This window comes from Hoplias malabaricus, chromosome 2 (genome assembly GCF_029633855.1).
Source record: "Hoplias malabaricus isolate fHopMal1 chromosome 2, fHopMal1.hap1, whole genome shotgun sequence".
Lineage (NCBI taxonomy): Eukaryota > Metazoa > Chordata > Actinopteri > Characiformes > Erythrinidae > Hoplias > Hoplias malabaricus.
In genome coordinates, this window is record NC_089801.1 from 8,745,813 (window position 1) to 8,817,073 (window position 71,261).

At 39.8% G+C, this 71,261-nt stretch overlaps 5 protein-coding genes across 6 annotated transcripts in view; 2 read left to right on the forward strand and 3 right to left on the reverse strand.

Moving 5' to 3' along the window:
• The window catches only part of LOC136674282 (chitin synthase chs-1-like), a 13,457-nt gene extending 8,544 nt beyond the window's left edge, over window positions 1-4,913 (reverse strand). Inside the window, exons 1-8 of the mRNA XM_066650207.1 lie at window positions 4,882-4,913; window positions 3,940-4,081; window positions 1,961-2,983; window positions 1,672-1,757; window positions 1,424-1,576; window positions 1,156-1,330; window positions 348-452; window positions 1-5 (exon numbers count right to left, since the gene is read on the reverse strand). The exon at window positions 1-5 is cut by the window's left edge and continues 137 nt beyond it. Of these exons, the coding sequence (XP_066506304.1) occupies window positions 1-5; window positions 348-452; window positions 1,156-1,330; window positions 1,424-1,576; window positions 1,672-1,757; window positions 1,961-2,983; window positions 3,940-4,081; window positions 4,882-4,913 (1,721 nt within the window). The remainder of the gene's footprint in view (window positions 6-347; window positions 453-1,155; window positions 1,331-1,423; window positions 1,577-1,671; window positions 1,758-1,960; window positions 2,984-3,939; window positions 4,082-4,881) is intronic.
• A 5,486-nt stretch (window positions 4,914-10,399) lies between these two features.
• irf1a (interferon regulatory factor 1a) lies at window positions 10,400-18,910 on the forward strand. The gene is made up of 9 exons (XM_066658999.1): window positions 10,400-10,466; window positions 10,656-10,885; window positions 11,328-11,427; window positions 12,472-12,651; window positions 13,049-13,135; window positions 13,715-13,861; window positions 16,818-16,870; window positions 17,303-17,396; window positions 18,122-18,910. Exons 2-9 carry the CDS (start codon window positions 10,802-10,804, stop codon window positions 18,196-18,198), a joined length of 822 nt encoding a protein of 273 aa, XP_066515096.1. The 5' UTR covers window positions 10,400-10,466; window positions 10,656-10,801; the 3' UTR covers window positions 18,199-18,910.
• Window positions 18,911-19,712: 802 nt separating this feature from the next.
• ddx21 (DEAD (Asp-Glu-Ala-Asp) box helicase 21) lies at window positions 19,713-33,308 on the reverse strand. The gene is made up of 16 exons (XM_066658998.1): window positions 33,144-33,308; window positions 31,710-31,874; window positions 31,081-31,254; window positions 30,605-30,677; window positions 30,092-30,270; window positions 29,716-29,833; window positions 26,467-26,652; window positions 24,495-24,640; window positions 23,383-23,532; window positions 23,131-23,292; window positions 21,953-22,072; window positions 21,785-21,858; window positions 21,296-21,455; window positions 20,780-20,914; window positions 20,616-20,660; window positions 19,713-20,280 (listed from the first exon to the last, which is right to left on the reverse strand). Exons 1-16 carry the CDS (start codon window positions 33,228-33,230, stop codon window positions 19,957-19,959), a joined length of 2,298 nt encoding a protein of 765 aa, XP_066515095.1. The 5' UTR covers window positions 33,231-33,308; the 3' UTR covers window positions 19,713-19,956.
• A 4,653-nt stretch (window positions 33,309-37,961) lies between these two features.
• Window positions 37,962-43,207, forward strand: LOC136674293 (hypermethylated in cancer 2 protein-like). Its single transcript, XM_066650218.1, has 3 exons — window positions 37,962-37,967; window positions 38,933-39,323; window positions 41,724-43,207. The coding sequence occupies exons 1-3, from the start codon at window positions 37,962-37,964 to the stop codon at window positions 43,205-43,207; spliced, it is 1,881 nt and encodes a 626-aa protein (XP_066506315.1).
• Window positions 43,208-45,469: 2,262 nt separating this feature from the next.
• LOC136686284 (membrane-spanning 4-domains subfamily A member 4D-like) lies at window positions 45,470-55,583 on the reverse strand. 2 transcript variants are annotated; one of them, XM_066659957.1, is made up of 8 exons: window positions 55,552-55,583; window positions 54,261-54,523; window positions 52,361-52,493; window positions 51,729-51,839; window positions 51,207-51,263; window positions 50,788-50,955; window positions 49,680-49,793; window positions 45,470-46,680 (listed from the first exon to the last, which is right to left on the reverse strand). In XM_066659957.1, the coding sequence occupies exons 3-8, from the start codon at window positions 52,475-52,477 to the stop codon at window positions 46,642-46,644; spliced, it is 606 nt and encodes a 201-aa protein (XP_066516054.1). In that variant the 5' UTR covers window positions 52,478-52,493; window positions 54,261-54,523; window positions 55,552-55,583; the 3' UTR covers window positions 45,470-46,641. The 2 variants fall into 2 exon arrangements, with proteins under 2 accessions (XP_066516054.1, XP_066516055.1); XM_066659958.1 differs by having other exon boundaries at window positions 54,236-54,523.
• Between the last annotated feature and the right edge of the window lie 15,678 nt (window positions 55,584-71,261).

The window sequence follows — 71,261 nt, forward strand, 5'->3', positions numbered from 1 at the left end:
GCTTTCTGGAGAAAACAAGAAATTCTTCTTTGGGTCACAAAGGTTCAAGGGAATTAAAGTAAATTTAGTAAATGCAGTGATGTACATTGATATAAAAAGTAACCAAACTAGCAAATAACTCATTTATCATTTTTCACGTTAAATACTTTCTGTAAATTTTAAATGAAGTCAGGGAGAATCAAACTGCTTTGTGGGCCTTGAATGAATGAATTTATGCTCCATGGGGTGGGTCTCCCCACCGATTCCTAAACCCAGTCTAAGACACTAGGGGTGAGTGAAATAAATGTTTCATAACTTGAAAAAGACATTTTGGAGAAAATAAATTGCTCCTTTAAAGATGCATTTACCTGCAACCGCTCTTTGATGTCTGCCAAAGCCTCTACCCCATCTTTATACATCAGAAAGTACTGCCTATTCAGTCTCCAGCCAAGCAGGTAGTACAGGTACATAATCTGCAGGGGGAAAACAACCCAATCTTTAATCTAAAAGGGAGATCTTATTAGAAAGGTATTAAAAGTACATTCCAGCCTAAAATTTGAGATAATTATTGCTACTGTTGTGTTATGCTGCACACTGTAGAGCAGTGATATATACTGTTACTGCAACAAGAGGCACTAAATCCTTTAGTGCCATTCATTTCAGAATAAATGCTGGAAAATCAGTTGACAACACAATGGATGTAATCTAGAGTTTTTTCTAGTCTTTTTATACTGTATTCATTCATTATCTGTAAGCGCTTATCCAGTTCAGGGTCGCGGTGGGTCCAGAGCCTACCTGGAATCATTGGGCGCAAGGCAGGAATACACCCTGGAGTGGGCGCCAGTCCTACACAGGGCAACACACACACTCACACACTCACACCTACGGACACTTTTTGATTCGCCAATCCACCTACCAACGTGTGTTTTTGGACTGTGGGAGGAAACCCATGCGGACACTGGGAGAACACACCAACTCCTCACAGACAGTCACCTGGAGCGGGAATCGAACCCACAACCTCCAGGCCCCTGGAGCTGTGTGACTGCGACACTGTGCCGCCCCTGTATATTTCAATGATTTATTTTATGGCCTTATCTCTAGGACAGAAGCAGATATAACGTGACTTACAGAAAAAAGTTAACTATAAAGCAAAGCACAGAGCCTCCATAGACTTACCTGAGACCATCTCTTTTTGTGGCGAATTTGCTGCTTGTCCTTGAAGTGAATAAACAGAGAGTTTCCATGTGGAAGGATGTAGTGAAGACGACAGCCATAAGGTGTCTGGATGATTTTCTGTTCAGGGAGTGGTTTTCTCTCCCTAAAACTTCCTTTACCATCGTCATTAAATACTCTGTGTATGGGGAAAATCAAATTATATATCCCACACTCGTCTCCTTTTGATGTAAAACTCTATACCACATTTGCATAATGCCTAGGAACTTACATGTACACCTCTCTAATGACCTCTGCCAGAGTTTCTGCGTACTCGTTCACACGGCGCTCGTTTCCTGTTTGCTTAAAAGCATCATCAAAGTAAATGTGAGACTCAAAGCTAACATCATTAAAATTGTTTTTCTTTGGTCTGAACTTGTCCAGCCTGAAAGACAACGAAAATATAAGTTATTACATAAGGCTGACATGTGGTTTTTCACGGTTTGGACACAACAAATAGTTTCCTCTTCATCATAACACCTGAACATTGAAATGATCATCTTCATCATTTCGTCCTGGGTCTCATGCCACATAGTTGCACAGAGGTAGATGGTCATCCTCTCTTGCTCCCTATAGAAAGGAATTCATGTGAATAAGATAAATCAGAAAAAAAAGAACAAGAATTGTCATTTGAATAGTCAAAAGTGGCATTTACGCAAGTAAATATTACACGCAAATATGGTTTACCTAACACTTATCATTAATGCAATAATGGAATTCCATCTTTAGGCTCCCCAACTACGTACCTAGTCTGCTTCAGGTGATGCACCATCTCAAACCTGGTGTTAAGCAGCATGGACTGGTCAATGAATGCTGCCTCATATAAGTTGCGCACAAACAAGTCCTTTGTTCTCTCAAGGCGATTTGTGTTCAAGAACCAGGTGTAGAGTGTGCAAAGCACCAGTCCAAACCACCAGCATACCAAGGAGCATCCAAGGAGAGCGTAACCCACTGGTGTTCCCTTCGAGTATGCATTAGAGGCACAGACCTCAAAGGTCAAATCTGTCACCAGCTGTTTCATGATGCGTAGACCTGGTCCGTCCACGATTAAAAAGATTTTGCAGTAATCGGAGAAAGTACCAGTGAAATTTGCATTGTTTCTAAACTTTATGTAAGGGGTTCCGATGGCTAGGACAAAGGCAGCTAGTGTGGCTGGAGACGCAAGTATCATTGGAAGGACAAAGCTGCGGCGTACAGCATGCATTTTGCAGGCCACTACGGCAACCCAGCGGCACAGAGCTGATGAGAGAATCTGGATGGCAAACAGGCTCAAAACCACAATCTTGGTGGATGAAGTGACTGACAGGATTGATGACCAATCCTGTCCTGAGAGTTTCACATATGCTCCCACGACAATGGAGATGACAGCGATTCGGACCAAACTGGACAGGATGTTGACCAGGTTCCGTGACCTTTTGATATCCTGAATAGTTTCCTTAAAGAAGTTAATTTTGAAAAGCATGGCATAGTTCTCCCACCAGTTCAGTGACACCAGGAAAGTGCTTCCTATCGCTAAACCCACCAGCAAACCCATGGACTTATTGGGCCTCTCCCTAAGGTAGTTTAAGCCGAAGAAGATGAAGCCAGCAATCAGAAAGGCTACAGAGACCACAGAGCTTGCTATGAATCCCTTCATGCCGTGGGCGACCAAGCCTGCAATTGCTTGCAACAGGGCTGATAATGTGGCAATGCCATTCAGAAGCATGACATTAGTCAGGATGTCAAAATATGGCATGCAGGCCAAGGTGAGGATGGAGGAGCCTAGAGCTACCAAAGATTCCACCGCGACAACCTGGACAGAAATGAAGTAATACAGTTTGCAAAATACAAAAAAACAAAAACAGTCCAGTCCCAAATGATTCTTTAAAAAATACACAAATACGCATTGCAAAAGAAACAGCTAACCACAGTAACCTTTGTAAACTTTCAAAAAGCTTGTCACAATCACTGACATTGAACAGAAGTCACTCAACAGCAAAGTGTCTCAACAGCTGATTAAGAACAAGATATTCATGAATGAAGATCAAGCTCGTTCTATTTGCTGAGGTGCAGAGGGATTTTCATATTAGCATTAAATGCTACATGTTAATTAAATTAATTTAATAAATAATTTAAATTCCAATCAGGCAAATAGCCTGATGAACTAAAAAATAATTACATTTCTCTAACATTTTAACCTAAATCTGTCAGTGTCACTATACAGCTCAGAACGTTTGGAGGAAGACGCTAACTTCCGATTCTGTTATGTCAACTAAATATTCCACAGTTGACCAACGTCACACTAGTGATAGTGGTAAAGGTACACTTACCCATATGAGCGTTCGTTTTAACGGAGTCTTTGAGTCCTTGAAAGTAATTTTCCAAAAGCCCTTGATCAGTGTTAAAACACTTGGAGCAACTAAAAGGCAGCCGATGAAAAGGATGGCATAGGGTTTTGATTCAATTGTCCTTGAGGCTTCATTGGTGATGCTTATCAGTAATAATAGAGATGTCTACATTAAAAGGAAAAGAATGGGAAACACATTTATGAGGAGTGGTGCGGTTATTTAAGTAATGGATATTGCTTCTGTCAGAATATCTGGCAGCATGTCTACTTTCAATTCAGCATGAATTTGTGACAAAATGTAAAGGGCTGCTAGTGATTTTAAATCATGTAATAAACAGAAATAAATATGAAGGCTTCATGATGATGATCGGTTTCTAAGGATAATGTGACATATGAACATTTTACTGTGATCCAGTACTCACTTTGCTGAAAAAGGCTAATGCAAACACCAAGAGTGTGACGAAACTACAGGTGACGAACTGGATGACAGTCATCCGTTTTCGAATTTTCTGCTCATCTTGAATGATGGGCACCTCCTTGGCAGCATCCCAGGCTTCTCTGAACCTACAACACCATCAAGAATTTGTATTGTTTTCACTGGTTTAAACTGTAGTTTAGTCTTATCTTTGTTGAAATTTGTACTCCCAAGTTTTTCAGAATGCAAACCAGAATGCTAATATATATATATTAGCATATATAAACATAGACATATATATATATATATATAAACATAGACATTCAGTGTAGTTTAATGCGGTTTAATGTGGTATATATATATTTTTTTTTATTTTTTTTAGGTCAAATTATTCAGACATACTATAGATGAACATTGTCAACATCATGTTGTTGTACAAAACCTACTATTTCCATTTTTCTCCTAAAAAATTAATGTTAAATTTTAGTTTAATTTTAACAATATAAAACAGAAGATATTTATATGTACATTTGTAATTAAGCATAGTATAAAATGGCATTCAATACTACGTTAATTAATTAACCCTGGTTTTTATAAGCTTTGCTGTAGAGTGTCAACAATTTATAGTGAATTGTTCCATATTAAATTCTGAATTACTTTGTTTTAATTACAACAAAATTTTGATATACATCCCCTTTAAGAATTTGGAAAGCAGTGAATGGTAGAAGTCACTTTAGCAAGCTTCTACAGTACAGTGATATACGAAGAAATAGATACACAAGTCTTAACTAAATTCTAACTGTACTAGATTTAAGTTTAGAGCTTTACTTTTACTACACAACTGACAAAGCATTACATTTCTCATAAACAAATGAAAACATCAAACAAGATTACAATATAAACTCCCTGTAGTTATGGAGAACAATAAGAAAACTAAATAAACACTTACCTTGTTTCTGTTTGCTCTTGTTCGCTCTGCATGTTTGCTCTAAGCAAAGTGACAAAGCAGCACAGTTGAATAAAATATATAGTGGGAGTTTACCCATATTTAATGAGCTTTTGGAACTTTACATTAAGGCATGTCTGTTTCTGGGTTGGGAGACATTCTTTTCTAAAGATTCAACTCATAATTATACTTTATACACAAGGAAGTGAATATTGATAAACACATGATATAAAGGGTTTCATAATAAGGCATATCTATTGAATAATCTGGTTTCAGTTTAAAAGATTGCTTCTGTATATACGTTTACTGGAAACGCTTCTTGTTCTGTGAATAGCCTCATATTAATGAATATTATTAAAGCATTTTATTCAATCACTAAAGCTATTATTTTGTATGTCTTGGGTGGTTCCTCTATGATGTTTCTTATGTAATGAACTGTATTGTTACGCAATTTGCCTCCTGTCAGGAATGCAACAGCCACTAATTTGCTCATACTGAACAATGGTACACTAGACGATGAAACATTGCTGTGTGGACCCGATGGCCTTCAGGCACAGGAACATTAGTTTAGTCAAAATCTTTGACAGATGTAATCATAAAATAATGAATATAAGATAGTTGTGCATGCCATTACACAGCGATCTTTATTGTGAAGTTCACTACATATACTACTCTTCTAATGTGATTCATTTCCCTTTGAAAAGTGGGAATTTTTATCGCAGTAATGTTATGCGGTGTAGGTGACTATAACTTATCTACCAAAAGATTTAATATGCCATGTAACTTATTGCTTTACATCAACGTAATGTGTATTTAACACTGCCAGCTCACAACAGTAAACAAAACCACACAATGACAATATTTTTTTTTCCAATTAAAAAAATTTAAAAATAACTTAACCCATAAGAGCCCAGACTCCATATATAAGAAATATAAAACAGAACAAAGAAACAACATGGAACACATTTTCTTTCACAGTTCTTGTCGTATTCTGTAATTACAGGTCATTAGATGCCGGTTATAATCATCAAATTAAAAGAAATAAACACTTGAAATATATCAGTCTGTGTGTAATGAACAAGTATAATACACAAGCTTCACTTTTTGAAAGGAATTACTGAAATAAATCAACTTTTTCAAGATATTCTAATTTTATGACCAGCACCTTTATATTTGAGTTAAAATCTCACGATAACAAACATCACAACAACAATCTTGTTACTTAAATTTCAATGCTTTGTTCTTGATAGATGAGAGTGTATCATACGTTAATTAGCTGATCTGTATTTGGCACCATATCTGCTCATAAGGCCACATTCATGGCAAGAAAGGTAGTAAGATGTTATTAATTTATTAAGACAGTTTTATTGTAGGTATGTTGAGGCTACCATTAAGTTTGTGTTATGTGTTGCTTAAGTTTCATTACTGGCTGGAGTTTAAAATAGTTCTAATGGGTTAAGATCCTTATCCTTAAAATATTTGCTTTCTTCTTTCTTTACCAACATACAAATTTGCATGGGATAAATGCAGACTATGAAAAGTTCCCTCGAAATGTATTTAACAGACAAATTACAAAGAAAAGATTTCCAAAGTTTTCACTGATGAACTTGACTGTGTTATGTGTATTATGTAAATTTACATTTAAATAAATTTAAATGTAAAAGCCTGAAACACCATCCAAAAGAAATATTTAATTTTGTTCATAATATTGTGATGAGGTCAGTGAATTGGCCCCATCACCAAGACTGGAATATACGTTAAGGAATGTATGCTGGTATTATTACTTACCTTGTGTTTCAGGTCCTGTTCCTGGGGGAATGGCGGCGAATTTCTTGTCTCTCTTTGTGCTAGCCAAAGGGCCCACGGTGAAGTACGGGGGGACTGGATCCAGGAACCTGTGAAAGGGAAAAACCAAATAAGTAAAAACTTATGTACATAGGTACTATGTACAACTAGGTACATAGGTAAATACTCACCGGTGAAGCCGGATTAAGATGAGCCGCAGGGATTTCTGTTAATGTTTATATTGCAGGTTGTGATTATCTTCTGGTAAGTAACTTTGTTACGCCTTTGACAAAGCTGGGTTAGTCCAATTAAGAGAGGGGTGGGGCTAAGTTACTGAAAGGAGGGGGATTTGGCTGCAGTAGCCAGTGAAAGTAGATGGGACTGCGGTACGGACAAACTAGGTCTGTTTAGTCCTAACTTGCTGTTTTTAATTATTTTCTTTTCTTTCTTGGTACCTCTCTTATCGTGACGTCATCACGTGTGCTATGTTTGAATAAATTATCACGGAATTAGTTATTTTGAGTCCTGCCAGCTCCTTGCAGAGTGAACCCTCACTTCTTCAGCCGTACCCTCCACACTTCAACTCAACCATCTTTTCCACAAATATTATAAAAAGATTCAGGGGAAAGTCTCAGTGTGTAAAGACAGAGGGTGGAAACAGCTGCAGACTGTGCGTGACCATCAAGCCCTCAGGCAGTACTCTTGAAGAAACTGTCATGCTGCTACCATGAGGCACAGCTTTTGGGAAAATCACTGTCACTTAACACAGTCCTCCACTGCATCAAGAAATGCAACCTGAAGCTGTAGTATGCAAAGATATATTAATTTTGTGCAGAGATGCAGAGTTTCCTGGGCTCTAAATGGTCTGAGATGTGTTCTGTGATCAGACGAGTACACGTTTCAGCTTGTTTTTGGAAAACCTGGACTTTGGAGTCTATGCGCCAAAAATGAAAAAGAACATCCATACATTTACCAACGAAAAGTGCAAAAAAAAAAACATCTGTGACCACATGGGCATGCATCAGTGCCCATAGCATGGGTAATCTGTATATCATCACTGTGCAAATAAACACGTCCATGTCCAAATAAAAAAACCCAGACCTCCCTCTCCCTAGCCACTTCTTCTAGCTTTTCTTCTAGGCCAGTTGAGACATACAATCTCTCCAGTTTATTCTGGGTCTTCCCCGGGTCCTCCTCCCCATTGGACATGCCCGAAACACCTCACTAGATTGCCATCACAACAGGCACCGACAACCTTGTGGCCACAGCTCTGGTTAGCTGCTTCAACAACAGAACAATGGATCCTTGGTTACTGAAACTGGCTTTTGGGAAAAAAAAAACATGTATATTCGAAATAGTACATTAGAAAAAGGAAAAAAACTTAATTTTCAGTGAAAGTCAAAGTAAAAAATTTGTATTCCAAGGTATATTGGAGCATTTCTATTGGTCCATTCATCATTAAAATTTAATGTGAAGCACTGGTGCTGTATTCAAATGATTTAGTAAATTAAAAAACATGGATGGGTGGCACGGTGGCGCAGCAGGTAGTGTCACAGTCACACAGCTCCCGGGACCTGGAGGTTGTGGGTTCGATTTCCGCTCCGGGTGACTTTCTGTGAGTAGTTTGGTATGTTCTCCCCGTGTCTGCATGGGTTTCCTCCCACAGTCCAAAAACACACGTTAGCAAGGGAATTAGCGACTCAAAAGTGTCTGTAGGTGTGAGTGAATGTGTGAGTGTGCGTTGCCCTGTGAAGGAATGGCGCCCCCTCCAGGGTGTGTTCCTGCCTTGCGCCCAATGATTCCAGGTAGGCTCTGGACCCACCGCGACCCTGAACTGGATAAGTGCTTACAGATAATGAATGAACGAAAAACATGGATATGCACATTTTTCTTTTGGCAGAGATGATATATGTGAAGATACCATTGATGGGAAGGCTTATATTGGGATTTTGGAGACGTACGCTCCCATCAAGATGACACTTTTTCCAAGGAACTCCATGTCTATTTCAGCAGGGTAAACTTCAGGCAAAAGCAAGTCTTTTCATACACAGTGTGTATGCTACACTGGCCTTCTTGTAATTAACACTTCAGTTTTTATCGCATTATTAAAAAGTGTCTCAACTTTTCAGAAAATGGGGTTTTTCTATAATTCTATGATTTATTTTATAGACGTACAGAACATTTTACCCTCGATTTTAGGGCAGATTTTCACAAGACTAAAATCACAGAGAAAGGCCAGCAAAATGTTACACTGCTCCACTTATGTACCTAAAAATATTTGTCTAAACAGCACTAAAGTAGGCTTATTATCCAACTACCGCCACTGCAATAGCTAAACTCAGCTAGAGCTGATGCCATTTAATATTATGCTTGCACAAAGCTAAATGTGGCTTTAACATGGTTATATCAGGCTTGTAAATATGGCAGATGTAAAAGGTCCAGAGTTGAAAAAATCATGTCTTCTCATTCCCACCTCCCTCCCTCCCTCTCTCTCTCTCTCTCCCTCCCTCTCTCCCTCTCTCTCTCCCTCCCTCTCTCTCTCCCTCCCTCTCTCCCTCCCTCCCTCTCTCTCTCTCTCTCCCTCCCTCCCTCTCTCCCTCCCTCCCTCCCTCTCTCCCTGCCTCCCTCTCTCCCTCTCTCTCTCCCTCCCTCTCTCTCTCCCTCCCTCTCTCTCTCCCTCCCTCTCTTTAGTAATAATACAACAAACCAGGTTCCTCTGTCTCACATGAAGTGTATGATTTTGTTGGAAATTACCCAAAAGACAGCTCAAGTTCTTGGGAAAAACCTCATCAGGTTAATTTGCAAGAAGAAACTATAAACAACTTCTACATTCATGGTACAGAGGAAAATATACACTGATCATCCATATCATTATTTCCAACTCCTTGTTTCTACACTAACTCTCCATTCTCAGGTCCACCCTGAGGACGCAGGGGCATTTTGAAGTTCTACAATGTATATTGCATTGACCTGTTGCTCTGCATATCCTGACTCCAGCAACATTGCCGTGCCTAGTCCACCCTTACAAGAATAAAACAGGTGAACACGCCACCAAAAATCAGTGTCACTGCAGAGCTGAGAATGACTCCTCTACCCAAATTGATTAGATCCTGTTACTGTAGACCTACAAAGTGCACATGCAGTCATTGGACAGTGAGAGTAGAAACAATGCGGAGGTAGTAATGTTATGGTTGATTGGTGTAAAGCAGGCATTACCACTCTTTACACATTGTGGCCAAAACTTTGTAGACACTTCTTATAATCAGTGAATTCAATTTTATTGCAGTTCGACCACATCGAACAATCATCTGCACAGTTTCTATAACGTGCTTAAGTTCACCAAACCAAGGGGAGACAAGTGCTTTTCATTTTAAAAGAAACACTGGATAAGCAGATGTCCACAGACTTTTGGGCATGTAGTTTAGTAAACACAAAATTCATTTGGGGAGCTTAGAAACTAGTTGGTCTACTTACATACTGAGCCAAAACAAATATTAAAGAGACAGACGGCCTCTTCAACCTTGGTTTCCACAGACAGTAAGGTAACATGCTTATAAATAAAGTAAAAAAAAAAAAACACTGTCAAAGTTCCAATGAACTCAAGAGGGGGCGTGGAATCTTTGGGGTAGGTAATGGGAAGATATGTCATCCAGTACCAGAGAAATTCTCCAGCAGGTTTATGGAAACAGTAGAAACCTGTTGGTGCAGGTACTGAGCTTGAAAGAAAAAGATATGCAAGGCTAAGAGAGGTGGCAGAGATTGATTGTCGCTCAGCAGCACGAAAGCAATGCTGCCAGAAAGGGGTAAGTTATTTCCTTGTACTGATTTATCTCCAGTTTGAATTTGCATTATGTAAATATAAGACAGCTTCGGTTTTTGTCAAAACAAGTCAGTGGCAGTGATAAATTAATGACTGTTCAAGTTCGTAAAACCAAGAAATGAGGACACTTTATGACGTCTAAAATTCTGAAATACTATCATATTTTACTCAGTCTGAACCTAGAGACAGATGCACAACGGAAGATATCTGGACAGATAACAACTGTCCAAGTCCAATACGGATAAACTACAGTATATTACTCTAGAGTACAGCACAGTACAGTTTCTTGAAGAGCCTGAGGAGCACCAGTACTTGAAAATGCAAGGTCGCCTGCGTTTACGTCCATGGCTGGAGGAACAAATCAAATCAGGAAAATACCCCGGAGTCACGTGGCTGGATGAAGTAAGACTGATATGTTTCAAATATAAACGGTTTAATCATATTGTACTATTGATTATAAAACTGTATTTAAAATAGATTTAGGAGCTCTTTTAATGTCATGTAATAAAACTGAACATATATGGTCTCATAACATGTTTTGTTCCAAAAGTACAGACCACAAAGACCACATTTAAATTTTTTCCAGTATGTTATATTCGTAAACGTAGTAATTCCAAATTGTGCGTTAAAATATTCAAAGATTGTTCATGTTGTTTGACTAGAACCATGCAAATTTAGAATTTGACTGTATCCCTTATGTCTGTGAAAGACATAATTTTGCTATTATTTGTGTAGCGTTTGATACATTTGCTATGGAAATTTAATATAAATCTGTGATTTAAAAAAAAACAACAACAAAAAACCTATGCTTTTTTTTTTTTTTTTGCAATCCTTCAAACTTTAGCCTGCAAGGGTCTTTCAGATTCCTTGGAAGCATGCTGCTAGACACGGTTGGAATATAGACAAGGACGCCACTTTGTTCCGAAACTGGGCAATCCATACAGGTGAGGGGCAAGCCCAGGCACCAGTGGACAGTGTCTCTGGTTACACCTCCAAACGGTTTTTCTCCTACACACGCAGATAATGTTGCAAAGCTCATCCCATATGACTGAGCTACAGTAAACAAGCACCTCAGCTTGCTGGATAGTAAAGAAGATTTGATACATGTTTCTGATAGCTTGATGTCAAGTCAGATTTCAAGTTTGCCTGAAACATGAGAGGAATAACTAACATAACTAAAGTGCACTTTTTTAAAGATTCTACAACACCTCCAAATTTCAGCCTTAGAAACTGGTTACGTTTAACATATTCCTGCATCTCACAATCCCAGTGTCTGTATATATATATATATATATATATATATATAAGTTAGTCTTGCCCTGTGACAGACTGGCGACCCATTCAGGGTGTATTCTTGCCTTGCGCCCAATGATTCTTGGTAGGCTCCAGACCTGAACAGGATAAACTGGTTACAGAAAATGAATGAATAAAAGAATCCCATGTCACATGTATATTGTTCGTCTCAACAAATATGATTTGAAAGTCTGAGAGCTGTATAAATCACAGTATAGCCACATTCATATTAGCAGCCCTTATTCCTCAAATATACATATTCTATAATAACGCATATTTGAGAACTGTGATTAATGTATGAAGAGATCAGGATCTGAAACCGAATACTGAGAATTTTAGCCCAATTAATGAATACATTTTAGAGTACCTCACTTGCATACCTCAGTTTAGCCTCATGTTTTCCTATATTCTGCATGAAGCACATTGTGTATTCTGTATTCATGCAGCTATTTCAACACTGTGCCAATTTAAAAAAGGAAATTGAACTGCTCCTGGGCCAAAGATCTTAGTTGTAGTTGAGTTAAAGATCAAGCAGCAAGAGTAATGTCCCCCTCTACAGACCAGAGCTTAAATAGAATTATCATCAGAAAATTCATACTGTCCACTGTGTTTATAAACTATATGCATATACTATAAAGCTATTTGAATATAAGTAACATGAATGTGTCTTTAAATGTTTCCTGCTGGGCTTCCAGGGAGATTCAAACCTGGCATAGACAAGCCTGATCCCAAGACGTGGAAAGCCAACTTCCGCTGTGCTCTCAATTCACTGCCAGACGTCCAGGAGCTTCGAGACAAAAGCATCAAGAAAGGCCACAATGCGTATCGGGTCTATATCCTGCTCCCAAGCAACAAAACACCAAAGAGAAGGAAAGGTAAGTAATTAAGCACAGAGCTAGATGTGGTCAGTGTGATGTGCATTTTGTCTGTCTTTAAAAATATGTATGATCTATGCATGTCTTTAAGTGTTGTGATAAAAGTATAATTCCTAAAGGTTTTCTATATTTAAGAAACCATTTATTAAATATTCATTCAGTACCATTTATTGACCTTTGGTTAGATTCAATATGCTTTACATATGCTTACAAAGCCCTATTCAACTTAATGAGAAATTGTGCCATGAATCTCGTAGGCGGGGCTTGGTCAGTTATGGACAGCTTGCAGAAAGTCCCTTAAAGCCCAACAGCACACATTCCACAAAGTCTCAAAACCCCACTTATTCAGCAATCATACATTTCCATCTGGACTCACCATGAAGTCTTCTTTCTCCAGTTTTCAGGAGCTTGGATACAGATGCCACCAGAGTTGCTTTGCCTGCATTACTGCCACACACCAGTGCACCTCTAGAGCGCTTTACGGGTGAGCAAAGTTTCATGTAGAGATAAGTTACCAAATAACACCACCACCATCAAAATGCTACTCAAAACTGAAGGAAAGGGTTGCTTTCATAGGAATTGATTAAGCCTATTCCCAGACAAAAACATTTAAATGGATGAGCTCTGTTGACAGGAGCAGATCATTATCTCAGCCAAGAAAACCAGTTTCAGCTATGAATAACAATGGGAAATACACCAAAAAACTATGACATCACAATAACTGAAGATAGTGCATAACATGGATCATATTAAATGTTTCTGTGTGGAGTGCCACATCATGTTTTTAAACAATTAAGGAGGTAAAATAAGAAATAGAAACACACAAAAATAACAGCATAATCGACTGACTTTAAATAAAAAACTCCGTGTGTCGATAAATAGTGTTATAATGCATTTGACAATACACTGCTTGATTTTTTCAGGCTTTTTACTGGTCTAAAATGCATGCAATTAATTCACTGTTGTAGAATTACTGATGGTACATTATACTTGAAATTGTATTGTGATTACTTTATCACTACACTATATGAATATATCACGTGTCCCTCTTGTCTTATATCAGAGGCCTTTTGGAAGTACCGGGAAGAAAGCACAGGAATTGCTCCTGAAGTTCTCACAAAACATGGCTGTTCTACATTTCCACCAGTGAAAGAGGAGCGGTCAATGAGCTACTGCTGCTCTCCAGCCGCAATCAGCACTGCAGGACAAAGTGAGAGAGCACATCTCCTGTTTTGGGGTTAGAAACATCCACAGGTTATAGTGGCAGAAGTGTCTTTTATTCTCTGATCTTGGTTTACACAATTTTCCGTTTGTCAACACCCCCTAAAGAATAGGCATTATGTGGGTGATGGACCATTCTCAATAACACAGTGACACTGACGATGGTGGTAGGGTGTTAGTGTGTGTTACGCTAGTGTGGGTGGATGATACAAGACAGTGGTTGTGGAGTTTTTAAACTGTGTCAAAGAACTCAACAACTGCTTACGTTTGTGGGGAGGCGTCATCTAGTCCTTTATCAGTGGTCACTTGAGGATGTTGCCTGGATGTGTTTTGGTTGGTAGACTATTCTCCGTCCAGAAGTGACACGGGTGTTTAATGACTACTAGAGCACTGCTGTGTCTGATCCACTCATACAAGCGCAGAGTATAGTTCACCTGTTGCTCTGCGTAGTTTTAACCCTGTTTTACCACTGTCCTGCAACGGACCACCACAGAGCAAGAATTATTTCTGTTTTGGATCGTACTGAAACCTGCTTACTGATGTGGTGGTACTCTAAAACTATGCAGAGCAACAGATGAGCTATACTCTGTAAATGTAGAATGTAAAACAGCAGTTATAAGTGGAGCTGATTTAACATGGAGCTAACCCTAATAACAAATTTAAATGAACAATTAATGACAGTGGAAAATAAAACATGGAGATATAGAAATTGGTAGTTTATTAGCCATCTAATGTTATTTCACCACAGACAGGACATAAAAAACTAATGTTTATTGTAGGTCGAATATGAGTAATATAGGGAATAGAGGGAATAAAAGGAGTAAATGTTTTGAGAACAAATAGAATAAAGCCTTAATAATTCGAGAATAAATACAGAATATTTGACAATAATTAATATTTGAGAAAAAAAATACAGAATATTTTGAGAATAATGTATTTAAGAGGTCAGACAACCATCTAAAGTGAAAAAGAGGAACGCTGACTGTTTGGTGGCATATAGGTTTCACAAATAAATAAATACTCTACTGGAACACCAGAACCTGATTGTTATTGATGATAGAAGTCAAGCGCTTGTGCAAGAAACAGTGTTTATTCAGTACAAGGAACCAGAAGAACAAAGAGGAAAGAGAACTTCTTCCCCTTCGACGTTTGTGCCGCAAGACCAAGACCACTTTAAACAACTCCACCTCAGCATTAACGGAGGTTATTACCGAGCTCACACCGGGAAAACACCTTTTCAAGACTTCCTCCTCTACATTTCTCTATATAGCTACACCACATACCATCCATAATTTAAGAGCTTTTGTCTTAAACTATGTAAAATGGCATACCTTTTCAAAGCGACTCACTGTGCCCAGAGTGTTAAATAGTTTATCTATGACTTGTCCTGAGGAAACACGTTCATTTGTTTAAGTTCCGTCAAAATTCGTACCCATTTGTGGGTACATTTCAAGTATTGAATGTGAATTAAAAAAATAAATACACATTTAGTATCTGTTGATCTTAAAGTTGTAAACTTTAAAACATTTATTCTGAAAAACAAGATACTAACAGAAAAATCTGTCAACTTTTTGCTGGTTTCTTTCCAGAAGCTGTTCCCTTGCTTCAGTTACCAGCCAAGCAAGTCCAACAGCTAATTTTTCCTCAGCTTATTCTGGAAAAATATATACCAGTAATTCAATTATTTTAATATATTTTGCTTGGTGTGTGTTCCACAAAGGCAACATGGTGGCGCAGCAGGTAGTATCGCAGTCACATAGCTCCAGGGACCTGGAGGTAGTAGGTCCTGGTCCTTATGACTGTCTGTGAGGAGTTTGGTGTGTTCTCCCCGTGTCCGCATGGGTTTCCTCCCACAAACCAAAAACACATGTTGGTAGGTGGACTGGGTACTCAAAAGTGTCCCTAGGTGTGAGTGTGTGTCACCCTGTGAATGACTGGCACCCCCTCCAGGGAATATGATTCTGGGTAGGCTCCGGACCCAACCCGACCCTGAACTGGATAAGTGGTGAATGAATGTGTTCCACAAAACAAGGGCATTCAGTCCAGCATTGAACTAAAATTCTTTTGTTTCACGTGTGTAATTTGTTTATTTGCCACAAAGTAAAAAACCTAGGCGACTATGATTTAGGTGTCGTGATGGGTAACCAGTGCTTGTCTTAACTCAAGCGTGCTCCGTCTTGGTCTTGAAGAAGTACTCTTAAATAAATTATAATGGTTATTGTTATTCTTTTTTTATCGTAATATACTAAACCTTTTCTTGGAACTAGAGCTGGGCAATTAATCAAAAATTAATCAAAATCGACATTCAGAATGTCTAGTCGACATCATCTTGTCAATATCGATTATAACAATTTGTATAAAATTTTATATATATATATATATATATATTTTTTTTTAAATTTGGTTATGTCCCCACTGTGTGTTCATGTACTTTCACTTTAATACCACACTACCGTGCTGTAGTCATGTGATTCTGCCCTTATCTGCAACATGCCGGAGAACCTAAATGCTGAGGCCGACCGAGCAGCTTGTGCCAAAGTAAACACAGCGTCTGTGGTTTGGACGTGCTGTGTTTTGACTTTAATTAAGACGACACTGAACAAACAGAAGTCAGTTGTAAACACTGAAAAAAAAACAAAGCGACCAAAGCTCATCAAATATTAACAGTGCTCAGAAAACAAGAGAGGAACAAGCTCCCAGCAACATTAGAAAAAATATCCCATATTTAATATGGGAGCATATTTACAGCTTCGTCACTGAACTGAGGGTCAAAAATACAAACACATAATAATCGTTCATTAATCTTAATCATGGTAAAATGTACAATGAATCATGATATTCATTTGTGCTCATGTGACCCAGCACTACTTTCAACTGGACACACCTGAGATATATGAAAACTCTATGTCTCATTTGTGTACTTATGAATGTTAACTCTCCAACAGATCCCCATGCTAACCCAGGGGAAGACCGTGAACAGACAGAAGCAGTGTTAAAGGCAAGTTCTGTATTTCTTTTAAATTAATTGTTGGAAGAAACCTGACTATCAAGTCAGAAATGCTCACACTGTGTTTTGTGAATTCTAGGGCAGTGTTTTCTTAATTAACCTCTTTGTGCCCTGAAGCACTGATGTACGTCATAAAGAAGTTAATAACCTGAATATGATTCAGAAGATCTCTGTGTGTAAAATCTCTATTAGTCCGGTCAGGAACTGTAACAATCAATTTGCATGTGTTTAGGGAAAAAAAACATGTTGGCTTGAAATACAATGCCTACTAGCGTTGTTACTAAGCACAGGGAAATGGACTGTATAATGCAACTGCAGAAGAAATAGGTCAGGCCTGAAAAATAGTAGTGCATTCCTTTAATAACTGTAGTTCCAATATGATGAAAGAAAAACATATTTACAATGTTTGCTTTTGCTCAGCAGATTGTAGACCATCTACAGAACCTGGAACACTGGAGCCCTCTGTATGAGCACGAAAGGGGTTGGAAACCACCAAATTCCTGGATGGAATGCCTTTGTAAGTCTCTAAGAAAATAAAAAGTATTGTACTCTGTAGAGGTAGCACAGTGGTCAACAGGTAGTGTCACTGTCACTCCTGTCCAGGTGTCCATACATCCGTGTGGCTGGATGAGTGCGTAGAACTACTCACAGGGGAGTGTATATGTAAGTGTGTGATGACCCACAATTGAATGGCACCCTGTTTAGATTTGGTGTCCTTCTGGATATGCTCTGGAGCTAATGTGACCCAGCACAGGATAAGACAGGATTAAAATGAATACACTTTGAAGAAATGTACACTGTAGAGTGCTGTCATCCAAAAGAAAATATAGTTTTCTGAATACATTTTCCATAATTGGTAACAAAAAGTTTACATTTATTGAACTCTGCTTATAGTAGTTTTTAGAAGAGGTTTTGTATTTTTAAAAACTAGTTTATGGCAGAAACCTACATTCAGGGTAATTAGATTTTAGATTTACCTCAACTCTTTTATTTACCACTATAAAATTAAAAAAAATTAGCCGTTTGTTCTAACCCATAACCATGGTTCAAGAACCATAACCTTCTCTTAAGCATCAAATTTTATTTGTTGATGACCTGTGTATAATATATTATATATCCCATTAAACCACTCAGAATGACTATGTTTACAGCTCAAGCATTAAATGATATAGAGACCTAATTTGTCCTGACTACCAACCCCCAACAAATTTATGCCTAACCACCTCACTTCTTTCCTTCCAGACGAAACTGTGGATTGCTCCAGCTACCCTTTCCAGACAGACTGTCACAGTCACAGTATCACAAGCCAATTTGCTTGAGATGACCAGCAAGCCATCTAGACCACGTCTGTCCACTTAACACCACTCTCACTTGTAGAGTCATCTCCAGCATAACACAAGCAAGAGCAAAGTGCAATTGGATTAAGAGATGATAATACTGGACATTTCCCCTGATCACACGGCAAGCTACAAAAGACTTTGGAAAGCTCCAAGTGATTGTATGTGAATATTTTGAGTTCTGAGAAAGCTGTTGAATGCAGCAGAACTGATATGAGTGCTGCGTTAACCTGCTATAAGTGTGAACTTTTGAAGCTGGGTCATACGTGTCAAGCTCCTCAAGCCATGTTATAACTTCAGATTATCTAATCATATTTGAAACATTTGATTAAAGACATTTTTATTTGCAAATTGTTCAAACAGAACATTTTTCTGTGCAAGATTGCAAGGAATTTAGGTCTTTTATTATTGTTAATATTCTAAAAAGGACTTTAGAGCCCTCAGATATCACTGAAAAACTCATGCTAATGATACCTACAGCTGCACAGGGATGGGAAGCACTTAAATAAAAACTGTTCCGCTTAACAGAGCATGCTACCGCATCAAGAAACGCAACCTGAAAATCTTTTACAGAAGGAGAAAGCCATACATCAATACTATGCAGAGCCCCTAACAACTTCTTTGGGTCCAAAGGACTGTAGAAAGTGTGCTGTGGTCATAATCAACATTTCAGCTTGTTTTCATGAAACATTGACATCATCTTATCCGTGCTAAGGCTGAAACGGACCATCATTATCAGGGAGAGTTGCAGAAGACATCCCTCATGATATGTGGAGTTTAATGACCACAGCATGGGCGACTTGCATATGGGAGAAATTTATATTGATGTGGAAGCTAACATTGGGGTTTTAGAGAGGAGGATGGTGCAATAGACATCCGGCTTGACCCTTCTCATATGGCACATTAAGAGGAGAATCAGGTAACGGCAACCACTGAGGGTTTAGCAGCTGAAGTCTTGTACATAGCAAGAATGAGCAAAAATGCCCCCTTGCAAAATTTTATGATCAAATAGGGTAATTACAAGGAAAGAATATGCAAAAACAGACACACGAATCTGTCACAACTTTTATGAAATATGTTCCAGGCATCAAATTTAAAATTAGTTCATATTCAACAAATAAAGGTTTTCAATGAATACAATAATGAAACAATGAAATCTTTATGCTTTTGTCAGATTAACAGTTTCATGACCAACAAACCACAGAATCTAGATTTGACTGCATTTTACAAAATGTCCTAATTTTTTTACAATTTGTGAACAAACAGGAGCTTGTTGCTTTATTATTAGCTATTGCAATTTTTACAATTTTTGCAAAAGGCATAAGGAGTTCGTCCTAAAACAAGACTTGGAAGAGCTTGATATGCATGTTCCCAAAACTTATTTACCATAACTGCTTTTTTAATAAATAGTTTTAAAAGGTTTGTTTTGTTGAATTCACTGAATTTGTTGGAATACAAGTGAAATGATCCAAACATCAAAACTAAATAACGGGCTAAAAAAATATTTAAAAAAACATAAAATATATTTGTTTTTGAACCACTTTAATGAAATTGTAATTCAGGTGAGTGGGCTTTAATACAGCTGTTTAAATACACAATTGCAAAGCAATCAGGTGGGTTTTTAAGCAAGTTTCAGGAAGCAACTTTCCAGTGAAGGGCAATGGCCGGTTCCCAAAACACTAGTAACATAGAAAAGTCAAAGGCAGGAAAAAGTCAGAAGTCCATGTTGGGTGCTGAGGGTTAATAGTCAAAAGCTTGGGTAAAGCTTCGTTTCTGACCACCACCTCTTCCCCCACCCCTACCTCCACCTCTTCCCCCACCCCTGCCTCCACCTCTTCCCCCACCCCTGCCTCCACCTCGTCCTCCACCCCTGCCTCCACCTCGTCCTCCTCCTCTCCTGTTACCACCAAAGCTCTTTCTGTCACCATGGAAACCTCCATGTCCTCCACCCCTGCCTCCTGACCCACCGGAATTCCGGTCCCAGCGGTTACGTATGTTCTGCTCCAGCTCGGGAAGTTCAGTGGCAATGATTAGCTGCCATCGCCGCCCATCTTTCCATTTGTCCTGCAGGAACCACACATACAGGACAGCATTTTATTTGACTGCCAAGAGAGGTTTCATTCAGCCTGGCTTGTTTTGACAGCAAAAAAACTCTTTTCTGTGCCCTCACATTATGAAACTTGAGGCACTTGACTCAAGCTTAATGAAGCCAACTTAAGGAAATCTATCCTCCCAAAGCTGCGTCCTCCAGCAGCTTGATAAATGAGCCTGACATGCTCTTTCAGCGTCTAGATTTACAGAGGACCAGACTTTATCTCTAAAACTTGCTTAGGGTATCAAATTCTGCAATGACTACAAACTCTCAAACACACACAACATATACTCAAAAATCTACATACCTGGATTTCTTTCACTTTCCCAGCTGGGACATCAAAACAGACACCCTATAATATATATATAAAAAAAAAAAACATTTCAAATTTAAATAACAACAACAACCTGCTCAAATAAATTTTGGGTCATGTTTGGCTGTAAATTTTTGTTTAAAATCACAGCAACGCACCATTCGGTCCTTGAGGAAAGTCATCCCTTTGATCTGCTCATCCATCTCCTCTCCAAGTTGCTCCTTAATGCTACGCCATGCATAGCTAATATTTTGTATCTCTTGAGAGCAGTGGAGTATTAGAGTGGTAAAACCCTGTGGGAGAATCAAAAATAAGCCATGAAGGGGTATCATATTGATTTTTAGGGAAAAGAACCTTCATATACAGAAGATTTTCTTTAGTTTGTATAAAACATTAGTTCCTAACAACTAACAACATCCCTAAAATGTTCAGAAAAAGACCATTTCCTGAACATATAGTAATTCTAACCATATTTAACAGAAAAGTTAACTATCACTTATTGACAAAGACATATAACGAGATATGACCGAAATTCACTGATTTTCCAATACGGATAGGAACAGAGTTGCTTCTAATACTTCATACTAATACTAGCAGCCAGATCTGAGCAGGCATTCATCTGTCAAACACTGTGTATAGCATTCCATTCTCCACCTTTCATGCAGCTTACTCACAGCATCAGAATTCAGAAGGGACCTCTGCTCCAAACTGGTGGCTCCTGATATATGAGCTAAAGCAGCGGCCAGTGCATCCACAGGGCCTCGCTCTTCAATCAGTCTTTCAGCTGCTGTGCGGAAATACTCCACCGCCGCCGCTGGTACAGAGTCTAGGAACCTACAACGAATAATCACATAATCCTCTTTGTCTTCAAAATCACATGAGAATATATTTTATTAAACACTGAAACAACAAAACAATCTGCTTAATTGCTCTTTCAAAAATTAAAACTTTACAAAAATTAATTTATAATATTCCATCTGGACTTGCTGTTTGATGGAGAGATGCCTGTATCAGTCTAAACTCTGGGTGCAACCTGATTACGTGTCTTACTCCTCCACATTACTAACTAGGTGCTACATGTACAGTTGCATTTATTATGGTAAATGCAGAGCATGCCATCCAGTGAGCTGGCCAGATTTAATGAAGTAGTTTTGTAAAGTTACCTGACAGCATCTTTGCTGGACGATTTGATGATATCGTTAGCAGTTGGGACACCAACTCGCTTGAAGGTAATGCACTGATGGACAAAAACAAACAAATAAATATATATAGTTATGTAGTGTAGGTAATGTGATGCTGAATAATGGGGCAATGGCTATAAAAAGACTCACAGCCTTCTGCTCCACAAATCTGATCTGGTCTTCCTCTTTCTTCTGGTAGAAACAAATACAGATGCCTGTTCTTCCAGCTCTGCCAGTTCTCCCTGCACGGTGAATATAGGACTCAACGTCCTGAACAAATGTAGAAATATAATTAAAGAAAAAATGTAAAGCATAATGAAGGTCACACACAGACAGATACACAGACACACACACAGACAGACATCCCTTTTTTTTTTTTGTGGAAAATGTTGACATTTATTTTTACAAAATATATTGAAATACATAAAACCGTACAGACTACATTTTTTACTGTTGTCCAATAAGAATAATTAACTTTATAGCTACTTTGTAGAGGGTGTTATTCATGATTTTCTATGTAATAAACAATAACTTGGCCAGGGGCACATGACTGTAAGCAAGAATTCTGAAAGTAAACACCAAAAATGACTTCACTGCAATTCACATTTCTACAATATCTCCTAGGCTCAGTTTATTTACCAACACTGGGGTCACTGAAGTAGATTTTCTGATCTTACATACCCGAACTAATAAATATGCATAATACAAACATGCATAGAAAGAGGCTGTAAACGTTTGTTCATTTATTCGTTTTCAGCTGCACAAATGCAAAACAGACTAATGTCTGTTCTCCTCTATTTTCTGCTTGGCTGGGCGGGACTATACTGGAAGATAGAATCTGAGGGATCACTGGATTTAAAGTCCAACTTCTATCGAATATGAAACCTTGAAAAAGTAAGGGGAAACACAAGCCTGTGCCGCAGGGTTATTTACATTACTGTAGCTACAGCACTGAATTATGACAAATGAAAGTCTAGCATGCTTTAGTTAGTGATTAACAAATAAATCTTTCGGATCATAAATAAGTACTTACTAGTGCTGTCAAATTTAACTCATTAACATATGTGATTACCGTACTGTAATCTATAAACACTTTATAAAATTCAAACGAGAACAGAGAGCATTCCAAATATTGAAAAGCACAAACTTAGATGAGGATATTGCTCTATTCCTACTTGATAATTGGGTAATATTGACTTATGTTGGCTGATATGTAGAAGTATCTCCAAACTCAGAGGATGGCTAACTGTACAACCAAAAGTAATACAAAAAAATATCCAACTTCTAGTATTAATCCAGCAAGTTAAAACGTCTACTGAAGTTCTCACCTTGGGAGGTGAGCACTGCACAACCAGGTCCACTTCTGGAATGTCCAGGCCTCGGGCGGCTACATTTGTGGCCACTAAGACCTCAAAGGCACCATTCCTGAAACCTTTCAGAGTTGTTTCTCTCTGTTTCTGAGCGATGTCTCCGTGTAAACACTGGGCACTCTGCATAAAATCAAAAATAAATTTTTAAATATATCCAACTTATCTGTTATTTCATATAAACGGTAAAGTTCAGTAACGCTAGTGAAGAACCTGTTTGATGGCGGGGTTCATGGAGAGCTCATGGGCTTCCTTCTTGGTCTCGCAGAAGACAATAGAGCGGCCGTGGCTGCCGCTGTAGACCCGAATGACATCGCCGATGACGGCTTCTCTCTGAGACCAGTGGCATGATATGGCCAGGTGCTGTGAAAAAGTGGACAGACATTGTAATTGAGCGCTTGCAAAATCTGACAATTCTTGTAGCCTAAAGGTTAGAGAAGCAGGCTTGAGATTGGAAGGTTCCTGCCAGTTCAATCCCCATGACCTGCAGGAAAATTGGAGGCGGGGGAGTCCCTCCTCCTTCAATCCATGGATGAGATGCCCTTGAGCAAGGCACCTAACCCCACAACTGCTCCCGGGGCTCTGCTCTGGGAATGTATTCACTGCCCCTGGTGTTTTTAAAGTAACTCTATTGTCAAATAAGGATAAACAAGGCAGTCTTTGTAGATATTAATCTGCTGTTTCATAAGCAAAACTGGCTAATCATGAGGAGCACTGAAATACTACGTTTTTCCCAGGTTACGTAAAAAAGAATTTATCAAAACAGATGTTTTCAACCTGCTAAATATGTTCTGGTAGACCAAGAAAAAGAACCGCAACAAGCCCATATGTTACAATCCCTAAAACAATAAAAACCCTTATTTAGTGAGAAGCAAAACATTAGCTTCAAAAGAAAAGCACAAAAAAAAAACAGCAGATCAGCAATCATCCATTGACAGGATGAAACACAGTGATATGTGGGTAACCATAGCTGGCACACTGCCAAGTGTGTGATCGAGCGATTCTTAAGAAAAAGATTTTCCTCCCTAGACATACATCCTCATTCTTTAGTGACATGAAGTTGGACCAGATATAGGTTAAAGAAACTGCTGCAGATTCATGTTTTCTGAAACTGACACACATTAAACACACATACTTAGCAATTTTAAGACTCTGTTAACAAATGAACATCACGATCAATACTTCCTGAGACATGATGTGGGTGTAAATAAACCATATGAACTGCGCTCTCTGTATTGTGTCATTCATTTGTAGTAGAGGGAAATAAACTGAGTACAGAGATTTAAATAAATAAATAACCACAGATATTACACAAGTAGACTCACCTCGACTGTTGTGGCTGCCTTTTGGGTCTTTTGGCCTATAAGATCCACGTGGACATACTGAGAGCGCATGTATTTCTTAGCCACGTCATAAACCCATGCAGGGCAGGTAGCAGAGAAGAGTAGAGTCTGTGGGTTGCTTTCAGCACCTGGAACAACACAAGTTGAATCAGTTCGGTTTAATTTGGCTGAGGTAATTCCTTGAAGGAATACTTTGCAAATTGCTTCCAACATCAATCATAAGTCACTAGTTTTTCTGTTCTTTTTTGAAAAACATAATTAACTGTATTCTTAAAAGAGGACACTTTAGTTATTATTATTCTTATTATTATATTACTATTTCAGATAATTCAAGCATGACATGACCGGGTGACTGTCTGTGAGGAGTGTGGTGTGTTCTCCCCATGTCCGCGTGGGTTTCCTCCGGGTGCTCCGGTTTCCTCCCACAGTCCAAAAAAAACACACGTTGGTAGGTGGATTGGCGACTCAAAAGTGTCCGTAGGTGTGAGTGTGTGAGTGTCTGAGTTGCCCTGTGAAGGACTGGCGCCCCCTCCAGGGTGTATTCCCGCCTTGCGCCCAATGATTCCAGGTAGGCTCTGGACCCACCGTGACCCTGAACTGGATAAGGGTTACAGATAATGAATGAATGAAACCATTTCACCTCAGATGTTCAGTATGCATCAGGAAACTAACACATCAAACTTGAGCCTTCAGGAAGAGAATTCTTAAATATCTTGTAAGGGAAATAAGTAATAAGTGAGTAAGTGAAAAATCACCTTTAAGATGGGGAAGGCAGATACTGGGCCATTACAATTACATGGTACATTTTTACCGTGTGAGACAAAATGTAGGATAGGCATGTGAACACACAGGACTTCACACAAAGCGTTATTATAAATATTATTTCATTTAACTTGTAAATTTAAAACTTATTTTAAATTAATTTAAAACTTCTAATTACTAGTACCACACCTTTGGAAAAGCTGAATGATAACTAATGAAATATCCAGTTCTTGGGTAGTTTGGGCAAGCTGTTTGCATTTCAGCATTCAGTAGGAAGAATGCACAGTAAATCAAAACACATGCCAATGGAGATTAAACATTGCAGAGCATGCATAACTGATGAGAGATGACTGATGCTAGGGCACACCCAAAACATACAGGTTTTACATAAGAATTCTGACTGATATATATATATATATTTGACTGCACCTATTTCAAATTATCATCTTGTTTCTTAAGAGCTAAGAGTTACTAAAAGGTTAAATAAACAGATACTCTAATTTAGGGGTGGGCGATATGGCCCCAAAGTAATATCACGATGTTTCAGGGTATATATGAGGTAATGATATTCTTGGTGATAATACAAACAGAGAAAAATATTTTATGAATTTCAAGAACATATTATTACAACCAAATAAATGCTTAAATTATATTTAAAAATATATGTAATGCTTTCAAACATTTAACATTTAAAATAAAAATAGCAAACTGTTTACAAAATTACCAAATGTTTACCGATTTTTTTTAAGATTCTGATTTTCATTCATTATCTGTAACCCTTATCCAGTTCAGGGTCGCGGTGGGTCCAGAGCCTACCTGGAATCATGCAAGGCGAGAATACACCCTGGAGGGGGCGCCAGTCCTTCAGAGGGCAGATTCTTATTTTGTATAAAATAAACAAACAAAATAACTAGCAGAACCGCATAACTAGCATGCAGCGAATTTTAAAAAAAACTGCATGCATATAAACAGAATGCTTAAACAACTGCGCAAAAAATACCCATTAAACTTGGCTAGTCTCTGTTCTGTCTGTCTGCTTGGGTTAGATCTAACAGTTCTCCTTGCGTCTTTTTTGTGATAAAAGCTTGATTCAAAAATGTGGCAAATTAAATGAGTTCATGTTTCTCAAATTCATCTCAGGATTATGGAAGAAAAAAGTAAACATTTTTCTTATCTGGAAACATGACTTTACCTTTTGTGTATGAGGCAGAGATGATATCCTCCACTTGTTCAGCAAAGCCCATGTCCAGCATCTGGTCCACCTCATCCAGAACCACATGCTTAAGCTGTGTAAGATCCAACTTGTTGTTCTGTAGGTGGTCTTTAATTCGGCCAGGCGTGCCCACAAGGATGTCAATGCCGCTGCGAATTGCATCCACTGTTGACGACATGGTGCACAGGTTAAATATCAGAACAAACAAATGATCAAGTGCATACTAATTCATTACAGACCCACAGGTAGACATGTAGATATAGCAGCCTTGGAGGACACTAGCTGACATGGCCACACAAGTTAAAATCTCCATGAAAAACTGCTGCGGGTTAATGCAGTTATGAAGGAATACACACTTGTTCATGATTTGCTGTTATGAATTCCATGAAATCCTCAGATATATTCAATCTAGAGCTTAAAAACCTCTTAGAGTAGAAACCTTTACTGTAGCAAAAGAGGGATGAACCCCCCCCTCCTCCCAACAGCTTTCATTCATCTCAAAAGACACTTTCAATCAGAAAGAGTACATAGAATACTGTAGGACTAGTAGAAGCCTACATATGATAATATCAACATATGAATTTCTAATGAGGAGTTTTATATAATGGAGCAATATGCGAGGAATGTTGCATCGTCACATGCAGGTCTCAGCAGGTCATAAGCTGAAATAAATTATTGGTTCAGTGCAAGCTTATGTGCACACTCCTAGTAATTAGTAATTTCAACCATTTAGTGGTGTACTCATTGCTGAAAATTCACTAAGTTGTTTGCACACACATATTCAAATTACACAGTGCACACAGGTATGATGCAATATAGGACCCCATCTAGTGGCCTATACAATAATGGTGACATGGGGTTGATGCAATCTTATCTTTGACCCCATCTAGTGGCCTATACTCGAAAGAACAACAATAACAGAAGAAACTAGTTCATCAAATTCTCATATGTAAGAGTTTAGTGCATCTGATGAGTATGGAGGGTTAAATAATATATAATCAAATAATTAAAATGTGAATTTAAATGTTGCATTTCATTATTAAATGTTGAAAAAATAAAGCTTAAATAAGTGTGATTTATTTAATCATTATTTAATTTTTTTTGTTCATTATTTAACAAAGTATATATTTATTTCATGTGCCTTGCGCTATAAAATAATTCAATCTGTCAACATCATCCATCAGTGGACGGGCCTAGCTCCGATCCAGACACATCAATAGCCTGCTGTTGGTTAACGCTAGGATCTTTTCTACCTAGTTATCACTAACTAACTTGCCTTGTACAGGCTGTCTGTCGGGTGCTGGGGTGGAACCAGGCGGAGTGGAAGACACCAGAGCAGCAGGTGTTTTTTTAATGCCTCTTCAATTAAATTTGCAGCCTCTCTTAAGTGTTCAGGGCATTCATTCATTCATTCATCTGTAAGCGCTTATCCAGTTCAGGGTCATGGTGGGTCCAGAGCAGTGGCGATTGCTCTAAGACTGCAAGGGAAGCTCAGCTTCCCCTACAATGTCAAAAAATAAGTGATCAAATATATACTGTTGTGTGTACATGTCATTGAATAAATATGCACTACAACGCGATTAACTTTTGTTGAGAATCAGCTTCTTATCACGCAGCTTTCCTCTCAAGGATTCGCGCCGATTCACAGTGACTTAAGGAGTGCGGACGCTGAGCGTCCACAGAGTTCAATAGCGAAGCAGCGAAACGAGACGGGTCATTGGATAAATGCTGGCTTTTGTCCCGCCCATCGGACGCTCAGCGTCTCTGGGGGTCTAAGGGGCAGTGGGCTGGCCTCGGCTGGCCCGGACGCTCAGCTTCTGCATGATGATTAGATCTGTCTGAGGCCGAATCCCTTTTTGATTGACAGCGAAATGAGCGAATCAGCGATCCTTTGGTGTAAAAATCCATGGGAGCATTACATTTTCATTCTGTTCTGCATTGAACCAGACTTTCTTAATTCTCTTAGCGGCATTTTCTTTGTTAAAAACGACTAGTGACAAACTGAGCTTCTATTTCTGGTGGGTTTTTTGGAGCTGCTTGTGTTTGAAGACTGACTTCTATGACTCTGACTTCTATCACAGTTTCTGTCCTGCTGAGCCCCCTCCACCGTCACAAAGCACTCACAGGCGGACACACTTCACATGGGCCAAGGCCGTTTAAGCAGCCTAGCTCTGCTGGCCTTTGAGAGGACACTAGTCAAGTCCCTGGAAAAGACGCCTTGTTGGTACGACAGGGTCACAGATCATTTTCTTGAAAAGGAACAGGGGTAGAATTTACGTATAAATAAACCAACACATTTTATGATGTAGGCCGAAATTGAGCTTCCCCTCTTTGAAAGGACAGCATCCGCCACTGGTCCAGAGCCTACCTGGAATAATTGGGTGCAAGGTGGGAATACACCCTGGAGGGGGCGCCAGTCCTTCACATGGCAACACACACACGCTCACACCTACGGACACTATTGAGACGCCAATCCACCTACCAACGTGTGTTTTTTGGACTGTGGGAGAAAACCCATGCGGACACAGGGAGAACACACCAACTCCTCACAGACAGTCTCCTGGAGCGTGAATCGAACCCACAACCGCCAGGTCCCTGGAGCTGTGTGACTGCGACACTACCTGCTGCACCACCGTGCCACCTTGTGTTCAGGGCAGTTTCTCTAAATTTTGCCCCCTTAAAATTACCATTAGTAGACGGAAATATGAATGCCTTAGTGCGCAATCTAAATAATCAATCCGAATGGATCATAGTTAGGTCCGCCCACTGATGCATGATGTTGACAGATTTAATTATTGCACAGTGCAAGGCTGCAAAGTGCATGAAATAAATATATAAATCTTTAAACAATTAATTGGATGACTTAAACAATACAATTAATAATATATTTAAAATGCACATTTAAATAATGATTAAATAAATCACAAAAGTATTTAAATTAATTATTAACATTAGGAAACATTTAATTATTTCACATTTTAATTCATTTCTTTATACATTTAAATATATAATATTTTCATAGAAAACCCTCCATAGATGAGGGTCTGAAGCATGTCTTTATTTAAATAAAGAGGTTTTTTGAAGGTATATAGTGAGTGTGGTATCACCACAAAACCTTAAGCAATCAGTAATAAACTGATGAAGAAAAATGCAAAGAATTCACCAAATTCATCCTTGAAACATATCACTTTTTCTTCAAAAGTTACAAAAAAAATACAAAACATGTACCTTGAGGGTTGTAGGAGCTCCCGCCATAGAAACAAACAACAGAAAGCTTCCTGGTGATGTCTTTGAAGTCTTTGGTCACCTGAATCGCCAGCTCTCGGGTTGGTGCAAGAACCAGCACCTTTGTGGTTAAAACACAGTAAAAAAAATGTATAAAATGAGGTGCAGAGAGCTTAAATACTCTCTAAACTGAGTGCTAAGGTAAATAACAGTGACCAACGTAACAGGGAAATTTTACAGACTGCTCCGGCCTCAAAGATGATAATCACCTTTTTTTTAAACACCAGCCAAAGATCGATAGAGAAATAAATAAATTTACTAATAAACTCATTTTTCCAACAGATATTCTCTATAAACTGTAGCAGCTAAAAATACTTGCCTTCGGGGGTCTCCCTCTCTTCCTGTCTTCGTTCCCTGACTGCAGTTTTTCCACCAGTGGGACAGCGAAAGAAAACGTCTTTCCCGTGCCAGTTCTGGCTTGACCAATGACATCCTTTCCTTCATACACTGGATTGAAGGTCTTCACTTGGATGTCGAACAAATATGCAACACCTCGTGCTGAAAAGGTTTTTTGCAGAAAAAGATATTTCAATAAAACTGCGGAGGCCACAATTCGGATCAAGGACCACAACAAAAGATGTGCACATTGGGAAGCTAGGGCCATACTACCATAACCTTAGCCAAGGCTAACCTAATAAAACTGCTAATGTAATTTGCTTTTCTAGTTGTTTTAGATGAGCAATCATTTACTGATGGATGTACAGTACTTATCCCCTGTAATACCCCCACAATGCATTATTCAGGTATAAAACACTCTTAGTTTTATGTCCTACAGAGTACACAGCACAGCAAGATAGGTGCCATTCAAGACTAAGCCAAAGACTGGTCATACCTTGAAGTAGTTTGATGGTGTTTGGTGAAATTCTGAAATTGGAGAAGGCGCCTTCTTTTTGTTCTTGGGTCTCCTGGGGAAAAATTAATGCAACGTGCCTGAAAACGTATGCATTTAACACCACAAAATAGACAAGTGAAAACGTCTTATAAAACAGCTGCAGCATAAAACAGCTGGGCAGAAGGTAGGGACACACCCTTTTTTTGCAGAACCATTTCTGTATGGACACAATTTAACAGCGCACCTCAGACAAGTAGTTCTCAGAAGAAACAGATGGAGGCACTGTACTCAGTGCATGTATCAGTAAATGAGTGAAAAAATAAGGTATCATTTGCTGTGCCACCCCAGTGTGAGCAATGGTCTCAGTCTAGCTACCCCTATGACAATCGTCTGGTGTATTGTGTATTTATTAGGCTTTATTTAGGACATGGGGAGGTAATATGTTTATTAAAAATCTATCATTTAAGGTAACTTACCATTTCCTTTTCACTATCACTGTTTGAGTCCTCACTGGGCTGTGCATTAGTAGCATCTTCGGAATGTCCATTGAGTTCCACCTGAGACTGTGAGGATGTGGCACTGAAGCCATTGACTGCATCTGCTTCATCTACAGCTGTGTCCTCAGCCTTCACCTGTTTCTTCTTCTTCTTCTGTTTCATGATATCAAAACATAGAGAAAAAAAAAACACATTAACATGCATATCTATATGGACCCTCCTTATAGTAATAGCACCAGTATATACTCTGCCTGCAATTTGAGGAAACAGAAGAACAATTTTCGGCTCCTAAATGTATCTTTCCATTTAAGGTATATGCTATAATTAAGTGTAAGATAACGAGAAGCTGTCAAGAGTTTAATGAACTTTCAACATCACATCCTTGGAACCATTTAAATTGCTAAAGAACCTTAACATTAAATGACACTTAAGCAAATTACACTCCAACATCATTTATAGAAATGGTTCTTCACTGAAAGAGCTCCATGTGTCGTCTTTAAGGGTGTAATATTTATGTGACAATTTAAAAAATGGGCTTCAAAGCTTTAAACTGTTTGAAATAGAGACAAGACAAACAAAAGACACTGCTGTCTGCTCACAGTTTTCACCTTAAGTGGTTTCTTCTTTAGGTTTCCATTCAGATCAGGGGACTCGTTTGTTGCCCCCTCACCTGGTCCCATGCTTTGTTTTTTCATCTTTTTGGGGGCCGGAGGATCACACTCTTCTGCTTCCCCTGTTTCCTCCACCTTCTTCTTGATCTTATCCTTTAATTTCTGAATGTTAAAAAAGAAAATCAATTAGAGATTTGATAACTTGTGTTTTATTTCAGAAAACGTTTACTCACCTTTAATTTAAAACTTTTATTCAGAAGAATTACACGGGACATCTTTTATTTTTATTTTCTTTTAATTGAAAGCCCAATTAATAAATGGACCAATCGCATATGTATCCTAATCAGATCATTATGATAGACAATTATTGGTTGTCTAGGTTTATGAAAAAAAAAAAAAAAACCTTGGTCTCATGTATGCCCACTGCTCATTTCATCCATGACACATTTAGCAAGTAAACGCTACAACACAGGCATGTTAACAAGGTAAAAGACTTTCACTTTAAGAGATTTTCTCTGAGGGAAGGGGGTTAGATGTGTTAGATCTTATAAACAAACAGTAAAGTCAGTTTAACTAAAATACTGGAGCACAGCAATAACTCTACTGCAGTCCTTTGTTTTCCTTGAGGGAGAAATCTCCGCCCCTTTTCCGTTTCCGTCCTGAGAACCGGATGTCTTAATATGGGCACCAATCACGAGCCAGACCAGGTTTCGATAACACTACCGTACATAAACAATGCGTTTAAACGAGAATTAGGGGTTTATTCTCCCTAAGACACGGTTTACAAGCCATGTCCCTTGTTTAGAGCTTGTGAAAAAGATCAGGTTGCCACATGTACAACTGAAGACTATACTTCCTTCACACGAGTCCACGTTACAGGCGCACGCGGCGGGTAAACACTTCACAACACGGGTCCAGATGAATTTAAATCAAGTTTATCTCGTAGTTAAACATAGATGAGAGATGACAAGATGAGACAAAAGTGATTCATCCCGCATTTCCATGTAAGCAATGAGCAAATTCGCCACGCGCATGTTTTCCACAACACGTTGAAAGGCTACAATGCTAGCATTAGCGAATGCCTTTAAATCCCCCCTTAGAAACGGAGCCTTTTACTGTCCCGGGGACACAGCAAAGCCCAGTTTCGGAACAAAACAAAGAATAGCTGGTTTACAGTATAACATAAACAAAACAAAGCTTTAACTCCATATCTCTGCGTTAAAGTCTTGCCCAGTGTTCGGTTCAGAATCATTTGATTAATTTCGTCGAACTGACTCATTTGAACGGATCTTTTCAGTAGGGCACCTGGAGCAGATACTGAAGAGTCGATTCAAAACAAGGATCCGGACACTGCTAGTTCGCTAACAACGCTTTACAGAAGAAGTTCCCTTTCTAAAAAGCTACGATATACATGACGAATCGTTCACTTACTGTGGTTCCCTGAGCGCCGTCGACCCCCGCGTCCTCGCTGTTCATGATGAGAGAGTTGTCAGCGCACGAGGAGAAGGCAGATGGCATTGTGTCTCGGCGCGCGAGACGTACACAGTCAGCCTTGCGCGAGCCGCAGGGAAAAGGAACGACCACCACGTGGGGCGCAGTGGTGGTTACACTGTTCTTCTGCTGTTCCGAGGCTCCAGAGAGGAACAAAGGCACCCTATCGCCCTCTGTTGCTTACACCCAGCAAATGCAGTCGAGGGCACAGTGAAGCATATGTACACGTACATTATACAAGTCACTTGTAATATCCCAAAGTGACGTCACTTTTTGTTTTGATCAATAAGTCGCAGTTATTTTATGAATTACAATGTTTTAAGTAAATTCCAACGGAGTCTGGAGACAAACGATGGGTTTGTGTGTGTGGATATTGGGGTTCAAAATAATCTCATTTCTAAAATGGGAGCTCTGCAGAAAATGTTTGGGAACCACTGGGTTAATATAACATATACGTCTGTATCCATTCATTGTCTGTAACCGCTTACCCAGTAAACATTTAGCCGTTGATTCAACGTTGAAATAACGTAATGACTGCCGTCTAAGCAACGTTCTCTTAAGTTTGAAAATGAAAGTTGAAAAGACGTCCAAACACAGACATTGAAAAGACGACTATTAGACATATTTTGGACGTCCATTGACGTTATTAATTGGTCCCGAAATAAATTACTTGTATAAAACGCATTTTGGACGTCCACTGACGTTTAAATGATATCCTTGACGGACAGACTACTTTCAGACCTATTTTGAACGTCCAGGGACGTTCCTTATTTACTGGGTATCCAGTTCAGAGACGCGGAGCCTACCCGGAATCGTAGGCTCACTGTGGACAATCTACCAAGTCGCCAAACCACCTACCATCGTGTGTTTTGGACTGTGGGAGGAAACCCACGCGGACACGGGGAGAACACATCAAACTCCTCACAGACAGTCACCCAGAGCGGGATTTGAACCCACAATCTCCAAGACCCTGGAGCTGTGTGACTGCAACACTGCCTGTGCGCCACTGTGCCCTGTTTCATATCCAGATAAAGCCAAAAAGATACTGTGAAAAGCACTATACAAAATAAGACTTGAAAGTAAAATGATAAAGTGGATTTCTGAGTTGTTTTTTTTTGTGGGGATATTTGAGTGAAACCATGTCACACACTTTCACTTTTTTTATTTTTAGTCCTGCCATTGACTCTGGATTATTGAGAGCATGACTTTACTGGGGTGTACAATTCCATTTGTGCTAATTACAGTTAACACGGACATATCTAGCAGTGCATACATTTAAATAACTGCTGTACAAAGAGTGTAGGTGTAACACATGCCACCACAGATTTAAGAGGGTTTCCAAATGCTTTTGCCCATGCAACGATAGACGGTCTAGATTTAAGATTTATCCAGCATGTCTTCTAAGACGTCTTTTGCTTATTTGTACAAATTCCATCTCTCTACTTATATATTTTCAGTCAGTTGTGGCAGTAGTGCAGGTGGTATTACACATAGCGCTCAAGATCCTGAAAACACGACTATGCTAGTGGATTTACACCCCACACTAATGAGATACGTGTGACACATTATACCCTTTATCAAATGTTGGTAACTGAAATTAGTTATAGAGGGCTTCCAGTTGCCTTTGGCTTTCTCACCTGGGGATATGATTTTTTAAATTTATTATTCTAAATTTTTTTGTGATCAGGTTGTAAAAAGCATTACATAAATGATAAATTCCCTTTGGGGATTTGGGATGCCCTCAGTGATAGCAGCAAGGATTCCCTTAACGCCAAATGAAGAGATGGAAAGTGTGGGAGTGGCTTTCCTTTTAGGAATTAGAACAGGCAGAAGATACATCATCAGAAGAGAATTTTCCTAATCTGAACCAGAACAGCAGAGGTTTAAGTCTTAATTTGAGCCAGAGCATGCTTTTAACTAATAATGGAGACACTGTGTCAGACAGTTTATACTTGTCGTTAGTGTTCTTGTTTCTACTATCCTTGCAATGGTTGATGTAAATACTAGGCCCTTGAGATCACCTGGTGTACACACTCCCTGGCATTTTGCCAAGCTAATTAAGGAGCTAGCCAACTTGTTAGCGCTTGTTAAATCACCTATCCTATAAACTACACCAGGGTTGCCAAGTGTTTTTTGGCATCTATGTTTGGAAAGCCAATCAAAACAAGCCCAAAACCAGAACAGCAACAAAAAGGAAACTAGCTTGGTAATAATATATTGTTTGACTTTTGTTGTTTGCAGCTTAGAGTAGTATGAACTATTGTGAGCTATACTTGTTGTTAAGCTATTTAATGGTGTTTAACTTTAAAGCAATTTATCCTTTAGGTTCTTAAAGGTGACGCAACGGAGAGTTACTTTGTTTACCAACATGCAAACAAGCCACAATCACACGGCTAATCAGATGTTTCTGCTGTGTAATCTTCTCCCAGTGATTCAGCCTGCAGTTCACGACCTTGACAAAATGTGCATAGAATAAATGACAAACGATGAATTTAAGAAATTATTTTTTTGGGGGGTGGGGGAGTCTAGGTGGGGGGCATAGTGGGATGGGTAGATTCTGGAAAGTAAATACACTGGCTACAGAAAAGTAATTAGAGTCACTACATGTCTCCAGACTTCCCTATCACTGCAGGATATAATGACTCTGAAGATTTTGCTGTGATTCTGGCCATGGACAAGATAAAGAGTATCTGACAAAAAGGAGATTTCATGTTTCTTTTCTTTGGTAAATCTAATGACTTTAATTACATGTCAACCACTGAGATGCATATAAATTTGGAGAAATCCTTTAAGCTACAATGTACATCAGTGCACACTCTGTACAGCTTCTAATAATAGGACAGAGGACTGCCAGTGCTGACTGTCACAAGTGACTGAGGCAAATTTGGAGAGGGCAGGAGCCACGTGGGGAACAGTTGCTTGAGCTCAGTCAGCAGGGACTTCCTGTCAGCTGACTGGTACGTGGTACGTGGGATTTGGCATCGTCAACAGCCCAAGTGGAAACGCACGTACACCCGAATAACTAGGGCACCACTTTTCACAACCCCACCCCTGTCCTAGGCACACTGTTTTGGGCACAGTGTGTGACTATGTCTGGAGTGTTCTTAGACCAGAGTGTAATAGCATGAGATAACTCCACAGTCATATGATTCATGTACTAGTCACAGTATGGCCCGCTTGCAGTACTGTGGGTTGTGGTTCACCCACACGTTCACCAGGAAAGCTGAAGCCCTTCCATAAGCAGGAGTGCATCCTCAAATAAAAAGAAAAACAGATATAAAATGAATATGTGCTACTATACTTGATATCTACTTGTAGCATTCCCTGCACAGTTATATTACTGACATCAGCTGCTTATTTAAAATTTGAAAGATGGTGGTGGGAGGTACTGTGATACGTTGCAACCGGTAGTGTTGCTTCCACACAAATCCAGGGTCTCACGTTCCAGAGTTCAATCTCCACATTAGGTCACTGACTGTGAGGAGTTTGGTGTGTTCTCCCTGTGTCTGTGTGCGATTTTTCATGGTGCTCCAGGTTCCCCTCACAGACCGAAAACACAAGTTAGTAGGTGGGTTGGCTGTGTGGAATTGTTTATAGATGTGAGTGTGTTTGGTTCTCTGATGGCCTGATGCCTTGTCCCATGCGTGTTCTTGCCTCACGCGCAATGGTTCCCACTGTGTCTCTGAATGAATGAATGAATGAATTAACGTTGTTGTTTGCCATGAACAAGAGGCTGCAGTTCATTGGTGAATTTTATATTTGATCTCAATATATAATTAGAAACAACATTTAATAAATTGTTCGTATCTTTGCATTTGCAGTGAACTATAAGGTCTCTGAATATATCACAAGCTTGATGTCTATCCCCAGAGTCCCTTCCATTTAAACTCATTTAAGGTACATAACTGGACCTTAAGGTTTATGTTTACAATGTGTGTACCTTGATGGACTTATATAATATAATATAATATAATATAGGTTTGTGGAATTTGCATGCAGCAAATACATTCTGGCATTGGCACTTGATTCCATATATGTGAGATCAGTGCAGCAACTTCTAAACTTCTAAACTATACCATGAGAGAGATTCGGGCTTGTTAATGTAAGAGTGCCATTCATTCATCCATTTGTCCATCTACAATCATCCTTTCATTACTTCTTTTATTTATTAATTTCACTTAAACAGAAGCACACTATTCTAGACAGTGCTGATCACACTGAATGGAGGACTGCAGATCCGCTGAACTGAGAGGTCTGTGTAACTGTAAGTCGAGACACTGTAGTGTTGCTCCGATGCTGGAAGCACGAGGTTGTGGATTCTCATAGAAACAACGTCACAAGTGTGGGCGGGGCTTTTGGCAGCCGGTTTCACCCGCCTCCTACATCGTAGTTGACCCGAAGTTTCCATGCACCTCCTGTCCGGAGCTATGATTGGCTGAACTCGTGTTTCCAAGTCTCTGATTGGTTGTAGTAACGTGACTCCTGCAGCGTGATTGGCCAGAGTCCAATTATCGCGCGCCTCGCTGTTTAACAGAGCACAGTACGCGGGCGGGATTCCCGCCGCCAATCCCAGCACAGTGGGCGGGGCATGTCCCAAAACGGGTACATGGAAATGAATAAGTTTGTACCGGGGGCTTGTCACGTTGGGCTCGTGTGATTGTTTTCCGAATGAAGGCGCACGTACACGCGGGCGGTTGACGAGCCCTGTGTTACTCTCATTCGCCCAGAGTCCCAGAGTCACTGACACTCAGTGTCGGGATGGAGGTGAGTGCAGACTGCAGCATGAAAAGCTTTGTGTAGGGGGTTATGCTTTATGACAGAAATTTCACATGGATATCCTAACTGCAATATTATATTTTTATCTAAATTTAGATGCTTTGTGACTGGCTACTCACTCTCATTCATACTTTATTTAATATTCACCCACTCACAATCAAACTCATTCACACACCCACTCATGTTTAAACTCATGCTTTGTATCCATGAGACTCTGTGCTTGTTGATTATCTTTTTTTTTCAATTGTTTTTATTCACAAGGACAATGTAGTGTAATTTTTTTTATAATCTGTTTCCTGTAATCATTTTTATCATATGATTTTCCTAATATTTATTTATTGGATGTTGTTTTAATACATTGAAATGATATTATATCACATATAGGCTATGTGTATTTCCCTGCTGTGGGGCTATTAAAGGATTATCATCAATGTCCAATTAATAACATGTTCCTCAAACATAGCAACTTTATGGGAGAAGGAAGGACCTTCACTTCTAGAGGACTTCAATGTAAACATGATTTTAATCCAAGTCATTTTGGAGCATTTCCATGGGTCCATTAATCATGTAATTTTCAAACAATGTGAAGGACGGCTGCTGTGTTCAAATGTTTTAATAAACTAAAAATATTAAAGAAAATGGAGATACATTTTTTTGATAGGATTTTTCTGTATGTACTGTGTAGACACATGCAAATGTGCACACATGTCATTGGATAACATAATCCATATGTGGTCATGGACACACACACACACACACTTGTGCACTAGGGGCTGTGAAAACACACACAGGGCAGCAGGCAACCATCCCTGGCGCCTGGGATCTCTGTAATACTAAAGGTGGTGTATTTTGTCGTGTTTCTTAGTATGACTGTATAGTTTTGTGTGGTTTTAGACAAAGCTACTATGTACTCACTTACTATAACATAACATATATTCATCTTGTCCCTATAGCTGGCAAATGAGTCTGCCAGAAACATAAGCCACGGCTTCACTTTGCTGAGAGAGCTAAACCTGCAGAGAGGAATGGGTCAGTTCTGTGACTGTATCCTACAGCTTCGAATCCACCCTGGGAAGCTCTTCTTGGCTCATAAAAGTGTTTTGGCAGCATTCAGCCCGGTCCTCGCTTCGCTTCTTCCACGCCATGGTGCCCTCGTGGAATTAAACTTTCCCTACCTCACTCCTGAAACGCTGGACATTATCCTGAACTACATTTACACAGGTACACTGCCCCCTCAGAGCCAAGAGGAGTCTGTTCTCTCTGCTGCCTTCCATCTGCAGCTGGAGCAGCTGCAGCAGGCGCTTAAGTGGAGGAGGAAAGCACTGGCTGAGATAACACACACCGGTGAGAATCTTTCATTCATGCTTTACACATTGAGACGTAACTGGACACTAGTTATTATTAAGGAACCCAGCTGCACTCTGCACTCATACATGAGCCTATGGTTAAAAATCCCACTTCCAAACATGAGCTGGAGGGTTATACACACCCCCGGCACTCAGTGGAATGATGCAGGTCCATTCAGTATCATAGAATTATCTGCAGCAGTGTTTGTGATCCAGACATAAACACATAACATCAGTACATCTTCCAAGACCATCATCCTGACCTCTGCAATGCTCTTGAGGCTGGAGCTCCTCCAGTTGGCTCAGACAAGGGCGTTTATAGTGTCAGATCTTTAAGAGTTGGCCAGCAGCCCTCTAAGCTCTCAAAGTTGCGACTTATCTGAGATAAAGCAAATACGATTATAATGCTACACCAAGCGTACTTTTGTAGGTGTGATCTGTTTGTCCGCCAACTAGAATTGAATTTATATTTAAGGAAAGAGAAACGTTGGAGCATACATCAACACCATGTAATCAAAATAAACACGTTCTCTATTACATATGTACATTTGTATACATATTCGTTTTCCCACCATAATAAGTAATGAGAGCTGGGAAATTTGTGTGAAATTTGTGTGGTTGGCACCTTAAAAAGAAAATGAAGCACTAGTTTTATAGATCTTGGAGAGAACATTTAATTTTGCATGGTGTCATGGAATTTTTAAGCAGTTAGTGACGCGCACACGGAGTTAACTAGGATTTTTTTGACGTTGTTTCAAAGCTTGGTCAGAGTGACTGCTAAAGATGGATTAGAGCATGTCCTTAAAATCTGGGTGAAGACACAGAGGGCAGCTTTCCTGGAATGCGTCAGTGTTGTTGAGCGAGTAACAGTTTTCCCTCTAGAAAATAAACCTTCTGTAGGCTGTAACACGGTCTCTTTTCAAAATAATTTTTCAAGACACCACAAATGGCAACAATAGGGGTTTTAGGTATGTGAGACTTCCATTGGAAATATACAGTAGCAATAATAAACAGGAGTCTATCTGTGTTTAGTTTTTACAAGTTTAAGTACAAGTTTTTAGTATATAGTTAGTGTTTGGCCTTTCAGTGTAATATTATTTAGATTATTACTTATCTTATTGTAGACTAATGAAGGACATTCATATTCTTCAGGGTTAAAGTCTAATGTCAGCTGATCAGGTGTCAAAAATGCCATTGGTATAACCTAGGTTCAGTACAGTGCTTGGACAGGAACACCCACATTTACTAAGACAAGACTCCTAATGTTACATTAGTCTACCTTTTTAATATGATTAAAATTGCCAATCTGGGACAGAGCATCTGCGAAATGCTATAATGTCTATGAAAATCAATCACAATCCAAATATCAAAAGTTTTAATATTGTGCATTATTCAAAGTGTTGCCAAAATCTGGGGCAAACCTTCCCTGTGGTTAATGACCCCCTATTTGCTCATTGGCATAGGATCAGACAACGAGAGCCTCTAGCCTGACAAATCTTTAAAAGCTGCTCTCAGGTAGCCCACTAAGCCCTCAAAGCAAACCAAGGAAGCAAGATGCTCTTAGAAGACAGAAAAGCCCTTTATAATGTGATATAGTTAATACGTTAAAAATAAACAAGTTAATTACTGATGAATGAGCTTATGTAATGCAATCAAGTTTGGCATCTTATGTTTTAGAGCTGTGTTAATGGAGAAGACGATCACTGATGGGAAATCATAATGAATTCTTATGAAAAATGAAGGATCCCATTGTTATTAGAGGTCGAAGTAAGCATTCACAGTGAAATCAACACTATTGACCATTGCTGTCATTTGACTTGACACCTACAATGTCTCTAGTAGAGGTTTAAATGCAAAACCCATCTCTCAGTCTGAAACAGGGTATGCACTCAGTAGTGTTGGTCTGAATTAACCAATAGAGGACTATTCTATTAAAGTAGTTCATTAGGTGAAATATAAAGGCTACAGCCCGAATACCCTAACTATGGTCTACTTGCGTCAGTGTGCTCAGCCAAGTTTGGTAGCCTGGATAGCATAATGGAATTTGTAAGCGGCCAAGTTGTCGTGATACAAGAACGAAGGACAGTATTACTGGAGAGTGTTTAGCCTACTCTAGGTAACGGGTAATGATGGATTAGACCATGCCCTGGAAATCTGGGTGAAGGCTGGAGCAACAGGTTTTCTTCCAGTGCATCAGCAGTCACTCCTTTACAAAAGAGTATTAAGTGTTCAGACACAAATAATTAAATCTTGTCCTGACAAAGTTCCAGATTTCTGTGGAACTGCCGAATGTTACATGCATGTTAAAACGTGCGCTAACCTATGTATAAAAGCAGTCTGTGAAGCTTAGCTCTTTTTTCTTTTGAGTTAATAAGTTTTTATTTCTATCCTTCTTCAGTTCAGGATAAACTCAACAGGAAGAGGAGATTTGTAGAGGGGCAATCTCTAGATGGGACCCCTCTGGCTTCTCCATCCTATTACCCATATGGCTCTGACCCACTGGTGTCGTCCTCTCCAAGCTGTGAAGTTGTCCCAGTCATATGCCATGTCAGGACAGCAGGAACCAACAAATTTCCAACACAAACCTGCTGTCAGGATCGGAGAGCCATCTTCGATATCGAGCACACTGGAAATGTCTCCGATAAAAACAAACATGCCAAAGACGTAGCTCATCCTGGATACCTTCAAACCTCCCACGGGCTTGATAACAGCTCTTTGCTGGAACAGTTGTTTGAGCCAGCAGAGCCAAAACAAGACAAGCTTCTGGCCATTCTGACGGAGAGTTCTCTGAATGACCTGACTGGAGTTGTTGCTAAGGTTGGCAACCAGTTCAGTAGCCCTTGCAAAAGTAGAGTGTTTCATTCTACACTGCAAGAAGACACCAATGAGACTATTCCAGTTCAGAATCCAAGTACTGATAATAAAGATCAGTGTGTGCATATCAATCATATCATCTGTAAAGATTTGTCTTCTGAAACTAGTAGTCAAAACAGCAACCAAAGTTGTGCTCAGTTCAACAGATGTGATAGCAACGGGGACAGTAGATGTGTTTCTGACGTAGACAGCATCCGGTCCTTTAATCCTTATGATTCGAGAAAAGACGAGCACCTTGCAGAAATTCTCTCTGACACTTTTAACAATAAGAATTCGTACAGTACCAATGGCAACATCCTTGCAGATAGGTCCCATATTTGTGGTCGGTTTGCTTCAGAAAACTGCCATGATAGTCACGTGCCTTCATGTTTGGAAGGTTCTAGCAGTCCTGATATGAACAAAACGACATGTGAAAAAAATCATTCAGGGTCCAAAGTATGGCACGAAATCAGACATCAGGCAAAAAAATCCATGTTTGAGGGAAGGCCACTGGAAATATTAACATCTGAGAAGGTTGTCGGTGAAGACCCCCAAAGATCAAATGAATTTTCCAAAGCAAGGAATGAATATGTAAGCGACTATCACGGAGAGTTGCGCTACCAATGTCTCCTGGAGCGCCGTCAATCGAGGGTAGATTCAAGTGACTCAGACAGTGACAGAGCATTTCCAGTCTCTAACGTCAAGGCCAAAGACAGCTCTTCAGTGTTGGAGACTATAGATATTTCAGAAATATCACTCTCAACCCAACCGTCATCCAAGTCTTCCGGAAAACGCTCAACAACACATCCATTCCAGTGTTCCATGTGTGAACGTGCCTTCAGCCAGCGTGGTTCTCTGAATAGACACATGCGTTCCCACTTGGGCGTGCGACCCTACTCCTGTCCCCAGTGCTCTATGTCCTTTTCTAGACAGTACAGGGTCACGGAGCACATGCGTGTGCACCAGAGAAGTTACGTAGGCCCGTCAGAAGGCCACCAGAGGACTGCAACTACAGGGAGGGATGTCTGAATGTTAAATTGTATTTTTGTTTTTTGTGTATTTTATGTTTACTTGAGTGTGGAGGAGGAAACTATATGCTGGTCTGATAATTCATACGATTTTGCATAATTTTTACGCTTTTAACTGCACTCTACATTTCTGTAGACCATTTTCCTTCCTTTAATATTGTCAAATGTTTTATGGATGAAACCGTAAGCCCTTGAAGATAATTATATCAGCAGAACAACCCTTTCTTGCTTACTGGAGCAATAGCAGTGTTAATAGTGCTAAATACAGGTGCAAACATGGAGATGTCAGAATGGCAAACTCAAAATGGCACAGCTCAGTGACCTAAAATGATTCAAAATTGAGGATAGCTGTCATTTTTCTTGCAAAATAAGAAATATATGTTATTTTTGTTATGACTAGCTACTAAAACAGGCAGCTGGCCTATCATTGCTGTGAATTATATTGCACATTACAGTGTAGTACAGATGGACGTCATGTACAGTATATTAGCTGGATAGCTAGCTGTGTATATACAGGTGCTGGTCATAAAATAAGAATATCATGAAAAAGTGGATTTATTTCTGTAATTCCATTCAAAAAGTGAAATTTGTATATTACACTCATTCATTACACACAGACTGATGTATTTCAAGTGTTTATTTCTTTTAATTTAATGATTGTCTGGATCCCAGCGATGCCCTGATCATTTATCAAGTCTATATTACTTCTGGTTGATAAAATATGGTGCTTGTTTTAGTAATGTTTAAAAAGCACAGTTAAAATGTAAACTCGTCAGTTTCTGTCATGATCACGAGTTTTCTGGTGTAAACAAGTTGCTTTAATACAGTGCTTCATTTTTGTCTGGTATGATAGCAGGCAAATAACAGGTTTCAATGATAATAAACTGTCAAATAATTATTTTATTATTTTTGCTTAGGGCCAAATGTTGAATGGAAAGGAATCTGTCCTAAAAGGCAATGCTATTTATTCTGAAAACTCAAATATGTTCACCCTAATATGTGTGTGTGTGTGTGTGTGTGTGTGTGTGTGTGTGTGTGTGTGTGTGTGTGTGTGTGCTTTTATGTAAGTTGCTACAGTACTGTACATTCCCTTAGCTAAAATGTTCTGCTGATAATAGCAAACTATCTAAAATGTAGAATAACCATCTGTCTGCTTTTATAGCCAGTGGTTTACCTGTTGCTTAATGAAAACGACTGCTTATTTCCATATCACACCCCCCCCCCAGAAGAAGCCTTGAAGCTCCATTTTTCTGTTTTGTTTTTTTTTTCCTGTGTTTTCTGTTTGTTGGATGGTATTGCTCTGCACATTGTGACACTTTATCATATATAAACAAAACCATATGCTTGAATATATTCAATAGAGTTTCAGATTTATATTAAACTGCATTAAAGATAAAACCCTTTTACCTGCAGAGAGAGAGAGAGAGAGAGAGAGAGAGAGAGAGAGAGAGAGAGAGAGAGAGAGAGAGAGAGAGGGTTTGTTTGCAGTTGCTAACTTTACCCGGAGTAGCTCACGTTTTTTTGCTTTAGACATCGATTCTGGTAATAAGTGCTTTTCGCCTGTTGCTATGTTAATTAAATGACTAAAGTTACACTTTGTGTCAGCAGAACCCAACCTTTGTTGAGGATAGTGTTATAACCCGGTTTTGAGAGTTACTAATGAACGATGGCGAGTGGTAGGGCCTGCTTACTTTAGCCGGATTAGCTCAGTTTTTAGCATTGGACATCGACTCTGGTATTAAGTGCTTTACTGCCGGTTGTTGTGGTTATAACTTATAGTGTACCACCAAAGTTACACTTCATATTTGTAATAACATGGTTCTGTGTGTACTAGGATCAGGGTAAGTGTTTTATCATGTAGTCAACATCATTTTATTACACACATTCCCCATGCTCAAAATCAGCAGGAGCCCCAGAGCCATTCGCAACGGTTGTAAACATCACTCGATGAGAGAGTGAGTAAAAGGGAGCGAGTGAGAGAGTGAGTTTAAGTGACTGAGCGACCGAGCAAGATATGTGTGTGAGACTTGATTTCACGACAGTACTGTAAATGTAAAATACTGGTCACTCCATACAGATTTGAAGACCTCACTGTACTTTAATTAAATGATTCATACTGTCATTTGAGTTCTGATTGTTTGCATGGTGTAAAAGTAGTTTCTGCTAATTTAACTTTAAGTCTGTTTTTTTGGATTTACAATGTGTTAATGAAATGTGTTACAGAAATTAATAAATACACATTTTTTGGTAAAATAAAGCTTATTTATTTCATATTGTGCATTTTGGTTTACTATGTCCTAGTTAACTTGCCTACTGGCAAGTTGTCAACAATGATCTATATGTTTTACCTGACAGATGTTATTTCACATTAAAGGCATCGGAGTTAATTGAACACAAATCAAATGCTCTGGAAACTAAAGATAAAAATTAAGATAATATAAGATTAAAAAAAAACGTATCTGCAGATTAAGGAGATGTATCTGAAAGTACAGGTTTCATGAACTGAGTTGATGCAGTAAGCCCCGTATTCTCCTCCCAGTTTTCCTCTAGATATTATGTAATACAGTAAGAAGAGAAAAGGCTATAAATAAATACATCATGTTTGCCAAGCCAAAGATGCATTACATAATTGAAAATCTGTAGACATACTGTATTATGTTATTTATATAAAATAATAGTTTGTACACATTGATGCAAGTATTCAACTGTGCAGACCCAGCTTGTATAATCTGAATAGAAAACAACTGAATGGGATGGCATGAATGACATGATCTTAGGACCACAATCCCCAATGCCAAGCGCTCAATACAGGGATACACAGCCCTCTGCACTGGGTTGTGGGGCAGTGGAGTGGCATTTACTGGTGTGATGGAGTGCAATTTGTGATCCAGAACTAATTTACATATGGATGAACGCAAACTCCTAACAGCAGTGTTTTAATATCTAGTCTAAGGCCTTCTCAGGAAAGTGGAAGCTGTTAGTAAAGCAATAAACATACAAAATCCTAAAATAATAGTAATAATAATAATGTGGTGGCCTTGCGACTAAAAAAGGGCTAAGTCAACTGTTATAAATGGTTAAAAAATACTGACTTCATTTTGTGATATTAGTGTTTCTGTTCATGTGACTGAGTTTTAATAAATGATCAATGCTGTCACTCATCCCATAACTGATATCAATAAGTAAGAATACATTGGGAAGTGGTTGTCATAGTGCTATATGTAAATAAATGCATGCACACCATATATTATACTTTGAATTTAAATGTATAAATTGTCATTTTACAGAATATAACACTGAAAGCTTTTTGATACACTTGTATACATGTTGTAGAGTGTCGAGTGTTACATGGTGCACATTTAATTGGTCATATTTGTTTGTAAACTGTGCACTAAGTAGGAGGAGAGGGTATTCCTATGGTATCTCCAAATGGCTTCACTTTGCCGAAGGTAGGTTGTGCATCACTACAACTGCCTGATGAGAGAAAGAGAGAGATAGAGAGCGCAATAGGTCACTTAAGGCAGCTATATACAATAATTAAACACATTTTGAAAGTCTACTCTTTTATAGAAGCCTGTCAACCAGGTTCAACACATTTGCCAGGTCCACATGACATAAAACAGAACATTATTTTAACATAGTATATATTTGATTGTGTTCATTCACTTTTTGCCCCAGTCCCCAGTCCCCAGAGTTTAAGGCTCACAGATGTTTCCTCCAAAACATGTAATGGCCACTACTGCAGTTCATCACGCTGAAAAGTTATCCCCAGTTCTGATAGATATAAATCTAATGGGGCAAAACATCTTAACTAACAAACAATAAAGAGCACATTTTTTAAAATTCACAAGGTAGCGTGAATTGTTTTAATAGAATTACATAACATAATCTGCTTGGCTTTGATGGAAGCTAGGACATATTCTTAAAGAAAAACCTTTAAGACATATTTTATATATAATTCATTCAGCTGCACTCTCTGTGGACACACAGCGTAAAACCTCTGGAGAAAAATAAATTTACATATAAATTTTAAATATTCTTGTATATTAAGGTCACAATACTCAATGCCAAGCGTGGTGATTGATCCAGAACTAAACATCCAGTACTAAACACCTCATTTTACTAATGTAGCTAAAAGCCATCACATTCTTGTACAATTGAACCGATGTCCAGGTACAGTAGAAGCCACAGAAGATGTTACTGCAGCAAAGGGATAAACACTACCTATTAATAGGCTACATTTCAGTAGAAGTTTGGGACGACCGGGTGTTTTCTAACTTCTGGCAACTTTATGCATATACTGTATACAAGATAGCATTGTGTGTATATAAATTAACCCCAAATTTGTTTTTTTTAAATATTAAATTACACAATTAAATTACACTAATATTTTCACGCCCTTGTCCTGTCTTTGTCTGTTTTCCCCTCCATGTGCTCTTGCACATGGCTCTGTTTGTTATTGTTCATGTCTCCGCCCTAGTCCCGCCTTTGTTCCTCCTCCTTGTCCGTGTCTCATTTGTAACCCTGCCCCCTCATTATCTGTTTCAGGTGTCCCTTGTCTGTGTTGTATATTTAAGTTCCTTTGTGTGACTCCTTCTTGGTTGGACATTCCACCTTTGTTTTGTGCTCTCAGGTCTGTCTGTCTTGTCTATTTCTCATGTCCTCCAAGTCAGTCTTTGTATCTCTTTTGTCTCTTGTCTGTTTGTGTGTTTACTCTGTTTATGTCTATGTTCAAGTTTAGTCTATTTAGCTCTATGTCTAAGATTAGTCTGTTTCTCTCAGTGTATGTTTAGCTCCTTCTACCTAGGTTTCTCTGTCCAGTTCCCTCTCTATCTGTCTAAGTCTCTCTGTCCAAGTCATTGCTTCCAAGTTTCTCTGTCTCAGTCTTTCTTTGTTTAAGTATTCTCTCCAGTTATCTTAGTCTGTCTTTGTATTGTTATCTTGTGTTGTAAATAAAAGTTACTGTGTTTTAGCAAGTGCATCCCCCTCCGTCAGTCTGCCCCCGCGATCCTGACAAATAAGCATCCTCAGATGTTTTGTGTTCCATGTTTTAAAAATACTTCAAATGATATTCTCTTGATATCATTTTCTATTTACATTTAGCAAAATATATTTAATGCAAGTGTTTTCAACAAAGAGCTGTAATAAAATTGTAATCAACTCAAATATTACCTTGTCATTTATATTGAACTTTCCAGTTAAAACAACCATTAAATTCAAGTTAATAACTTTTCAGTGCCCTGAAAAATCTGAAAACATATATCTAGAATTAACATTTCTCAGTACTTAGAGGAGACATTCCCCTGGCATCTTTAAAAAGAGTTTCTTTTTTGGTCAAAATTCCACAAGGATCAGAAAAAAACAGTACTTGTCTTACCCTGTCTAACCAGCCCGGTTCAGAATGACCAGTGTCAGTGCCTGTTGTGAATGACTTTGTTCATTTTTTCAAGCCTGAGAGGCAAGCAGTGAGGTACAAGGAGCAGAAAAGCTGCCTTTTAGACACTTTATTTGTATAATCTTGAAGATCCAGCTTGTATAATCTGCAAAAGCCCTGCCCCCGTCTCATTTCCACCATATTTAATCAGTACACTTATTTCTTCATGCTTGTGTTTGTTTTGCTCAGTTTATCCTTATCTTTCATCTTTCATATAGCTCTGTGATTGGAGAGACTCTGATGAGTCCGGGGCTGTGATGGGACGGACACGTGAGGAAGTGGGACAACTATGAGTGCCTAAGTGCCTGCTATTTGTGTAAGACGCAGGACAAAATCAGAAAAATTGTTTTATCACATGTCCTTAGACTCTGATTACAGAACCAACAGGGTTGTTATATTTCACAACCCCCAAATTAAAGTGCCCCCTTTAAATTAAATATGTGTGTGTCCCATTTATTACATCTTCCCTTCTTTTTAATAAATCTGCAGGGATATTCCACCAATCTCCTATCTCTGTATTTGGTGTTGTAGTGAACATTATCCTTTCCTGTATATAATTTTTTTAAATGAAACAATGGTCTCTGGCTTTTATACAGTGTTGTATGTGCAGTTATTCAATTATTAAAATGGCACTAGCCACCATTTGAGAGAGGTTTGAGAGAGAGAGCCAGAGAGAGCTGAGAGGAGGAAAAGCAAAAGGCTGGGTTATGTATGTATGTATGTAAAGGTAGGTTATGTGAATATAAATGAATGCTATGTGGGCCAATCTGTTCCTGACTCTGGCATCCACCTTCCTGAGGTGGCAGACTCTGGCCCCATGCTGACCCAGAACTGGATGAATAAAAGCATCCTTAAAACAGACACATTAGTGTTCAGTAATGCTGTTCAATCAAATCTAACCCTAGCTAAAACGTAAATTTTACAGTGTAGAAACATAAACAAAGAAGAATGATACATTATCATGCAAAATCTATTTAATTCAAGCTGTGGCTGGCCACATTCAAGTAAAAAAAATGATGGGAAAGTGTGACTGTTTAACCTGTGTCCGTGTGGAGTGTAGCCCCAGCCTTGCGAATACAGACATAACGATGAGGATTATAAATCCAATCAAGCTTTGGGACAAGAACACCACTTCCAGGTTGTAGATTGCCGCCTGAAGGATACAAAGCAGTTTCAGTTGGTCATTTTAATGATATTTTCTGTCTAATTAACTTTAGTTACAAGGGTATTATCTAAAGGCCATTTCACAGTTAAAACCGGGGGTATTACTGTGTTCATTTTACTGGTTTCCTGTCCTCATTATAACATTTTGAAGAATATGCATCACTGCCAGTTAATTTATTTGGTGAATTTAACATTATTTGGTGTTTTTAACACCCTCAGAGTCACTGCTGGAATAAGAATAGTCCACCAACCAAAAATATCCACTACCCAAATAATACAATGCTCCATGATGGTGCTTTGTGTGTCCTGACCATTGAATAACTGGGTCAACAGATGGACTACAGTCTGTAATTGTTCACAGATACAGTCAGTGGTCAGTGAGTGTAAGAACAAGCAGATGATACATGTAAAGGCTGATCTGTGTACAGTTAAAAAGCCTAAAAGCTTTGGACATTATGAGTAAATCTTCTGAAATTTGAATATGAAATTGATGCCTGCAACGCCTTCCAAAAATGTTGGGAAAAGGGAAGTTTAAGAAGATAGGAACAAAGGATTTTAGGCATTTCACCATCTAATAATAATCAAATCTACTACTAATAATTATTTAACAATACTACCAAAAGGGCTGAGCACAGCTGAAATGGACTGATGCACAGCGGAAACAAAAATGCAGCCATCAGTGGCGCCCGGGCAGAAGTTCTGGATCAAGTGCCTTGCTCAAGGGGACTTCAGCTGTGGATGTTCCTGCTGGTCCTTGGGATTGAACAGGCACCTTCTGGTACCAAGCCTGGGCCTCTTACCATTAGGCCATGGCTGCTCCCTTTTTAATGATGGATTGGATGACTAGTTAAAAAATTGAAAAAATAAATTGAGTCCCAGTGTCTTTGGAATATGCTGCAGTCACCAAAGTTGTAAACAATACATTTCACAAAATAAACCATCAAATATGTTTGTGTTATTTTCTAGGTTTTGAGGAAACTCACATAATGTTGTAGCACATGACTACCCAGTTCTGAATTGTTTGTGTGTAGACTATCAGGGTCATTGTATAGTTGGGACATGCGTGGATTCATCATAGATCTGAAGAAATCAAATCCAGCGACTACAGTCCCGAGTATCGAGATGATACTGAGTGCAAGACTAACTGTGACCTGCAAAGACATATGTGCAAAAGATTAAAGCATATTCATTCAATGCGCTGAAATACATTTAAAAGATTTTTTTTTTGCTTCTAAGAAACAGCATTAAGACTTGACTTGAACTGTTTGGGTGATTTGTTAGCTTCCAAAATGACAATAAGTTAAAATGTCCTCCAGCAAATAAGCAGTATTTGTACTTTAGAAGTGTTCTATGTAAAGGGTGTCCAAAAAAACAGGTTTTAAAAAGAATTTAGAGAACTCACAATCTTTTTGGAGGGTGAGCGTTCTGCCAGTGTGTAGAAAATACCACAAGTACAGTACTGTACAAAACAGCAAAGACATTTTAACAAGAGAATAAACAGAACATACATAGACACTGAGCATATTTACTACGATTGTCCTGAGAGAGACTTTGAGTGCAGAAAGTTTCATTGTGCTGGTGGAATGGCCAAATTAGCACATCATCTGTGAAGAATGTCCATGACTTATTTCACAAGGTTTTGATTTACTAAGAGAAAATAATCACTAAATTCAACACAGGTTCAGGGGATGTGTTTTAAACATAGAGGAAAATCAGTATGCTAGGCTTATAGTTTGGTTAGATTTCATATTAGTGTTTTGTGCTATAAATCAGAGAACAGTTAACGTTGTGCCTGTTTCCTTGTTATTTATCTCCCTATTTGGTTGCACGTTGGAAACCGGTCTAGTCATTCTGGAATTAGCAGTGCAGCGACAACACAATTAAAAACAAAAAAATAAAACCATAATTATAACAATGAACATACCAGGATACCCAGCCAAAAGGAACTGTACAGGTAGGCAGAGCTACTTTCCGAGGCTGTTTTCAGAGGGATTCCAAATATGAACAGGCAAAAGCCCATAAACATCATCACAACCTTGCAGAGCAGAGACACAGTTTATTAGTCAGGGTACACAAAGATAAATCTCCAGTCTTTAAGAATATATATGGGTCTGTGCCACAAGCTGACAAAAGTTCTGGAAAAATTACACCAGAAAATATTTGTCTACCAAAACATAGCCCAGTCAATTAAAAAAATATATTATAATTTGTTCTAGGTATACTTTGTAAAACTTTGATGCGATTTCTGACACTGTTTTTGGTGTTTTCTCTGTAACGAGAGGGATGTGGTGTTATAAATTAGTATCAAACAGTTAGTCTTGTATCATTATAGTTATTACATTCTTTTTACAGAAAATTACTGACATTTTTGTTCATCTCTAATACGTATGTGTGAAAAAAGAGGCCCCATTATTGATGTAGATAGAAATATTTTCTCTGATACATATCTTGAACTGATATACAATAAACAATTTGTGATACTGTAAACATGAAATGATTTGGTCTTTTGTTGGGTAAGCAACCTGTTTTTGAGATGAAAGAAAGGTACTCTCTCACCCCGACAACTTTGGGCTCTGCTCTGAGGAAGCGGTGCAGTGGTTTAATGCCGCCGGTGTTCGTCTGTGTTGTAGCGTCCACTTCTGGCACATTACACTCTATCTCAGCAGTATCCATTTCTGCTTTACGGTCACTGTCAAACATAACATAGAGAGTCTGTGTCCCATCATGTACAAGCCTAAGGACCAGTCGTGCACTAATATTTGTGCTGGTTTAGTTCATTTACTAAGTCATAATATGTGAATATAGGCATTTAACTGAATAAGCTAAAGCTGCACTAAGTAGGGTATTATTTGTCAAAATGAACAGAAATCGATAGAGCTGATTGGCCAATTAAGGGGTTGACTCTGTCGTCACATCAGAGGGTAGCCGCCATATTGGGGACCTTTTACTCAAACACACAACTCAAATAAATCTGTGATATTTAAATGGTTTTACTGTTTCTGTAAACACCCATAAACAGTCCTCATTGAGACATTAGAATTAAAGAAAAATAAATATGATCCTTGACCCACTTATCCGCATCACATTAGTAAACAGAGCCCTGTTCTTCTGTGTCAGTGAGTAGAGAAGCTTGGGCCGCATCCTAAAGTAGCGCCAGTAGTACTCCCTACATAATACAGACAGTAATAAGATGCTTATTCAACAGGGAAACTTGAACATAATCTGTTCCAGGTCCAAAAACACATGTTGGTAGGTAGATTGGTGACTCAAAAATGTCCATAGGTGTTAGTGTGAGTCAGAGTGTGAGTGTGTGTCGCCCTGCAAAGGGCTGGCGCCCCCTCCAGGGTGTGTTCCCGCCTGTGTTCCCAGTGATTCCAGGGGTAGGCTCCCAACCCACCGCGACCCTGAACCGGATAAGCGGTTACAGACAATGAATGAATGAATGAATGAATGAATCTGTTCCACTCTCAGTGTGCAGGGATCAGATTACTGTCCCTGTAGGGGAGCTGAGACAAAGTGGGCTGTGTCTGTGACAAAACATGAGTGAAAAAGACCCTTACTGAAGCTTGAATAACTCACTCAAATGAGAAGCCCAATACTGCGTGATCAATTTTTTACTACACCTTTATTAGGGCATATAATAAACTGCAAAAATGGCAGTATGGCAGTGCTTTGTTTCTCCACCTCCAGGTTATTGTGCGGCTCGTGGAAGCCCATGTAATCAAGAATCTCCAGAATTTTAAGGTAAAATGAGAATGGAATTTTCATCACAAGAAGCTTGTTGGTACAAAAGTACTTTATTAAACTTCTTACTAGATTGGCTGACGCCAAAAAATGATGGACAGCTTGTTCTAATCTGCGATTGGTCAATGTAAAATGTGACTGGTGCCCAATGGCAGTTTTTCAGTGGCTGATGCAAAATGTGATTGACAGGTCCCTAACCCAAAAACCCATCCCCTTGGTGTTTGGTCTCAGCATTTCCCTGTCTCTTTCTTATTGTATTATGATGGTTACTGAAAAAAAAAAAGAAAATGTGGCACAGACAGCCCCAACTTCAACATATTTCATCAGCTGCCAATGGAAGCTGCATTAATGACATTAAACATACCACAACTCATCTTACAAAATATTATTCTGCAATTATGTCCACCAAAGTGGTCGCCAACTCCATAAACTTGCCATAACTACTTAGAACTGCTTTAAAAAGCAACGCCAGTGGCTTTTTACCCCAGTGACGTTTTAACCTCGCACTGCTTTGCTTTCTCTGCAAATAATGACTGTATTTAACTTTTAAAACTAAATTTTAGACGGATTTCTGTAAATCTCCAGCCTTCTGCAGTTTATTAATGCCCCAGTACTAACGTTAAACTCCAACGTATCTTCTCACTGCACCATACAAAACTAACCCAAACACGGCTTTAACATCGTTACCTTCAGAAAGAGCGGTGTATCGTACCTTCGGATGTGTGTGGGCGAAAACCGTAAACTTCGTGGCAAGCTTCTCAGTATTTCACAATAGCGAAAGCGGGGGAGGGTGGAGGAGCTAATGGAAAGAGGAGAACGGGCTGGACACAGGCTCCATGTTTGTGTTCGGTTCCAAAACTTCACTGAAGAATCCACGAAGCCAAACCCAGCCGCAGAGACCCAGCCTCTAGCAGCCAGAGCCCCCCTGGTTCCTTAAAGGACCAAATGTCAGTCTTTTGCCCATATGGCTTTAACCTACATCACAAAAACACACATAAAAATACAGTTAGTGGTTTCACAAAAAAGCTTTAATTAAAGCGTTTTTGAAAAAGCTAACAAATAATATCACCTGATCCTGAATCAGTCACTGCGCAGTGTTTTACATTTAATAAATAAAGTGAACCACTGCTGCAGAGGAGTGGCTGAATGTAGCTCTCATACCTATGTTTGGACTGTACCGTTGCTGCAGCTATTAAAAAAACATGCCTGTCAAACTGTTAAAACAATGTAATATAAGGACTGATTAAAGGCTAAGCACCAGCTCTATGAAAGTGTCAAACAAATAAATACAGTGTAATTTGAGTTCCCAACTTGTGTTTATTGATAGTCAGAAAACATGTTATTTCTTACTAATTCAAGGAATAAGGTTTAAAAGACCATGGGGCCCTCCCCAACGGTGTTCGGAAACTCTAATAGGCGTCTTGCCTGTGACGTAGATGGTGGACAACAACTCTAGAAGTTGAACAAAATTTAATGCAAAATGACGAAAAGGTGTGTTGTTTTTGGCCTGCAATCATTCAATGTACAGTGGGACATCTGTGCACAAATGGCCCAAAGATCCCAAAATATCCAGAAAATGGACTAAATTTGTCAACTTTAAACGGGCACTTTGGAAAGGACCGTCCGCTCACTCCGTTATCTGTAGCTCATTTCACTGGCGCTTTTCCAACAATATGGGCATGTAAGGACACCAACGAAAGGTGTTGAAGAGCCTCTGTAACATGGAGGTAAACAGCGTAAGGACACTCACTTCGCCTGTTTTAGTTGGTGTTAGTTAACGTTAGCTTGACTCGCTAAACTCGGTGTCTCAGATTATACTCGGCTACGTAGCTGCATTACGGAGGTTTATAGTGTCGGATGAATTCGAGTTCGACTTCGATCACATTTACAAGAATAACGGTACCTCTACATTTGAGTTTGGCTTATTGCTAGGCTATTGTCATGAATAATGTTGGTTATTTAGCTAGATACTGTCATAACAGTCAGTCATAACGGTGTTTTACCGCGGCGTTGTTCAGCTGTTGTCCACCAGTGACGTCACGGTTGCGTTCAAGAATTTCCGTTGCGAGCTCGGGTTTTTCCGTCAATTTAATAAGATTGTCAGTTTTAAAGCAAATTAAGCTGCTATTTTCATTTTAATTCATACTTATATATGTCAATAACTAACATAATGTGAAATATTCATGGAGGTCCATTAAGTGGTGCTTAGCCTTTAAGGACGGTCGGCCATTTGTGTTTTACTGCATTAAAGATTACTGCCCGTACTTTAACGTCACCAAGATTTTGAAATTTAATATTTTAGACCAGTATTTTCACATTTCTTTAGTCATGTTTCACTCATTCTTGCATCTTTCTCTTCCCTCTGCCAGTGTCCAGGGCTCCATCTTAGAGCTCTTTGTTTTGTCCCATAAATAACATTACTCAAATTTCCTGGGACACCTTCTCTTCCCCTTGCTCTCCCCAAGACTGCATTCAGCTGCTGAGGAAATCCTTCTTACCCCTTTATTAACCACCTTCTACGTCCACATATTAATTTGGTTCTATTATGAGCCAAACTTAAACAATAAGGGGATACTCAAACACTGTGGGATACTTCTAACAACCTCCAAGCTAATCACATTTGGAATAAGTGATTCAGGCAGTTTGTAGAAAATAAGCTGTTGGGGAGCTACAGCAGAAGAGATCACTGAGCTGTGACCTGATTTATCATGCTCCAGTGCAAACTGAACCAAACATTACTTTTCTTTGTGATATTTGTCTATAATTAATCCCTTAAAATCCAGGCATATTAAATAGGGGTATAATTTATTAACTACCTGGATTACAAAGTAAACGTCTCATGTGTCACGCCTTCGTCCTATCAAGTCTGTTGTCCCCGTTCATGTGCTCCTTTTAGCACATGGCTATGTTTGTTTATGTTCGAGTCTCCGCCTTTGTTCCGCCTCCTTGTCCGTGTCATGTGTTAACCCGTCCTCGTTATCTGTCCAGGTGTGTCTCATTTATGTCTTGTACTTAAGCCCTCTTGTCTCACGTCTTGTTTGTCGTACATTTCTCCTTTGTCTTGTTAATCGCTTTATGCTAGTCTGTCCGTCTGTCTCCACAGTTTCTCTTTTCTCCTTAGTCTTTTCTCTAGTCATGTCGTTTATCTCTCATTTCTAGTCAAGTCATGTTTGTTTCCTAGTTTTGTCGTTTAGTGTATTTCCTGTCTCAGTAGTTTTATGTCCTCGTCTTGTTGTTCCCTTTATAGCTTGTCTGTGTTCTGTTAGATCTTTTGTTATAATAAACTCATTGTGTGTTAGCGAGTGCGTCCGCCTCTGTCAGTCCGCCCCGTGATCCGTGACAGAAAGTACGACCCCAAGGACGCAGCTAACACGAACACTCTCCCGGAGAAGAACATAAAAACAGCAGAGGATATACTGGCTGTAAGGGTGGGTGATCAACCTGTCGTTTTACAATCTTTTCTGGGAGTTCCAGCAGAATATGAAGGCGGTCCCAACTGGAAAGGTTTTATATTCAAATTCACGAACTATTTTGAATATTTAAACGTTGCTCCTCCTCCTGCTCTAGTCCAAGTTATGTTCATAAAATCTCTCCTTAGAGGAGAGGCGTTACGGTGGGCTGAAGCCGTAATCAAGGAGAGATCTCTAGATATCAATGTAGAGACATTTTTCGAACTCTTTACTGAGAGATTCTCTCATCCAGCTCCCGTGTACGGCTCTGCAGTTATCCCTGCTTCCGAGGATAAATCCCTCAGGTCCGGGGAAATTTTTTGGGGGGGGTTATGGGTAGGGGCTGTTAGCCTCAAATCACTGGACATGGGAGATGAGGCTAACAGGGGCGCATCTCCAGGGGAACTACGGTCAAAGAAGTCCCTCGAGAGTGCGCCCATCAGTGCCCCTAAACCCGCTAAATCTAGAACTCGTGCTCGACGAGCAGCACGAGCCCCTGCCTCGGTGGAAGTCTCTGCTCCGGTCTCCGAGAGTGCGGCGCCAACGGCCGCCCCTTTCTCCGTGAGCGAGGCGCGCGCCTCTCCTGTCTCCGTGGACGACGTCGCAGATTCCTCTGCCTCCGTGGACGTCGTCGCAGTTTCTCCTGTCTCCGTGGACGACGTCGCAGATTCCTCTGTCTCCGTGGACGTCGTCGCAGTTTCTCCTGTCTCCGTGGACGACGTCGCAGATTCCTCTGCCTCCGTGGACGTCGTCGCAGATTTTCCTGCCTCCGTGGACGACGTCGCAGATTCCTCTGCCTCCGTGGACGTCGTCGCAGTTTCTCCTGCCTCCGTGGACGACGTCGCAGATTCCTCTGCCTCCGTGGACGTCGTCGCAGTTTCTCCTGTCTCCGTGGACGACGTCGCAGATTCCTCTGCTTCCGTGGACGTCGTCGCAGTTTCTCCTGTCTCCGTGGACGACGTCGCAGATTCCTCTGCCTCCGTGGACGTCGTCGCAGTTTCTCCTGTCTCCGTGGACGACGTCGCAGATTCCTCTGCCTCCGTGGACGTCGTCGCAGTTTCTCCTGTCTCCGTGGACGACGTCGCAGATTCCTCTGCCTCCGTGGACGTCGTCGCAGTTTCTCCTGTCTCCGTGGACAACGTCGCAGATTCCTCTGCCTCCGTGGACGTCGTCGCAGTTTCTCCTGTCTCCGTGGACGTCGTCGCAGTTTCTCCTGTCTCCGTGGACGACGTCGCAGATTCCTCTGCCTCCGTGGACGACGTCGCAGTTAGTCCTGTCTCGGTGGACGTCGCAGCAGGTTCCCCTGTCTCGGTGGACGTCGCAGCAGGTTCCCCTGTCTCGGTGGACGTCGCAGCAGGTTCCCCTGTCTCGGTGGACGTCGCAGCAGGTTCCCCTGTCTCGGTGGACGTCGCAGCAGGTTCCCCTGTCTCGGTGGACGTCGCAGCAGGTTCCCCTGTCTCGGTGGACGTCGCAGCAGGTTCCCCTGTCTCGGTGGACGTCGCAGCAGGTTCCCCTGTCTCGGTGGACGTCGCAGCAGGTTCCCCTGTCTCGGTGGACGTCGCAGCAGGTTCCCCTGTCTCGGTGGACGTCGCAGCAGGTTCCCCTGTCTCGGTGGACGTCGCAGCAGGTTCCCCTGTCTCGGTGGACGTCGCTGCAGGTTCCCCTGTCTCGGTGGACGTCGCTGCAGGTTCCCCTGTCTTGGTGGACGTCGCTGCAGGGCCTCCTGTCTCCGTGGACGTCGCTGCAGGGCCTCCTGTCTCCGTGGACGTCTCTGCAGGGCCTCCTGTCTCCGTGGACGTCGCTGCAGGGCCTCCTGTCTCCGTGATGGCGGCACCCGCCGCTCCTGTCTCCGTGATGGCGGCACCCGCCGCTCCTGTCCCAGTGACTGTGGCTACGGCCGCTCCTGTCCCCGTGACTGTGGCCACGGCCGTTCCTGTCCCCGTGACTGTGGCCTCGGCCGCTCCTGTCCCCGTGTCTGTGGCCTCGGCCGTTTCTGCCCCCGTGTCTGTGGCCTCGGCCGTTTCTGCCCCCGTGTCTGTGGCCTCGGCCGTTTCTGCCCCCGTGTCTGTGGCCTCGGCCGTTTCTGCCCCCGTGTCTGTGGCCTCGGCCGTTTCTGCCCCCGTGTCTGTGGCCTCGGCCGTTTCTGCCCCCGTGTCTGTGGCCTCGGCCGTTCCGGCCCCCGTGACTGTGGCCCCGGCCGCTCCTGGTCAAGTCGATCCCTAGAGTTGTGCCCAGGCTGGCTTCTCAGACTGCCCCACAAACTTTTGCCAGTCCTGGGCATCCACCTGTTACTTTGGTTCCCTTGTCTGTCCCTGTCCTGGTTCCCGTCTCTGTCCCTGTACCCGTGTCTGTCCCGGTCCCTGTCACTGTGTTCGTGTATGTCCCCCTAAATGTCTTGGTCCCTGTTCCCCTACCTAGTCCAGTCCAGTCTCCTGTGAGTCCTGTCCAGTCCCCTGTCAGCCCTGGCCAGTCTATGTTTCAACCCCCTGTCCAGTCTCAAGTCTCGTCTCCTGTCCAGTCACCGTTTCAACCCTCGGTCCTGTCTCTATTCCAGTCCCCTGTCCTGTCACCTGCCCGTGTCCAGTCACCTGTCTTGTCTCCAGTCCAGTCTCCCTTTCAACCCTCTGTCTTGTCTCAAGTACTGTCACCTGTCCTGTCTTCTGTCCAGTCACAGACCCCTTTCCAGTCTAACGTTTCTGTCCGGTCCAGTGTCTTGTCCCCTGTCTCGTCACCAGTCTCTGCTCCCGTCCATTCCCAGCACCCAGTCCTGTCATCTGTCCAGTCCCAGTACCCAGCCTCATTCCAATCCCAAGTCCTGTCTCCTTTTCCCTTTTTTCGGTCTCCTGTCATGTCCCCAGCTCCTGTGTCTGTTCCCGTCCTGTCCTGAGTCCTGTCTCCCATGGTTCCTTGTCTGAGTCTGTCATGTTTTCCGTGCCCTCTCCTGTGCCAGCTCCTGGGGGGTTTAGGTGTACGCGCCCCGGGAGTTGCGCGTTCAGGGGGGGGGCATCTGTCACACCTTTGTCCTGTCAAGTCTGTTGTCCCCGGTCATGTGCTCCTTTTAGCACATGGCTATGTTTGTTTATGTTCGAGTCTCCGCCTTTGTTCCGCCTCCTTGTCTGTGTCATGTGTTAACCCGTCCTCGTTATCTGTCCAGGTGTGTCTCATTTATGTCTTGTACTTAAGCCCTCTTGTCTCACGTCTTGTTTGTCGTACATTTCTCATTTCTCCTTTTGTCTTGTTAATCGCTTTATGCTAGTCTGTCCGTCTTTCTCCTTAGTCTTTTCTCTAGTCATGTCGTTTATCTCTCATTTCTAGTCAAGTCATGTTTGTTTCCTAGTTTTGTCGTTTAGTGTATTTCCTGTCTCAGTAGTTTTATGTCCTCGTCTTGTTGTTCCCTTTATAGCTTGTCTGTGTTCTGTTAGATCTTTTGTTATAATAAACTCATTGTGTGTTAGCGAGTGCGTCCGCCTCTGTCAGTCCGCCCCGTGATCCGTGACATCATGTTACTTTGGTCAGTTATAAATAAAGCTCCACTTTGCTTCAGACTTGTTAAAAAATCATTCATTCACACTAAGACAACTAAACATTGTGGCTATATAAGGATGTGGAGCAACCAGGAACCTTATATGTAAATACTATAGAAATATATATTTTTCTATATACATATGTAAACTATAGAAGCATGCCTTAAAGAAGATTTAAAAAAAAACTGAAACAAGATTCCAAAAAAATGGGAATTTCTTTTTTAATTAATCCGAGAACTTACATTTATGTTTCGGCATAGCTGCTCGAGATGAGGGTAGGTACATGAGCTTTGCCTAACATAAACAAGGACTACTGATGTGCAGACTGACCAATTAAATGTTTACAGAGGTTATCGACCAATAACGATTGCTCTACAGTCAGACCGTCCAATCAGAAGATTTTAGGCTACTTCACCACGCCCCCTTCTCACTCAAGCGAACCAATCGGAGTAGGGGAGGGCGGGATTAGTTTGAGAATGAAGCGCTTCTCCAAATTCTATGTAAACTCTAGAAAAACAAAATTCCGGACGTTTGTGAAATTCCGTCCGGACATTTTTTTAAGTCTAAAAAAGAGGACATGTCCGGGTAAAAGAGGACGTCTGGTCACACTAACTGAAGCGCAACCCCCGTTTTGGAAAAGTTCATAAATGTAACAATTTTATATAAAAATTTGCACACTGCTTTCACTCTTAAAGTAACACACCCATTAGTGAGTTTTATTTGAGGAGGGGTTTTCACAGTGTTATATATAAATTAATGCATGCACACACAATAAATTAATTTTGAATTTTAAAGTAACATTTGTCAGTTTACTGAATATAAAACTGAAAGCTTATGAAAAGATACACTTGTTTACATGTTGTAGATTTAGTAGAGTTTTACATGGTGGACTTTTAATTGGTCACATTTCTTTGTACATTGTGCACTGAGTAGGAGAAGAACATATAGTATCTTCATATGGCTTCACTCTGCTGAAGGTAGGCTCCGCATCACTACAATCGTCTGTTTAGAGACAGAGAGAGACCGGGACATGAGAGAGAGAGAGAGAGAGAGAGAGAGAGAGAGAGAGAGAGAGAGAGAGAGAGGGAAGAGAGAGAGAGAGAGAGAGGGAAGAGAGAGAGAGAGAGAGAGAGAGAGAAGAGAGAGAGAGAGAGAGAGAGAGAGGGAAGAGATAGAGAGAGAGAGAGAGAGAGAGGGAAGTGAGAGAGAGAGAGAGGGAAGAGAGAGAGAGAGAGAGAGAGAGAGTTACTTGTGTACAGTAAAACAATCACCAACAAGGTTCAAACATTGTCAGGTCCACAGGATGTAAAACAGAACTTTAATTTGAATGTTGTTGATTCTGTTTATTCAAAATTTTCCCAATCCCCAGATTGGTCAATTCTCACCTGCTATATGTCTCTCCCCATTACATGAAGCCACCAAGCTGGGACATTACTCCTAAAGCTAGCCCCTGCAGTTAAACATGCTTGGAGAATGTTAACTGTACTAATTTCCATTCTGCTACATAAGCTAATAGACAACCCCATGAGCTGGCTTTGTGTTAAGTGGTCAGGGCCACTCAGGGCCTGTGGAATACACTGCAAACATATGCACATTAATCTCTTAAACTACTCAGGGCCTGTGCAATAATCTGTCATTTATACTGTAAATATTTTTCATACTTCCGCTGTTTCAAATTTGTGTATTATTCTTTACTGTATGTTTTTTAAGCACTTTAAAGATTGCTGCTCAATTTTGTTGTACCCTGTGCAATGACAATTAAAGGTATCTATCTATGTATCTATCTATTAGGAGAAGGATGACTCCTGTGTCACAGAGGGAGCAAATTATGCATCTGAATTCTGTTGCTTTTGAATTTAAGTCTTCAGATTTCCACCTCTGAATATTTTGCTTCACAATTATGCATCTGAATATAATTGCTCTAGAACTGAACTCGTGAATTTTCAAGAACACCTTTTCACTTTTATTATTCAAGGTTAATAAATTCAGATAAAAAATTCAAGCTCAAAAAAATTTAAACAGTATATTTCGAAGTTGGCCAAATTCAGATGCCAAAAAACAAGTGAAAAAATTCAGATACACATCCGGGACACAAAGGATAAGCAATCGATTCATTAGGATTTTCTCTTTCACCTTAAATGCTGCACTAGTTGCATTCTGTCGCCGCTGGATGGAGAAATACGAACACAACTTCCATATCGTGGAAAAACTACACGTTTAGCTTCCTTCCACAGATATTATCTCTTTATTTTCAAAGTGTCTCAAAAATCTGAAAGTCTCACTGAAGACACAATATAACAGACTATTGATATCCTGAAGATGAAGACATTTTACTGTGGAATTTTTATATATTTGCCCTATAAACATAGCATTGGACATGACAGAATGTGTGGGGAAACTGTGCATTTGGCGAAATTGGTAAAAAGTCAAATATTATCCTGTGACTTACATTCCAGGTAAAAAAGTCATTAAGTTATTCACTTTTAAGTGCCATTAAAAATAATGCTAACATTTTTCAGTACGTATGTGTGTCTCTTTCTTTTTTCCTTTGCCTTTTTTTATATCTTCCATTCTTTTCAGTTTTTCAAAGAAATCTGCAGGGATAGTTCATACCTCCAAATTTCTCAGAAGAACGTTGTTTCAGAAGTCGCATTTTCTGATTCTCATATGTCATGTATCTCACATTACAAATGTAGACTAGAAACTTCACTCCTGATCACAATCTGTGGAACATGTTCTTTTTTATATTTCATTTTGTAACAAAAGCTGCTGTCTGTTTTTTTTTTTTTGCCCAGTACTGTGTGGAATTCACATAATTATTACAAAAAAAAGACAATTAAAATGTAACTATTTCATCAAGTCATCACAGACTCACCAATATTACAGAGTAATATTGTTTACTTAAAAGGTTTGAAGTTAAAATGAAACTGAAGTTAATCACTAGCTAAAACTAGTCAATTGTACAGTTTTGAAAAATAAAACAAGAAAATAATATTGTCCTAAGACATTTTTAAGGGTCCAGAAGACTAGAACTTCCACGCTCTTTGGCATTCTTTTGTATTATTTACTTTTCTTTTATGGAAGTCTGTCTATGTGTAAGGTTAAAATATGTAAAAAAAAACAAAAAACAGAAAAGCCCAAATAAATAAAAATGTTCTTGTTTAACCTGTGCTTGTGTGGAGCGTAGTGACATCCTTGCAAAAACAGTCATGACGATGAGGATTACAATTCCTATACAGCTGTGGAACAGAAACACAGCTTCCAGGTTGTGGAGCGACGTCTGAGAAACACAAAGCAGTGTCACTGGTTTTTATCAATGATTTAAATGATTTTAATGATGATTTTGTGTCAGGGCACAGATACAGATTCTCCTGTAGCTTAATTTGGAGAATTAATCATGAGACTATTTCTACATATAATTAACAGCTTTTGACAGTGCTCAGTGGTCTCACTGTGGTCAAACATCAAGCTGGTTTATGAAAATAATGGCTAATATTTTCCAGATTAAAAAAGGACCATCCAGAGTACTTAAGTTCACAATCCAGGATCTTTCATATGGGGCTGTATTAGAATCCATGGCCTGGATAATATTTGTGAAACAAAGCAGCTGTCTAGATGATGTCTTTTTAAGAGACACCTGTGCTTATTTCAATAAAGTAACACCATGGTGAATTCAACACTGACGGCATAATTGAAAAATTATAGACTGTATGCCCAGTTAAAATATACTGCATAATGAAGTGTAAAATATGACAAGGAAGGTTGTAAAACAAAAGAAAAATTAACATCTAGTCAAAATGTTTTTGGAATGGGTTGCATTCACCAAAGTTGGAAGGGGCCAGTATTAAAAGAGCAATCTGTAATACTGACACCAAATGTTTAAAATAGGAACTACAATACAGATTCAGTGGAGGGAGCTGTCTGCCTCCACCCCCTCCTCCCTAGACTTGCCAGGTTGCCAGTTTGAGGGAAAATGAACAAACACGAACAAGCAGTTTTAGATATTTAGATTTGGACTGTAATAGATAAAAAGCATGTGTCACAATCAAAATGAAAATTGTTCATCATTTAATTAAAACATCCACATACACTAGAAAAAAGAATGTAAGAGCGGCCATCATTTTGTGTACAAGCTTTTACTTTCTAAATTCATCTTAAATATTTTGACCATGCAAAGCTGGTGTAACTTATTGATTTTCACTTCCACCACAAACGCCATTTTATGAGTCAGATATTTGCTGCTTATTCACTTTTGATTCAAACATTTAGTTCTACCTTAAATGGGTCTGTATACAAGTCAGCCACTTACTTAAATACTCCGTTCCACCTTAAATAGACAGTTATGGAAATATACAGATTGCCAGGTTTTATAAGCAGTTCTTATTTCCCATTTTATCTTTTTAAAACTGTTTAAAACAAACATACCACAGAAAAACACACATTAATCCATTTCTTTAAAACAAATAAACTATGGTATTTTACCTGTTCAAGAGAAAATTAGCCAACACTGGATCTGCCTTGTAAACATGCTGCTTCTAAGCCGCTTCCATCTTTCAAACACATTGAGGCCAGTATTTCCTCTTATTATTCCTCTTATCTGTCTCTGGTCAAGGATATTTTTTGAAGGGCACTGAGGCTTTTTAGGTCCGGTAAAATCTAACAATATCTCTGTTCACTTCGTCAGTTCATGACTGAAGTACCAAGCCAAGTACTGGCAACCTGGCTCTCAGAGATGCCAGTGCTTCACCTTAGACACACACCCTGAACTTTAACGACGGATTACAGTGAATATATTACAGATTGCTCCTTTAACCTACAAAAACGCCACAACCCTTAAGATAAGACATCAAATGTGTTTTTTACTCTGTTCTCAGTTTAATCAGGTTTTAAGGAAACTCACATCATGTTGAAGCAGATGATTGTCCAGATCTGAATTATTTGTAAAGTACATATGATAGAATCGATTATCTGTGTGAACTGTCATGTATTTGATGAAAAAAAATCCAGCGACTACAGTCCCCAGTATTGAGATGATACTAAGTGCAAGAGTAACTGTGACCTGCAAAGATATAATTTAAAATGATTAAAGAATTCAGTGCACGGAAATACATTTGAAATACATCATTTTCCTGTAAGAAAAAGCATTAAGAACTATATTAACTCATGTCAACCTACATCTGGATCATCTGGTGATTTTGAATATGTTAACACATCTAGATACAGTAGAATAAACTTAATTATTCTAGAGCACAATTTAAATAATCTTTTGTCTACCCTTAAATTTAGCAAAAAAACAGTAGTTGTGTTTAAAACATTTTCATGTAAATTAGATTTAAAAAATGAATGATAATTAAGCTGATGAAGGCCTTACAATGTTATATACAAATTTATAATGTTAAATTCTACAGTGTTGTGGCCTGCCAGCCCTACTTTAATATTTTAAAACAACAGAATATAAATACATTTCCAGAACTCACAATCTTTTTGGTGGGTGAGCGCTCTGCCAGTACATAGAAAATACCACAAGAGAAGTACTGTACAACACAGGAAACACATTTTAGGAAGAAAGTTAGCATGTCATTTACTAAATTTAATAATAATAAAGGCACTTCTTTGTATGTCTTTGATGACTAAATAAAAAAAAGAAAAAAAATCTTGCTAATGCTAATTTAAACTTTTTTTTTTTAATCAATTTGTGTAACTCGTAATTTATATCAAGTAACATTGTTTGGTCATCACCAAAAGAACTATCAGTTTAGCTAATAGAAATATATTTGTTTTACTACAAAGTACAACTAGTCTGGAGTAAAACTCTTTGAGCTGCGCCAAACTTTAAATGTCACCTTCTAAATAAAAACATGTGTCTCATTTGAACACAACAGCTCTTCTTCACATTGTATGAAAGTTCCATGATGAATAAAAATAGTTCAATAAAAATGCAAAATATTTTTACACTGGCTTAAATTGAAAGATAAGAAGGTGTTTTATCTTCTCTTGTAAAATTACTATTTTGGAGCTGTGATGATATGTACATACAGGTATTTCCTTGCCCTTATGATAAAAAGATGCAGTCAATTATGTCTCTTGTGTCATCATTTCTACTGAGTGACTGACAACAGACTCCATACATCTAGTATTCATGCACTGTGCTATTAGTAGTTGCTACAGAAATGATGGCACAGTGGCTGTATATAGGCAACATGTAGCCAGTGCTGTTAAATAGAGAGCTGGACGTGTTGGCACTTTTGGTGAGTTAAACCAATGAATGTGACTCGCTGAAGAGAGTCAAACTGCCCATTAACAGAATAAACTATTCTCCTTGGGTCAAGAATCATAAGGCTCACCCGGGGTCTGGGCTGACTGCTAGGTTCTCTTTGGCCACTAGAAGGAGGCAAAGGTCTATTGCAAATGTATTAGGTAAACCGTCCGCTCCTGTTCACCTCCCTACTTAAGAGTTGTGTACAATACCGAAGGTGCTGAGTCTTTGTTTCAAATTTCTGGTAAAAGTCTTAGATGGTAATTTAGGGTAAAGGCTCTAGAGCTGTCTCTCGAGCCTCTTTTCTTATGTCTCTTTCACTCTCAAGCTGCAGTTTCTGTGTTGTAAAGTGGTCCAACTTGGTCTTCTACTTTAGAGATCTGGGTTTGATCCCAAATCTGGGTGGGGTGCAAGGTTACTCCCATTTTATCATATGGACACATATATCAGAGAGCATTATGGTGAAAGAAATATCACCAGGTCCACACAGCTCTGGACTCTTAGTCTTGAATTCGATCATTGCCTCAGGTCACTATCAGTGTGACGTTGTGTCATCAGTGAGGAGTTGTGTGTTTGCTGTTTGTCTATGTGGGTTTCCCACAATTAAAAAAAAACAAAACAAAACATGGGTCCACTCACTTTGTAAAGATGTGTTCCTGTGTGCACATGTGCATGTGAAACATATAATAATACTGCTCCAGGTTAATTATGTTTTAGTATGTATTAACTCGACTAACTCGTTATTTTAGTGCTGAAAAAAACAATTTTACTCACAGAAAAGAATTAAGTCCAATTTCATAGTGTCTAAAGAATTAAGAAGGTCATTGTAACTTTGTAAATATTATTTCAACTGTCCCTCTCACTGAAAGTGATGAGCTGACCCTGATTTTTGATTGAAGTCCTTAATTATACACAGTTCAGCAAAGAGAGACTGAAGTTTGTGCATGGAAGGCACACCCTGTTAAACAGACAAAAATGAACATACCAAGAAGCCCAGCCAAAAGGAGCTGTACATGTCAGCAGAGCTTTCGTCAGAAGACAGTCTCAGAGGGATTCCAAAAAGTATCAGGCATATACCCATAAGCATCATCACGACCTTATAGAGAAGAAACTGAGAATTAGACAAGGTTGTACACACACACGTCTTCAAATAGTTTATAATATACTAGAGCCGAAGGAAAAAGTGTCTATCACAACATATGCCATATGGATAAAACCTTTTCTTCGTTAGGATTTGTAGGTGATGTGGTGGGTAATGCTGCTGGCTTCAACGCAAATTTCAATGGCCCAAATCAGTACCCCCCACATAAGAGTTCTTGGGCAAGACTCCCAACTCTGCATTAACTTATCTTGGCAGAATGAATTACCAGATTCTGTAAATGTAAAGTGTTTTTTTTATATTTATTTATTTTATTTTATTTATTTATTTTATTTATTTACACATTTTACTTTTACTGTGTTTCAGATGAAACGACAAAAGTGCACTCACCCCGACAACCTTGGGCTCTGCTCTGAGGAAACGGTGCAGTGGTTTAGTGCCGCCAGTGGTCGTCTGTGTTATAGCGCCCTCTGCTGGAATATTGGTCTCTTTCCCAACACTTGTAGCCATCTCTGCTTCAGGTTCAGTGGGGTCTGGGGGATTTAGACAATTCCGTTAATGCCAACCACTCAGCCTGTATTGTCATTTCTGCTGCTAACACACACATTTTATGGAGTAAATCTGAGCCAAATATTTCAGACATAGCGATGAACAGAAAAGACATGTATCTGGTCAATGTACAGTTTGCGGTTCATTTGTTCACGCTCAAATCAAAACAGTCTAATTTAAGTTAACGACTTCTGCGCGCGAGTCTCATCAACCCGCCGCTCAGGCTACAACACATTCTCGTTTAAAATTTCTAACTAAAATGTAGACGAATTGCTAGCTAAATGTCTCCAACCTTCTCCAGTTTAACACAGGTCTGACCCAATCCTCTTCACTGCCCCCAAAAAACAAACAAAAAAGAAAATATAACTAGCCCAAACACGGCTTTAACACCATTACATTCAGAAAGCGGTGTACCGTACCTTTGGACGTGTGTGGGGATAAACCGTTAATTTCGTGACGAACTGCGCAGACTTCTCAGTATTTCAGAACAGCGAAGGTGGGAGGGGGTAGGGGAGAGGAGGACGGACTGGACACAGGCTCCATGTTTGTGTTCGGTTCCAAAAGTTCACTGAAGACTCCAGGAAGCCAAACCGAGCCGCAGAGACCCAGCTTCCAGCGGCCAGAGCCCCCCTGGTTCCTTAAAGGGCCCAGTGTCAGTCATTTCCCCATCAGTTGTATCACACCAATAAATTGTGCTCTTGAAGAACGGATTTTTTGAAAAAGTCACCAAGTATTGACACCCATTGCTTTTGAGTTGAACCAATCACTGCGCAGTGTTTTTAGACTTCTGTAAATGAGCGGCAGAGGAATGGGAGAATGTAAACAACCCTTTGCAGCCACAAAGGCAACAATGTCTGGTTAACGCGATACAGATGTCGCTATATATTCAGGTCAAAATTCATTAACTTTAGGAAACATCTGTAGGATGTACAATAGAGAAGTGATTGAGGAATGTCTTTGGTCATTTTGTGAATCGTTATATTAATGTGTACTGTCTGTATATTGGTACTTTAACACGATTCTAAAAACTGTATTTAGGCAAATTTTAACTCTTGTTGAGTAAGAACACCCCCCCCCCTCCCTTCTTTGGCCACTGTCCGTGACTCCAGTATGACTCCTGCTGCGAACTCCATAATAGAGCCCTTGTTGTTACCCCGTAAATAACATTCCTCAAATTTCCTGGGACCTCTTCTCTTACACTGCCCAAAAGGCTGAATGCAGCTGCAGAGGAAATCATTCTCACCCCTTTATTAACATCCTTTTACTTCTCACATATCTCTTGGGTTCTGTTATAGAACACTGTACAACAGTACACTGGTACTCAAACACAAGAATACTGTTGATAACATCCATGCTGCAGGTTGTAATGTTGTAACGTTAGTGCTTCAGTTTTTTAAAACGTGAATTAAGTGAGCTACAGCAGAATGGATCACTGAGATGGCAGCCGTGGCCTAATGGTTAGAGTCCTGGGCTTGTACCTAAACGCTTCCCAGGCGCCAAAGAGAGCAGCCCACTGCTGTTTGTGTGTGTTTTCAATGCCACTAATGGGTTAAATGCAGTGGTCTTAAAGCATACACACCTTAACCAGGACTGTGTAACGCTGGTGATTAAGACAAGTTTAAAGAAACTGCCAGTTACTTTTCTTTAATCTCTGTCTATAATTAACCCCCTTTTTAAACTTGTTATTACATCTAAAGGTGTGTTATTGAGAAATGTTAATAGGACGGAACACAAAACTGAGGTCTGGAGATGTAGCAAAATCTGAGGTTTCTTTGAACCATTAAAGAAGAATGGAAATTGTAATTAAAGGATATGAGCACACCAAAGGGGCCTATTAAATAATGTTCCTCCGTAGTACATGTCCCGTCTTTTGTTTTTGATATTCAAGAACAGTGTGTCTTTGACCCTACACCCCTCTTGAGCTGGAGCTCCTGAACTTGAAGCACTATTCTATGGAGAATTTGAGGCTTGTTGTGCATCAGTGAGCGTGGATGTGAAGAAATAAGTTAGAAGCCAGATCCAGGACGTGTTTCACATCTCAATGTTGCACATACTTTCACAGTACTGTGTATTTACACTAAAACAGAGGAGGTTGTAGTTTTTTTAAATAAATAAAATGGGTCTATATAGAACCTTGAACACAAAGAACCATTTGCATGATTAAAAAGGTTTTTTTTGCATCAAAAAATAATAATAGGGGAACTCTTTTGGTGCCATATAGAACCTTTCTCTAAAAAGGTGCTATACAGAAACACCCAGCTCCAATGGAAAAACACCTTCATGATGCAAAGAACCATTTTAATCATGTAAAATGTTTTAATGTGTTCAAGGTTCTATATAGAACCATCTTCTTAAAAGTACCGGGTAGAACCATCGTTATCCCTGGAGGATGAAGCACCTGAATTCTACAGCTTTTACAGCAAGAGAATTAAATGTCAGTAAGTAACTAAAACAGTCATCAGAGGGAATTCAGAGGTCAACTACTTGAATTCAAAATTCATTCATTCATTATCTGTAAGCACTTATCCAGTTCAGGGTCGCGGTGGGTCCAGAGCCTACCTGGAATCATTGGGCGCAAGGCGGGAATACACCCTGGAGGGGGCGCCAGTCCTTCACAGGGCAACACACACATTCACTTACACCTTTGGACACTTTTGAGTCACCAATCCACCTATGAACGTGTGTTTTTGGACTCTGGGAGGAAACTCACGCGGACACGGGGAGAACACACCAACTTCTCACAGACAGTCACCTGGAACGGGAATCGAACCCACAACCTCCAGGTCCCTGGAGCTGTGTGACTGCACCACCACCGTGCCGCCCTGAATTTATAATT

Excerpts from the sequence above, each read along its gene's own strand:
- irf1a (XM_066658999.1), top strand. The coding sequence starts at position 10,802 with ATGCAAGGTCGCCTGCGTTTACGTCCATGGCTGGAGGAACAAATCAAA. Across the intron at positions 13,862-16,817 it reads AATCAGCACTGCAGGACAAA|ATCCCCATGCTAACCCAGGG; the intron begins GTGAGAGAGCAC and ends ACTCTCCAACAG. Across the intron at positions 17,397-18,121 it reads TTCCTGGATGGAATGCCTTT|ACGAAACTGTGGATTGCTCC; the intron begins GTAAGTCTCTAA and ends CTTTCCTTCCAG.
- ddx21 (XM_066658998.1), bottom strand. The coding sequence starts at position 33,230 with ATGCCATCTGCCTTCTCCTCGTGCGCTGACAACTCTCTCATCATGAAC. Across the intron at positions 31,875-33,143 it reads ACGGCGCTCAGGGAACCACA|AAATTAAAGGATAAGATCAA; the intron begins GTAAGTGAACGA and ends TTTAACATTCAG. Across the intron at positions 20,915-21,295 it reads CCCTTCTGAATTCTGATGCT|GGTTTTACCACTCTAATACT; the intron begins GTGAGTAAGCTG and ends ATTCTCCCACAG.
- LOC136674293 (XM_066650218.1), top strand. Across the intron at positions 39,324-41,723 it reads GGCTGAGATAACACACACCG|TTCAGGATAAACTCAACAGG; the intron begins GTGAGAATCTTT and ends ATCCTTCTTCAG.
- LOC136686284 (XM_066659957.1), bottom strand. The coding sequence starts at position 52,477 with ATGGATACTGCTGAGATAGAGTGTAATGTGCCAGAAGTGGACGCTACA. Across the intron at positions 51,840-52,360 it reads CAGAGCCCAAAGTTGTCGGG|GTTGTGATGATGTTTATGGG; the intron begins GTGAGAGAGTAC and ends CTGCTCTGCAAG. Across the intron at positions 51,264-51,728 it reads CCTTTTGGCTGGGTATCCTG|TACTGTACTTGTGGTATTTT; the intron begins GTATGTTCATTG and ends TGTTTTGTACAG.